At 42.5% G+C, this 72,089-nt stretch overlaps 1 protein-coding gene across 5 annotated transcripts; it reads left to right on the top strand.

Annotated features, from left to right (window-relative positions):
* Positions 1–28,994: 28,994 nt before the first annotated feature.
* On the top strand, positions 28,995–68,726 carry LOC120549332 (myelin transcription factor 1-like protein). 5 transcript variants are annotated; one of them, XM_039786180.1, is made up of 18 exons: positions 28,995–29,026; positions 33,755–34,927; positions 38,742–38,876; positions 41,768–41,858; positions 43,165–43,272; positions 45,930–46,090; positions 49,935–50,221; positions 54,888–55,118; positions 58,430–58,551; positions 59,915–59,983; positions 60,820–60,882; positions 61,072–61,155; positions 62,654–62,875; positions 63,996–64,090; positions 64,799–64,902; positions 65,052–65,099; positions 66,347–66,409; positions 68,429–68,726. In XM_039786180.1, the coding sequence occupies exons 2-18, from the start codon at positions 33,766–33,768 to the stop codon at positions 68,567–68,569; spliced, it is 3,186 nt and encodes a 1,061-aa protein (XP_039642114.1). In that variant the 5' UTR covers positions 28,995–29,026; positions 33,755–33,765; the 3' UTR covers positions 68,570–68,726. The 5 variants fall into 5 exon arrangements, with proteins under 5 accessions (XP_039642114.1, XP_039642113.1, XP_039642112.1 ...); XM_039786179.1 differs by having other exon boundaries at positions 45,864–46,090; positions 60,880–60,882; XM_039786178.1 differs by having other exon boundaries at positions 45,864–46,090.
* The last annotated feature ends 3,363 nt before the right edge of the window (positions 68,727–72,089 follow it).

Below are 72,089 nucleotides of genomic sequence, written 5' to 3'. Positions count from 1 at the left end.
TTTAAGCGCCAAAAGTGCGGCGTATTTGAAAGAATGCGGCCCCCGCATAAATATACGGACTTTACGGGCTGATTATGCATTGAATTATGCGATCGCATAATTGCGTTTTTCTTGGGGGTCTGAGAATTCAGTAGTTTACTCTAAAGAGACCAGCAAAAGTTGATATCCAACCCAGAATTGTAAAAAAATGATTTGTTTTTTTGTTTTATATATATATATATATATATATATATGACACAGTAAAACAACTACTGTATAAGCAATTGTTCACTATAGGCTGTACACGCTTTATACTCTTTTAGATTACACACCATTAAGAAATTGTTCTTTTAAAGAAATGCATTTTGCAGGTTGGATTTCTGATCTTTTAGAAGCGCCAAATGATCAACATGTGGCAAAGATATTTTCTGAAATTAATTAATTTAAATTGAGTTGTTCACACAAATACACAAGTGCATTTACGGTATGCATTTAACTGAGCTTAACGTGTTAATGTATGTCATGGTAAACCTACACAGATCACCAGTCACAATAATCAACTATTTTCTTTTTATGTGTTGTACAAAGAGCCTGTGGATTTAGCATCCACAAGCCAGTCCTGTTTCATAATCTCTCTCTCTTTCTGTGTTTCTCTCTTTTAGTGCCTGTGGATCCAGCATTGACGGAGCTTTTCAGGTCAGTGGGATTGAAATAGTGCATTGCACTGATACACACACACACACACACACACACACACACACACACACACACACACACACACACACACACACACACACACACACGCACACGCGAAGCAATACAAATGCACAGACAGGCGGAAAATAGCTAGAGAGTTACAAACAAACACACACACACACACACACACACACACATAAAATTGGCCTGCTGTTGTCTCAGTGCTGAGCTACAGACAGTCAAACAGCGCCTCGGTCAACTGTCACCTTGTTACCAACCAGAGACATTCCAGTCTCTCCTCCACTGTTCCGTCAGCATCTGGTCACTAAAGTGTGCTCTGATGCCAGTTCGTTCTCTTTCTCGCTCTTTATTTGGTCCCTCTTGCGTATCCTCTCTATGTTTCCGTTTCTTCAGACACAAAGAGATGCTTACAGTATGGATAGTCCTCTTTCTCTCTCCTCATTCCTCACACTGTCCCCGTCCCTCTCTTTGGACATCTTCAATGTCACAAAAGAAGATAACAGCAAAACAGAAACAACAAGCGCCCCATTCTTTCTTCCCTCTAGTTAATACAATTCCACCGTATGAAATATGAAATATGAAATAAGACTATAATAAGAAGTTTTCTCTTCTTTTAAAGTTGCAACTACTTATGTATATTTAGCATGATGGACAATTATCAGTAAATTGCCCATGCAGCACAACTCTTTCACTCTTTCTACGCCTACTGTCCTAAAGTTCTTGTTGGGTGAGTTGAGTGGGTGGAAGGTAGAACACAGCTTTATTTGAAATTTGAAGGTTTTCTTTGTCACTGGAAAATGTTGTTCCTAGTATTTTAAAGAGCTATTGTCACTTTTTTAGAAATGCAAAGGTATGGGGATAAGCTTAACTGGACTTCTGTATTTTATTTTGTCATGTGCATGTGGTTCCTGCTTACTTATCGATTGGAGTTTTTTAAATTTTTGTCTAAATACTCGACATTATCACTGTTATTGATGTTTTTTGCAATCAACACACATTGCCTACATTTATGAGAAAGATATTGTTCACGGCTGCTGCCCACTTGCATTGCAGTCCAGCACATAAACTCAGGCATGTCAAGGCATACATGTTAAGTCTCAGTGTTGGGATTCCTCAATGTAGATATAACACTCTATTTAGGCTTTAAAGCTGGGGTAGTCGGTTTTTATTTGGCATCATTTGGCAAAAAATCCATAAAAACCTTTCAGCATATTTTAATGTAAGTGTTCTGAGAAAAAACTAGATTTCTGCACCTCTTCTTGGCTCTGTTTTCAAGCTTAAGAGGACTTTAGACTTTGGCCAATCACAGGTTATTTCAGAGACAGGACGTCCCTATTGGCTGTTCCACAAATGCAGATGCACGTGCACGTCCCTTCAGAACGAAAGTTCCTATTTCAGGGTTGGCAACAACTGCCTACACTGCAAAGCAACCTAAAATAAAAAGGAAGACGGACTTCTCAAAAAGAGAGTCTAACATAGAGTCTGACAAAAAAGTAAGGGTGGGGGAAAAAATCGATACAGCATAGTCTCGCAATATTTTCCGTGGCAATACTGTATCGATACACACCACGCCAAGTATCGATCTACTTTTATATATGTGTTGGTCAGTCTGTCTGCTTGACAATCCCATTTTGCAGCAAAAAACTTGAAGTGATATGAACAAACAGAGAAATTTATCTTTTTAGATAAAACAGATCTTGACAAAGTTTTCTTTTGGAGACATCATTTGAAATTGGGAAAAATTTGAATTTGGTAATAAATTGCAATATATCGCAGAATATTGCAATATGTTTAAAATCGCAATAATATGGCATTTTGACATTAGTATCGTAATGATATTGTATCGTAAGGCCCCCCCTCACAAAAAAGGCAATAAAACGTGACAATATCGGCTAAATGTTTTTGAGATGGAGAAATAGTTTTGCTAATAGTTTTTGGCGAGCCCCGAAGCCCTTAATTGGTCTCATCGGTATTCTTCGGCCCAAGTTTGGTACGTACGGGAAGTGTCGAGGGCAGCGATTATGTACGGGGGCTTGTATCAGCAGCCGCCAAGTATACAGGCCACCTGCACTGCTGAAAGCTTAACTTCGTTACACAATATACAAGTGAGTTTGTAACACTGTTTAAGGTTTGGGTGCCTCCATTTCGCTTCCAAGACATAAAAGCTGAGTAGGCTGAAGAAGGCGAGAGCCTTTGTCACGCTCAGAGTGGGAGGCAGTGGCTACTTCCTGGAAGCCATCCTGGTACATGCTGAACTCGACAAAAGTCTCAGTAGCAAAGATTGTTGTTCATTTTTTTTGCCAGCACTAGTCTGGCATTTGTTGGTCATCTGTGATGTGAAGATATCAGATTTACACACAGTCAAACCAATACGAAATTGTGCATCCTGGTCACAGTTAAGTAATATCATCCTAGCACATTAAGGAGCATCCCTCCTGCATGCCTTCTGACAGTACTGTCAGCCAAAATGCCAATCACAGTGGTCAGCAGTTAAAGCTACAGTGCCTAGTTTCTGTCTTCCCCAGTGAGGAATTCAGAAGAATGACAACAAAAATGTCAGCAAGTCCACATGATACAAGCCTTCCGTGATCGCACTTCCCCACCCCCACCCAGTTGCTAGTAGCCAAGGAGGACACGGAGGATTAAAAAAACATGATGGACTCTTCAGAAGAGGTAATTATCTTCACTTGTGTTTTTGCGCGGGAAAGACGCCGGTCGACACCAGTTTCTGAACATAGCCATACTGAGAAATACAGAGAGAGTTGCGTGGAGCTGATGAGGTGGTTTTTTCCTTTCTCGAAAAAGAGTTAATGCGCAAAATGGGAGATGGAAACAGCTTTGCCGAATAAGTTGTGATGTGGCGAACATGTAACTCACATGACTGATGCTGTTTCTGCCGTCGTTGTTGCATAGCCCTTGCCGCGTACATTACAATAATGGCATTTCTTTGTCTTCGGACAGCATGCAACATGGCCAATACTTGTAATGCTCTTGTAACTTGAAATGCCAGGACAGTTACAACATGCCCAATGGCAACACATTCCTGAATAAGCCTACCTCTCTCCATTTAGCCAAAGAACTTAGCTTCTAAACTCTTTGATTTAGAAAGCCGGTTTGCAATCTACAACCACGCTTTGCATAGTCTAGTTTATTCGCTCCAAACCAGTTGATGGAAAGGCTTTTTATTTCCATTCTCTTTTTTTTTTCTTCTTCTTCTTTTTTGTGACATTTTAAAAGTTCGCTTAAAATTCGCTCGACAATTGAATGGAAACTGTGATGGAAAAACGACATAGTTTACTTGAGTTTGGTCCTTCTGCACCGCAGCTGGGCCCCCGCTCTCTGTCCATTTGATTTAACTGTAATCGTTCTTCGGTAGTACCGATGTAATTCGATTGGTAGCCAAAAAAGTACAGAGTTCGATACCCAACCCCAGCATTGAAGCATCAAAAAGAAATGAGGGAGACCAGTGGCGTAAGGTTATGAGGGGCCCTTTTATGGTTGAGAGGCATGACTGCTTGCTCGGCTTGACAGATGTGCTCAGCTTGTCAGTCCTGACAGATTTTTCACCTAAACTAGCTACCGTTTATTGTATCGTCACGTGATCAAGTACAGACTTGACAACATCAACATACATATTACTCAGCAATCATCATTGCATATCTGCATATGACAAAAATACCAAAGAAAATTTGAAATGATTCAATTAATTGTGTAGTTCTTTTATAGTTATGTAGAATCAGCATATAGTTTTGTTATTGATTGCTACTGACTATTTTACCCAAAAAGATTAAAACCATACGTTTGCGCCCTCCAGGGCATATATAGCAATGCCCCGTTTTAAGTTAACGGGAGTTCTTCTATGAACAAAGGCATATTTCTGCCGCAGCAATCTTACTCACTCACAAAGGCTAATTCTCCACCCAACGCATTGTTGGAGCCCCCCCCATCACTCCACAGGCCCCAGTGCAACCGCACTACCTGCGCTGTCTATATATTCGCCCCTGGGGAGACATTGCACTGTGTCGCTTTTCCCTCCGTCTCCATCTCAACTACTGGTAGTTTTTTTAAAACAATACAAATGTATAGGTATCCTACATCGCTCCGTGCACAATGACTCAGCAAAAAAATGCAACGATTTCAAAAATTGTTGCCACTCAAATGTAGCAGCCACTCCTAAGCATTGGCCTTATTAGAGACCTTATACAGGCTTATTGACTTATGTTCCACACAGTGCAACAGTCTCTTGAAGGGGATGAGGATTGTAGCCCAAAGGATCTAACTGGAGTTCATTAACGTTAGCCACTCAGCCTGCCTGCCCACAGCAGTTCCAGTTCTGACTGTTAGGTTAGCCATGTACAGAGAGGCTAGAATGGATTTTACCTACACATATTTATTTATTTTCATTATTATTTGCTTCCAGTAAAGTATAACCTGTTTTGGAATTCAATGGTGGCTATTTCAGTGTCCTCTACTTGTCTTTGCAAGTTGTTTCCACCCCAGTAATGTGTGAATTTCATTTTGTCCTTGGCTGTATGGTAGGGGGTGGTTGCAGCTAAGATAAGGGTTCCTGCCTACCTATATATCAATACAATATTATTCCACCTGGAAGATTACTGCGTAGCCTTTAGCTGATATTCATAGATTGTACAAGGTGTACTCTCGCTCCTCTCTCTCCTCAATCCTTCATCCCCCTCCACTTTCACTCTTTCCACCCCATTCCCCATTTTCTGTCATTCTAACCCCCCTCTCTCAGTATTCTCTCTCTCTCTCTCCCCCCCTCACTCTGCTGCTGCCTGCAGATAGTAATTAATCAGGGGATCGATGTGAAGCCTATCTCCAGGCTGAGGCGTCTATAATGTCGATAATGCTGCTCCATGGCCTTTCTCCCCGGAGAGCTGATAGTCTTCAGGACGAACACGCTTGACTTTGCATGGAGCAGCCTGGGATGCGTCAGATAGGCTGTTGCTGTTATGCTTGTGTATTTTTTTTTTTTATTTACAGCTGGATCCTGACCCATAAATGGACAAATTTTTTTTTTTTTTAATACAAATTACTGTTTTCTTTTAGTTTAGCAGTTAAGAACCTATGATGCCAGAAATGCTATTAAAGAGCCCCTATTATTCTCCTTTTCAGCGTCATATTTGTACTCTTGGGGTCTACTAGAATTGGTTTGATGTTCAAAAAACATACTGTGTTCCTCATACTGCCCATTGCTACAGCGACTCCACTTGAAACACTCTGTCTGAGATCTTGGCCCACTCTGTTGTGATTGGTCAACCAAATTCAAACAAGCCACTGAGCGGGCTGTGCTTGCTCAGACAGCATCAATGGGCAGCACATAAGAAAAACTGGGCTGGCATTCTTAACTATTTAATCATTAAAGGTCCCATGGCATGAAAATTTCACTTTATGAGGTTTTTTAACATTAATATTCCTCGTTCCCCCAGCCTGCCTATGGTCCCCCAGTGGCTAGAAATGGTGATAGGTGTAAACCGAGCCCTGGGTATCCTGCTCTGCCTTTGAGAAAATGAAAGCTCAGATGGGCCGATCTGGAATCTTCTCCTTATGAGGTCATAAGGAGCAAGGTTACCTCCCCTTTCTCTGCTTTGCCCGCCCAGAGAATTTGGCCCACCCATGAGAGAGAGACATCATGGCTTTCATATGATCAAAGTGGCAGTTGGTCAAGGCCACACCTCCACCCTCCACCTTGCCCCCCCTCTCTCCTCCTCAATAGCTACAGACACATCAATGTGACATCCAAAGGCAGAGAATAAAACTTCAGATACAGTGGGTGGGCACTAAGGGCTGTATAAAATCTCACCAAGGCTGAATAGAGACTTCAGATACAGTATTAGGGGACCACTAAGGTCTTATAAAAGAGACTTCAGATACAGTATTAGGGGACCACTAAGGTCTATATAAAAGAGACTTCAGATACAGTATTAGGGGACCACTAAGGTCTATATAAAAGAGACTTCAGATACAGTATTAGGGGACCACTAAGGTCTATATAAAAGAGACTTCAGATACAGTATTAGGGGACCACTAAGGTCTATATAAAAGAGACTTCAGATACAGTATTAGGGGACCACTAAGGTCTATATAAAAGAGACTTCAGATACAGTATTAGGGGACCACTAAGGTCTATATAAAAGAGACTTCAGATACAGTATTAGGGGACCACTAAGGTCTATATAAAAGCATCCAAAGAGCACCATGTCATGGGACCTTTAATTGAGGAATTTCAAACAGGAATGTGGGCGAACCGTTTTAAGGCAGTTAAGTGCTGTCTGTGGGAGAGAAAGCTCCATTTCGAGTGAAATGTGTTTTTTTGCACTTCATACATCGATTACATACACAAACAACTATACACACTACAACATGGGAAAAATCCAACAAAGCATAATAAAATAATAGCAAACTAAAATCAGTATACTTAAATAACCTCTCAAATTCTCAAATATTAATAATGGTATCAGCCTCAAAAATCCAGTATCGGTCGAGCTGGAGTATACATGTCAAACACTCAGATGTATTCACATTCATTTGATTTGAGTCCCTCATCAAATGATGAGGTTGATTTACATATCACATGATATGTAAATCATTCTAGATTTCAGGATATAGCAGTGAGTTGCCTGACTCTCCTGGCATCAGACATCTTCAGCAGTTTAGAGATGGAACTGGCAAAGTACTCATAGACCCTCAGAATAGGCAACCAAAGTCTGTATACTGTATGGCCCAAGTCTATGTTTAGCAATGAGCTTCTGTGAGTTTCTTTGAATTGGTATTGTTGGTACACACATTTTCAGGGTACAGGACATGGATTCCTCACATAGAAACAATTTCAGCACGAGGTCCAGGTTTGATGACACGTGCAAAGAAGCAGTTTAGAGAGGGCACCCGTGCGTTCCTGGCATCTGCCCCGTGTCGGCGCGCGATGAAAGCAGCCACAGCAAATAATAAAGGAATGGAAAGTGAAGGCATCCCATTCCATTCAAAGCCCCAATTACATGGTTGAATTTGTTTTATGAAAGGAAAAAAAATAAAGGTAGCTTTAACAGAGACCCCCATCTCAATAAACATCATCATGGTTTTCATACGCAAGGTGGGGTGGGGGAGGGACTGTGCCAGACAGACAGCTCACAGCATAAACATTCCCCTCCACATCTCTTTTGTCATTTGCATATTTACAGTCTGCCATGCTAATCGTGTTTATTGGGGTGCATAAGTACTGCGTATGGGCTCAATAGGGGTGGGTAGCTTTGTGCCAGAGACCGCATGGTAGAGGCACTGGGATAAAAATTGCCCCCAACCCCCCCATTTCCGCAAATAAATGGCTCCTCCTGCCGTAATCCAATTTCAAAAGACAAAAAGAGCTGTCTTACGTAACTAGGACAGCACAGGATTTTGCTAATTATGGTGTTAATGCACAGTGAAGAATCCCCCTGATTTGAAACAAAGGCCACGATTTGTGAAGATAGTTTTGTGTCGTTGGGTGTTGTGTAGTCGAGCAAGTGCAGTTCTTACAGTATCCCATCATAAAAGAGTACTCTATCACGATGCAAGGTGATGGATGTCTGGCTTACAGGAATAAGGTATTTGTTTACTTGACTGCACGTATCAGAAAATAATTCTAGAAAGATTACACACCACGGTAAAGCTATCAGTATGTAGAGGGGTTCAAGGTGGATGTCTCAGTGCCCTAAGGCTGGCTTGCAAAAGTAAACTACCTCCCTTATTTGCATTGATCAAAAAATGTCCAAGGAATGTGAATCCAGATTTGCACGATTTCACCTTGAGCACGTAGATTTCATTGTCAGCCCCGGTGTGCTTTTGCACTGAAGTGTTGAGAACAGTTAAGTAAGGTGGATAACGGCTTAAGCCCCTCATTTTTCCCCTGTCAGATTTCTGTTTCCGTAGAACAGACATAAGGTTGTCCTCTGTCGCCGACTGGCCGAATGAGAGAGGCGTGCAGTCCTGGCCCTGGCTTTAATTGCCGGTGTCAGAGCTGAAACATGGCTGAACAGGAAATGATCAAGTTAATGAAACGTTTTAATTATTCAACATAATTGTGGAACGTGACAAGCGTGTCGGTGAATCCCTGGCCTGGCTGTTCACACACGGTGTCTCTCCAACACACACATATACTCTCTCTCTCTCTTTTCTCTCTCTCAATCCCTTTGTCTCACTCACACTGAAAACTTGCTTTGCCATGGTGCTCTCCCTCATCCTTATTACTCGCCATTCTCTTCAATGATAGAATGAGGGAGATCAGTCTGTGTTATAATTACTTGCCCTCATCTGCTCGGGGTCGTTACTGCGAGCCGCCCACCTCAGCCCCCCCCCCCTGCCGGGCCTGTATGCCCACTGGCCTGAGCCCCTGCAACCTGTCTGAACATCCCTGCAGCGCTGTGGGGCGCTGGCATATTGATCTGAGAGCCCAGAGAGCACCAGAATCAAAGGAAAGAGTCTTTTCACTCCTCTGTCTCTCTGTCTAATACTGCACACACATTAATACCAACTGAGCGTGCCAGATAATTAAAGTCAACTAAAACAAACATGACGATATCAGTTCATCAGCACGCATGAGACTCCTTCCTATCCCACTCTCTTGTCTTTTGTCGCTCCTTTCTTCCTTCCTCCCGTTTCTTCCTCTTGACGTTCCTCTTCTCCTTCCTGCCTCTTTTTAGTTCCCCTGTCCCCCCTAACACCCTGTCTCTATCCTTGCTCCTTTCCTTCCTTCCTTCCTTCCTACCTTCCTCTTTCTCTCTACCCCTCCCATCTCTCTCGGCTGTCTCTGGCAGAGCTAATTCCCTCTTCAGATGGTGCGGTTCTCATTTGCATACTTATCAAAGTGTTTGGACTATCCGACAGAAGCTGTAGGAAGGTGGGGTCATTAATATGTTAATTACCCCCCTTCTTCCCCACTCGCCTTTAGATGGCGGTGCACCATCCGTATCCTCCACCTCTCTATCCGCTTCACATGCAGTCTTTGAATGTTGAAAAGCCTCAGAGGCCCTGCAAATGCCATAAGACTCTGTAGACACTCACACATGGGGGGGGTAGCGTAAGTTTACGGCTCTCTACAGTGGGTGGGTATTTGCATGTGTGTGCACTCTGTAAGCTACCATCACTTACACGTCTGCGGTCATGGATTAGCAGCATTTGTACGTATGTTTATTGAAAATTTGAATATGATCTGGTTGCACATTGACCATTCGCTAAACCCCTCCCCTAAACTGTGATTGTCCAATCATAGCCTTAGCAGCTGTAACTAAGCACAACCTTTTAAGCTTTGGATTGCTCTACATGCTGAAGCATAGTAAGAGCGAAACGTGTAAGGAATAGATTAACCAGTGTGTTAATCTACTCTATTTTAAGATCAAATTGTTAGCATGCTCGGCTAACTGGCATACTAGCTGCAGTTGTAACCGGGTGTTCGTGACTTCCAGAGCCAAGGATAGGGTGACCAGATTTCCCGGAACTAAAACCAGGACACTTTGCGCGTGACCGTATTGCTCGTGCACGCACACGCTTTTTAACGTGAACATACAGACATAGACACAGACAGATTAGACCCAATTTTGCCAACAGCTCACGTAGGCCTACTGCTCACAACATAATGGGGTATTTAAGTTAATCATGATTTTTGTTGGTATGTAGCCTACATATCTAAGAAATAATATTAAAAGAGTTTCGTGGGGGACCAACTTTATTTTTCAGAATTAAAGCATTCTTTTGGAAAATGCACCCACGGTATTTTTCATTGCATGGCACTAAACGAATTCTTTGGAACTGCTGCCACAGGCTTGAACTAAAGTTATGGTAAGGGTACATGAATTATGAATTAATGCATGAATTAATTCATGATTTGTGCATTACTTCATTCCTTTATATCTTATGAATCATCAGGAATTGACATGAGTTCAATAACCTGTTTTGCCTTACATCATTATTTGGAATGGTTTTGTATAGGGGTGCAACAGAGCAACAGATCACAAAACTCAGAGTTGGATCGGATCACGGTTATGACTCACAAACCGGATCAATTTTCAGATCAGCACAGAAAAAGATTTATTAAAAATGTAATAACAATCACTTTTAACAATAAATTCTTTCACCAGTAAATTGCTGTTAAACGACAAAAACAGATGAGAAAAGGGTATTTTACAATAACTGTGAATGCACCACGAGTTTTACCAGTTTTAAGTAAACACAGCAGTCAACAGCAACAGCAACCGACAACAGCAGTGACCAAGTGCTAGCTAGTTTGTGTCTTTTGGCTCATAGCTTTAGCGGCAGACTGTTGGAATCCTCTACAATACACTCACACTTTTACACTGTTTAGCTGTCAGCATTATAACTGTTTAACCGCGACAATTTCATAGTGGTTGCAGTAAACCGGGACATTTTAGTGTCCCAACAGGCTTTTGTCGGGACTCGGGACAAGCAACTTAAAATCGGGACTGTCCCGGTCAAACAGGGACGTCTGGTCACCCTAGCCTGGTGATAGAGCGAGGGAGAAGTGAGAGAGTGACGGCGATTAGCTTCGGAGCGAGTACCGACCCTAGAGTCATTAGTGTCTCCCCTGTGTTTTCTGACCACGGTGGGGAATCTGTAGCAGGAAAAGTTAACCCTCTCCTTGATTTCATGTTGTTTATGGAGAAGGAGAACCAGGAAATGAGTCGGGGGAAATGCGACGCTACCCAACCACGGCCGAGCGACGTGCGTCGCTGCGACGTGCGTCGCTGCGACGTGTAGTTACATTTTTCGAGAGGTGCACGTCAGGCTACGGCGTAGGCTACGGCGTAGACGCAGAGGGCTCTGCAGGGGTACGCCGTCAATTTGACGCAGAAGCATAAAACGGCCTTAAGCGCAACTATATCAAGTCATGCCGCAACAAATTCTGCACCAGTTCCATTTCCTTCGACACCAGAGAAGTGACGTTTCACCTCCCTAAAGCCAATCTGTGATGCCAGGGGTCAGCTTGTCTAGATCCCGCCTTTGCCTGCCGCCCGCCTTACAATTCACCTGACCCCAATGCCTTTCCCTGCGAGTGGTGGATCCACAGGGAAGTGGCTCCATGTAGGACAAACATCTGGTAATACAAGGACTAACAATTTCCAGGTTTTCTACAAGAATCTACAACTGGTTATGACGTCCGTTCTGCCTGGGACATGTAGCTTCAGCTTCAGTTTCAGCACAATAGCATGTATGGAGGAGTGCATATTCAAGACCCCTTCTCGTAAGATTCTCTTTAAAAGGAGTGACCTGGAAACTTTAAAAAGTCAGCCGCAGACATTATTTTCAACCAAGCCATAGAGCTAATGTTAGCTTAATTAGCTGGTAAAATCTACCACCATTATCACTGTAAACTGCATATGAGCTATATGCAAGAACAAAAAGCTTGACAGGCATAGCAACAGTAATTAGCAAACTGTCAGTTGCTTACTCTAAACTCCCTCTGAGTTTGAACGTTGTCTAAAGGCAAATTCATGAGACAAATTTAAATAGCACTATATATCGATTAAGTTGTATCCTGGTCTTCAACAAAGCACAGTAAATTAAGATTCTCTCCATTCTAAGGCTAAAGTAGACTTAATCTACGTACTGTAAGGGATGCTGTTCCCATGTCAGTTAAAGTAACATGACAACAATGGCTGACACTAATTAAAAACTGCATGGGAAGTTGTAGGCAAATGTTGGCGTAAGGCATCTTGGGAACTGATGTCCTTGATCAAGCTTGTTTTGCAGTTTGCTGCATGGGAATGCCAAAATCCACAGAATTTGAACATTTATTTAGTAATCTGTCGAAAAACGGAGGTAAGTGGTTCCTGGAATGGAAGGGAAACATTTTTCTGGGGAACAGAAAGGTAACTAGGGACTCAAATGTTTTCTAAAGTGTGTTTCAATAATTTAACCAAAAGAGTGAAGGCAGAAGATTTGTTACAACATTAACAAATAGGAATTGTAACGGCTACCTCACCGAACATGTTTATGTTATGGAGACTTTCTTTCAGTCGCTTTCTTTCCCCCATTTTTTGAATGGTATTCCTTTTATTCTCCTTTCCCATAGATGAGATAGGACAGAACAGAGTTAGGGCAGGTTAGGGAATGTCACACAGTTGAGAAGGGTTTGATAATCATGGAAAAAGAGGATAGAGGAGGAGTGTTTGTGCAATTGTATGAAAGATATACCATTGGAAACTGGGTAGAGGAATGAGGACAGAAGCAAAGAAATCAGCGAAGGCAAAGGGTGAGCTGAGGAGCCATCACCTTGTTTTTAGCAACAATAAAAGCCTCATAAATCCACCTGGCCTTGCCTCTGAATACATATCTGTGAAAAATCGAGAGGGCGTTTAATTCAACCCACGCAGGGCAGACTTAACAATTGCTCTCACTTTGAACGCAATTTCCTGGCTGGGGGAAATGATTGACAGATTGTATCCCCATGGTGTCAGGGGTGCAGCCACGCCCCTCCTGACTAAGGACGAAATTAGAGAACATTAAGAGCTAAATTACACTTTAGCAAAGACCTCTGGCAAGAGGACAGGGAGGGAAGCATGATGAATGAGAAAAGGATCCGAATAGAAAGGTAGAGGGAGAGTGGCGTGGGAGCATGGAGACGATTGGAGCAATGGCTCGGAAATGCGTTTGTAGCCACACACACAGATGCTGGTAGACACACAAACACACACCAAGGTAATGGGTCTGCAATACTATTGGAGTGCAAAGGGAGAGACACTTAAATGCCATCTCTACAGTTTGGATGCTATTTCTCTCTCTCTCTCTCTCTCTCTCTCTCTCTCTCTCTCTCAATCTCTCTCTTTCTCACACACGCACGCACACACACAGTCATCTCCGCTCTCTCTACTATGCTGTGCTCTCAAAGCACTCAGCAGTAAGCAACCAGCAGAGTGGTACAATGGGTCTCAGGGTATCTACAGTGGAAGAGCTTATTGGTTCCTACACATTGAAAGGCAAAAAACAACAACTGATGAACATGTGGTCGCTCTATAGAAACTGTTCTCCTATCAGTCCATATTTGGGGCCCTATTTTAACGATCTAAGCGCACGGCTTGAAGCGCATGGCGCAGGTGCGTTAAGGGCGTGTCCAAATCCACTTTTGCTAGTTTGACGGCGGAAAAAAGGGTCCGTGCACCAGGCGCAGGGTTCACAAGCGTTGTACTTAGTGTCTTCATTAATTCCTAGGTGTGTTTTGGGCGTAACATGCAATAAACCAATCAGAGTGTCATCTCCCATTCCCTTTAAAAGCCAGGCGCGTTTGGACCTTGGCGCATTGCTATTATGATGGCGGATTTGCACCGTAATATTTTTATTTGTAAACTTTTGCATGTTTGTGTGCTGCTGCCCTTCTCTGTGTGTGTGTGTGTGTGTGTGTGTGTGTGTGTGTGTGTGTGTGTGTGTGTGTGTGTGTGTGTGTGTGTGTGTGTGTGTGTGTGTGTGTGTGTAACAAGCATAGTGTACGCACGCTGTGCACGAGCCTAGGCACATTTTACTAATAGGGTAGAGTGCTACAGACAGGATGGGGAAGTGTTAAAGTATTAAGCGACGTACTAACTTTTTGTTTGTTGACAATTTAAAATTATAGAATAACACCAGACCTATCCTTTAAATTTTATGTTTCCTAAAACAAGTAAAATATTTTGCCTGTGCTATGTGTTTCAGGAATACATACAGTATGTAGTCAGCAACAGTGTAAATGGAAACTAAATCTAGATACTAATAGAAACCAATGTTTGCTTTTTTAATTAGGCTTATATGCATCAGTGACATTTTCTCACTTGACTGGCAGATTTTGGCAGACTTGGAGTCAATAAGAATACAGTAAGTCACTTGTTAATATGAATATGGATATTCTTTGCAGTGTAGGGCATTACCGCCTGCTGGTGCCAAGCCACTTGTGGATGCAATCTGATGGTGCAAGTGTTTTGCTGCTAAGACAGATAGTGTACTGTAGGTTTACCTCTATCTGGGTAGAGTGCTGCCAGTCTGGCTTCAAGGGGCCTTGACTGGAGCAGAGCCTTCAGAACAGGCCTCTTCACCTGGAGAGAGAGAGAGAGAGAGAGAGAGAGAGAGAGGGAAGAGAGGCAAAGGGCAGCACGGCGACACGCACATTCACACGTACATTCACACCTAGGCTCTCTCAATGCAAACTGACACAAATGTAGACATATACAAGCCACACACACACACACACACAGACACACACAACCTACTTCACATGTAGAGCAGCGTTCCCAGCTGAGTGCCTCTCTCAAACCTGGCAATTTTCAGCAGAAAGAGAATCTAGCTAAAGTACACAGGGCGTCATGCTGATTTCACAACAGGGGGGTTGAATGGCAGAATGGCCTCACTACAGCCCTCGTTACTGATCCAGCAAGATCCAACTCATCTATTTCAATAGCACTCTATGATTCGCACTTGTGTGTGCATATACAAATGGAGCTAGATTGCAGAAGTCCCTTTTTTTTCTTTTTCTTTTTTTTTTTCAATCTTGCTGCAGCAGTGTTGGATGGCTGCTGTAAATACTGTTATAATAATGCAGGACATATTTAGGAACAGACCTCTAAACTTCCTTACAGTGAGCAACGGAATACACACACACACACGCACACATGCACAGATACAATTCATACACAACAAAACATTATGTACATGCTGACACACACAGCACCATCTGACAGTGATGTTTTGGGTGGCATTTAGTTTCTAGGTTGCACAAGATGCTCCTATAAATGAATCATGAGTAAATCTGTGAGGTGTGAATAATAGATGGGAGGAGAGGTAAAAAACAAAGGAGCGCTGTTATTATTTGTTAATAAGACACTCTGGAGCATCACTAACTAGATTTCATTATCACAATACACTCAGGCATGCATACGCACACACCCACAGCCACACACACACACACACACACACACACACACACACACGCACACACCTCCAACCGCCCACATGCACGCACACCTTGTGCTCACAACCCACATGCCAAACACATGCAGAAGTCTCTCATCCTGCATGACTATTTTTACCTGTGAAAGCCTGTCGTTGCCTAGCGCTCTGTAATTACATCCCACACTCCACCAACGAATGATTAGAAGCAATGATGGATGGGTTAACGCTGTCACCTAAGGATGCCTCGGTGCAAAACTAATTTCGTGACCATACACGTGTCATATATATGCCTGATACATGCGATAGCCCTCTCAGCCGGCTGCCATAACTGTGGAACAAGTGCGATAAAGGTGGACGACGTGTCTCCTGTTAATCAACAGATAAGAGATGATGAAGTAACTCCGCTGTTGATTAATAGATCTTTCAAGCTCAGTGGTGTCTTTAATATAGATTACCAGAAAGACATGAAGAGTTCCCTTTTGGTTTTGAGTTTGCCTCGCCCAACATTTCACTTCAATTACTTACTATTTCTTTCTTGAAGAAAAAAAAACAAAAACAGCGCAACCTATTTTTCTCAGCAATATAAAAAAGAATTCCTTGATGTTGTTTGCTTAACAAGGCTATATATATTGTAGGTAAATGTAGAGTATTTCACTGACAACCATTGCCCTGATTTCATCATCATCCTCCATGAAATCCCTGTCAAAATACTTTGAGCTTTTTATTCATCACAATGCACTTTGTGAACATTTTCTGAATGTGCGCTGTTTTTCTTTTCACACACAGTAAAGATAGTACTATGGATTTTCTGTCATGTATGGCAAGAAAGTTGTTTAGACTCTGTGTCTCTGCATAGACAAATTTTTGTGTTATTCGGATCAGATGATGGGGTGTGCTTGTCTGCTTATACACACATTTTCTGTGTGTGTGTGTGTGTGTGTGTGCGTGTGTGCGTGCCTGTGCGCAGACAGGGATGTGAGGGGTTGCGTTTATGATTGCCACGGCTGCAGCTGGGGCTGTGGGCTGAGTAATTGCCTGTCTTGGTAGGGAGAGCGCGGTAGCAAGCTAAAAGTCAAGTGCTCTCTTCCTGCTGTAGACCTCATTTGGATTCCACATAGCTAGCTAGCAAGCTAAAGCCAGCCTTGGGCCTGTATTATTCATAGCTTGACAGATAGCTCTCACTAAAAGCATTGGAACTGGGCCAGGTGGTGATGGAGCGACAGTGGGACGCGGCACCGCACTCTCTGCCTGGCAGAGGGAGAGGAGGAGGGTACAGGACAGGAGTGAAGGATACGAAATTGAAGATAGAAGGGAGCAGCAGGGAGATGAGCAGTTTTAACAGGAGCAGGGACACGTTTAAGTGGGGTAGGAAAAGGAAATAGAGATATAGAGATGAAGAGACTGAAGAGGTGAAGAGGGGACAGAGGGCGAGGAAGGAAATCAGACAGAATTATCCGAAAGGCCACACGAAGTTAAAGAAGTACAAGATGTTAGAGCACAGCTTTACATTATAACAGCGATAGAGGATGAGTGCACTAGCAACAATAGGACGAACATGGCGAGAAGGCAGAAGCAGAAACGAAGCGCGAGCGAGTGGAACCATTTCAAATAGAGGAGAGAAAAAAGGAAGAAGAGAACAGGCAGCCATCCACCCCCGCCAAGCTCAGCAACCCCTCTGCCTCCATGTGCAGAACCAGATAAGGTCGCATTAATCAAAATCTGCCACTTTCCCTTCCACAAAAACACCGTCTATGCCATCAACCCCCCTCTGTGAAGTATCTGTCACCGAAACGGAAATTTCCATATTTAATGGGAAAGCTTTATATCACCAAAAAGCCAGTGTGGGCTGAGGGTGAAAAGAACAGAGTTGGTTGGATCTGTCAGCTCTGTCATTAGCTTATACACTTTAGACTGCATGGGGAGCCTTTGGGGTTAGTTCCTGTTTGGCATTGTTATCATTTCAACAGTATGATCAAGCTGGACCAGGATTGGTCCTTGTCTTTGTACAACTACAATCACGTGTGTGATATTAGTCAATGGTAACAATACTGTATCGTCTGTTCTTCATCACAGTCTCTTTCTTAGCGCATTAAAGTGTAATAGTATTTTATTTTTAAAAAACCCTTTTCTCTCCTCACAAAAACCCCCCCCCCCCCCATAAAACACCCCTTTTCCCATTCCCCCCCCCCCCCTTTTTCCGTGGCGTTCCCCCTTCCCCTTTTTTTTTACAAAACATGCCTTCTTCTCTGATGCCATTTGTTTATTTTATTCCCTTTGTAATTTTGCTGCCTTATTTGCCTCCTGTGCATATTATGACAAGCCTGCAGCCTACCTTTTTCCGACATTATACCCGGCGTCAGATGAACAGGTGGTGTTTATGCTTTTTTTGTTTTTTTTCATCCTCCTATTTTTTTCTTCCTCTTTTTTTTTATAACCGCCTCCCAGAGGAAAGACATCAAAGGGAATAACAGATCATGTGCGGTGAGTGCGGAGTGTGCCAGGGGGACGGGGGCATGAAGGGGGAGGGGGAGGTGGGGTTGGGGCGAGGGGCGGGCAGCTGCTTAGGGCCAGCTTCAGGCCGAGCACATCCTGACCTCTGACCCCTCCGAATCCCCACAAGCCCTCCGCGAACCCAACCTTCCCCCTCCCACACCCGCAGCCAGCCCTCCCCTCAGAGCAGCTGCCAACTACATTACATCAATGTTAAAAAGAGGGGAAGATGGAGCCTGGTAAACATGACGCAGAGTGGGAATCACATTGTAACACAGGAAGGGCAGGCACTATAGATTTTCTTTGTTATTGTCAACAGTTCCCATGAAAAGACCAAAAACCGACAATGTGCCATTGTCTCTCGATACATGCCATTTCCTGTGGCTCACAACCTCAAGTCTGTTGGTTTCTTACTGAAGATGTAAATCTTTCAAATCTTGCAAAAAACAACCAAACCTAAAACAGGTGGGGACTGTTATTTTTAGCATTACATTACTAAAAAAAAAAGCAGTAAAGGACAGTATATGAGAGAACAACTACAGTGCCCATTTTCATGTTCAGGAACGTGTCAGCCAGTGCAGCAGTGTGGCTCATTAATGTGTTTTTAATAGTTTTTGGACAACAATGGAGCTCTATGGCACAGAGTAAGACGATATATCAGGCTTTGGCTACAGAGGCAGTACCTTTTTTTTTAGATCAGTCTATTGTAGGTTTTGGTCTTTCCGTTGGAATTGACAACAATAACAAAAATATAGAATATCACTAGACTTTTACATTGCTGTTGTGTTGTTCAGCACAAGGCTGAAACCATTGAAGTCTGTGGATCAACAAAGTATCATTTTCTTTCTTTTTTTCAAGCAAAAATGCTGAATGTGCCATCGTTATGGCTTCTCCATTGTGAGAATTTCCTTCTTTTCTTTGTCTTTAGTCAAAAGAATGTGATAGTGAATTGAATATATGTTTGTGTTTTGAACTGGTGGTCGACATGACATCGATTTGAAGACATCACCTTGGAATTTTGTTACATTTTATTGGACAAACGATCAATCAACTCATTGAGAAAATAGTCTACAGAATAGTCGGTAATTAAAACAATCGTTGCAGCTCTAGTTTGGAAACCCATTCCAGCCGTGTACGTGATTCTCTGCATAGATCACATAGTTAGTGACTAATACTCTGCCTATTATTTAGAAGATGAAGAAGCAAAGACTAAATGAAGGGAGAAAGTTTGATTTGCATTCGGCTCACAATCTAATTTACTTTGGCCTTTCTATTCATTCACATCCGTTCGTCTCTCTCAGCTCATCCAAATCAACACCTATCATGACAGCCTACACTGTGGCCTACATAGACAAGTTGGAGAAAAGAATTCCTTTTCCAAAATGGCTGCTGGGCTATCAGCTAACTAGCTGGCCTCTCTATGTGTGTCTCTGAGTTGGGCTGATTGATTGAAGTCATTACGCTGGTGGAGAGACTCCTTACCTGGCTAATCCAGGAGTGAATTTAGCTGCAGCATGACAGATAGCCGCATTACACCCCCAGAATCCGCTGGCGGATGAGCTCCTCTGCTCAGGACCTCCGCTACCAAATTATGCAAAATGGCTTTTATGATACACATTTTATTATTCTACCAGATCCATCTTAAAATCCCCAACTTCAGTGCTACACTCAATTCAAGGAGTCTAAAAAAAGAAATGCTTAATAGTAGGGCAGCAAGCAACGATTATTTTCAGTGACGATTAATCTGTAGATTATTTTCTCGATTAACCCTTGTGTTGTCTTCCATTCGACCATGTACTTGTCTTCCTGAAAATCAACACTTTTTCTGACGTTTTCGTCTCTTTTATCGACCCCTTTGTATCTTTTATCAATGTTTTTTTTTTTTTTTTATGTTTAACGCTTCTTTTCTTTTCACTACCATTTATAAACACCACTAACACCAATTTATTACCAGTTTTACACAAATTTTTGGAATTCATAGTCAGTACACCTCATTTATAGGAAATTATATCTAATTCTTGAGTTAAAAAAGCAGAAATTATGAATTATTTAGACTCATATTAAAGGAATTATAATTACAGAAGGGTGAATGTCAATGTTCTGTCTGGTTTTGAAACATTGTTTTTTTTTCAAAATGCTAAAGTCTTTTTATAAAACACCCAAAAGTCAATGAAAGTAGAGATCCGGTAAAACTTTACTTGAAGGTATCTACATAAGAGTGTCATGAACACGTGACACTGTCATGACAAAGTCATGACACATGAACCCTAACCCTCTAACCCTAACCCTAACTTGTCATGACAAAAACCGAATGACGCTTACTAAAAGAAGCGTTATATCATAAACGTTTATGACTTGTTTATAATGTTTATGACACGTTCATGACAGTGTCATGTCCCTCTTATGTAGATACCTTCAAGTAAAGTGTAACCAGAGAGCCTATCTTTTGTTGTAATTGCGAAGCGCGATGTATGGAATCATTCAAATTAGGTAGTTAAAAAGTAACCCATATTTCTGATATAGACATTTTGAAAAACAGGTCAAAGGGTTAATTGATTGGTTGTTAGGTCTATGAAATGTGATAAACTGTCGATCAGTGTTTCCTCAAACGTCTCGTTTTGTCCACAACTCAAAGATATTGAGTTTACTGTCACAGAGGAGTGAAGAAATGAGACAATATTCACATTTAAGAAGTTGGAATCAGATCATTTCAATGACTCAAACTGATTCATCCATTATCAAAACAATTGGCGATTAATTTAATAGTTGACAACTAATCGATTAATCTTTTCAGCTCTAATAATTTCCCGTATTGAATCATTATATTGTGTGATCAAAATACATCATAAATACTTATCACGAAGTACATTTTTAAAGTGTTGTTTACACCTGTGGTACACATTTTGTGGAAATTAAATCAGAATACACCACAACAGAAAAGGGCAGCATCTATGATTTTCATCATCGATTATTCTTCAGATTGCATGTTTTGTCTGCCACACGAAAGAAAGAAATTAAGAAGCAAAGCTTTTTCCTGTTGGCTTGAAAATGCCTAAAACGATAAAACGGTTATCAAATTAGTTGGCAATGAATTTTCTGTCAAATGTCTAGCCGACTCATCGTTTCAGCTCAACCCCCATTATTGTGACTGTAGAGCTCTGGATTTCCTCCGTCCTATCATATTGCCGAATCTACAGAAGAGGCTTACATCTGGCGCGGCAGCGAAAACAAAATAGCCCACTGAGCATCTGAGCAGCTACACTACAGCTCTGTGATGGAACAGTATCAGTATAGCACACAAACAACCTGCGAGCAGATGAATAGTAGTTGGCCGATATGGATAAAAGGAGCTAAAGGGGAGCAGCTGAGGCCTTGGATGGGCTCAGGGAGTGAGGATAAAACGAGGAAGGTGTTGCTAGGCACATGGGAGACTTCCACTAGAGCAGGGCTCTTCAATGTTTTTTAAGCCAAGGACCCCTTAACTGAAAGAGAGACAGAGCAGGGACCCCCTACTACACATATCGTATAAAATTGAGTTGCGTATTAAACTGGGCCTACAATAACGTGTAGGGCGGTCTAAAGCCTTTATACATACCTTTTTTAATGCATAAAAAACTAAGCTATTAACATAAAAATGAAATGTTTTGATGATAAACATAATGTGGCACAGTGAATGCTTAGGATGATCTGTATCTGTGGATGGCTTAGTGACTACCTTACCTATAGGTCAGTAAGCAGTGGGGATTTATATTTGATAATAATATGTTGGATTCATGTTAAGACTTATATTTTTGAAAAAACTTTCAAAAATTAACAATCTTTTTTTTTTTTTTTTAAGATTGTTTTCTGGGGCTTTTCCCTTTATTTGATAGTGACTGTGGATAGACAGGAAAGGTGGGAGAGAGATGGGGGACGACACGCAGCAACGGGGGCCGCAGGTCGGACTCGAACCCGGGGCCCCTGCAAAGGACTCAGCCTACATGGGGCTACAAGCACGCTCTTACTGGGTGAGCTAGAGGTCACCCCAAAAATGAACAATAATTTGGCAGGTCCCCCTGCATTGACTCTGAGGACCCCATAGGGGTTCCGGACCCCCTAGGGGTGTTGAAGATCCCTGCACCAGAGTCATTGCTAGCCTCTCAGCCATGTTGAGGCAGAGTTTTTGACTAAAGTTGAGACTGGGTTTATTAGCTGCAGGTTACAAACGTTAGAGCTGCAGCAGTGGATGGGCAACAACAGGCTTATTCAACCAGCGAGCTGAACAGCATTTCTGCTAGGCACTGATGCCTCTTAGCTACTCCACGACTGCCCTCGCTGTCTAAAAACACACATAGGCTGCCAATGTATTGTCAAGAAATGGCGAATTTGGGATGTTATTGCTTTGTTAGAAATATGCAACCACACATGAACAGATTACACTGAAATATAATGTATTATTAAGACTCTGGTGTAAATCCAAGTGGACATGTAATTTCAGCACATTCACACTCAACACTGACACTGAGGATTATTGTAACACCACACTATATAGTAATATTGTGTGTGTGTGTGTGTGTGTGTGTGTGTGTGTGTGTGTGTGTGTGTGTGTGTGTGTGTGTGTGTGTGTGTGTGTGTGTGTGTGAATGAGCCATAGCAGCTGATATGTGAGCGAGCGAGAGCCTGAGACGACAGAAAACGCCCCAAATTGCAGCGTCTGCCATGCGCTGAGCCTCCTGCACCAAGACACTGTCTTTTGTTCTCCCCTGCTAGCGGGAGAAGCCTGACAGCTCTGAAATGATCCTCTCTTCTCTTTCTCTCACACACACACACACACACACACACACACACACACACACACACACCTCTCTGCCTTCTTTTCAACTACTCTACTATATATTTCCCAATTCTACGTGCACACAAGAGAGGCAGGCTATATACACACAGGCACAAAAACATACATTCTCCTGTCTGTGTTGCTCCTATAGCCTCTATTTTCCCTCCCCACCTCTGTCTGTCTTTCTCTCTCATTTTTCCCTCGCTGGCTTGCTGTGAGGATGGCGAATCCCTCATGGATTTCTGGAGGGTATCACCATGGAGACGGGGCTCTGCCACACGTGTCTTTAGATCCTCCTGCTGGATAGGGGGCACAGCCAGAGGTGGCGTGCGTCCCCCATCTCGAGTCTGCTCTGTGGGGAGAGGCGAAGGAGCGGCAACAATGAGCCGAGGTTGAGGGAGAGATTAAAGAGTGGAAAGAATTAAGATGTGGAAATTTAGAAAGAAATTGGTGTGGCAGAAGGATTGAGGTAATATAGACTCATAGATATACAGTGTATGGAGGAGGTAGATGTGTGGAAGGAAAGAAAGAGAGCAAGTGAGGTTATGATGGGTGAGAACAGAGAGGGAGATAATATGAGGGGAGAATGTCGGGTGACAGAAAGAGATAGCAAGAGAGAGAGAGAGAGAGAGAGAGAGAGAGAGAGAGAGCGAGAGGAGGCAGAGGAGAAAGGCAACATATAGCGTGTGATGCTAATGACTGGCTAAAGCTTTTTCCCCTGCTGAGAACAGCCGCTAATATGACTGCTAATAAAGGCGCCGTGGAACGCTGTCGCATTCCAGCAGTCGCTCAACTGTCGCCCAAAATTAGCCAAACGGGAGCTCTCCTTCTCCTGCTGCTCCTGTCTCCTGGCTCGCATTAATGCTCCAGAAATGGGGCCCTATCTGTGACGTTTCCAGGAGGTTTTTTTTTTCTTTCTGCATTAAAGGGCCACTTGTTCACACAGTAATAGAATTTGTTCCATCTTATAATGGTGAGGATGCCCACTCCATAAAATATGAAGTGGTCTTTTTGTGATCTGAAGCTCTTTTCTTCTTTGATTGCTGCTTCTCATACTGCACCCTCCTCCTGGAGGATTTTGTGATTTTGCCAGGGGACAAAGCAAAAGGGGAAACTTACTGTTCTACTGTACAGTATTTTCTCATCTCCTTCCTTTTCTCTGCACAATGCCAGCAGAATGCCTCTTCTTTTTTCGTTTTAATGCCACCTAATTATTTCTGGAATTTTAAGTGCCAAGCGCAGTGAGTGGGTTGCATCGCCTGTGATGACAAATGTTGTAGCCGAGGTCACACAGCGACAGAGCCAGGAGAACGTGGGATGGAAGGAGCTGTGGAGGCTTCCTGTGGCTTAGTCATCGTGAGGAGCGTCGGGGGCAAGCGCACCTCTCGCGGTGTCACAACGGCCTGACAACGCCTCTTAAACACGAGTGTGACTAAAAGTCGTTTTACATAAGATGCTCTGCAGTTGCTTTCAATGAACAGGAGCTTTTAAACAGGAGCCAAATACCTGCTCCACTGTAGGTGGAACTTTTTGCCATAGTCAGGTCAATTAAAGCATGTGCGCTCTCTGTTATCAAAAGGCCCCTCTGTTTGTCCAATGCTAACCCAAATAAATTAAGTTCACTTGACTCCTTTTAAAGATACAACGGAAAAATACACAACTCAGTATTTATTATTTGCCATCCATTAGCTGATGTTGCAAAGTAATTGATTCAAAGAGTGATTCAGTCACATCTCTGCTGTGGCTCAATTTCTTGACAGCAAACGCTGCTTTAAGACTGGCTATTGTTAAGATAAAGGTAGGAGGCTGGACAAGAAGACAGAAAGGGAGAAGGGGGTGAGGGCCTATGTCTATGTGCCATTCCCACGCCACTTCTCCCTCTCTCTTTCTCTCGCTCTCTCTTTCCATGCTTGCTCCCCCTTTCCTCCTTCCTCCTACTCACCTATCCTCCTCTCCTGCCAGCCCGCCTGCCAAGGCAGCCGCTAACCTGCTGGGACCGGCCCTTGATTTATTTGGAGAGGGCACTGGAACGGAGGGGCCAGGATGAGTGGCATTTTAATGTGCTTTTGAGATGTTTGGTCACAAGCACTATTGATCACAGTGCCGCAGCGGCGCACGCACCCCCCTCCCTCAACTGTCCCACAGACCCTCACGCCGCCCTGGGGGAGAGGTCTGGCTGTCAGGTAGGGAATGAGTTTCCATGTGGGCTTAGATTAATGAAATGAGGCCCCTGGTTCCCGGGCGGTGCAGGGGGTCAGACCATTAAGGAATCCCTGGGCTGGGCGAGATTGAGCCTGCCAGCTGACTGTACACTGACTGACTGATGGATGTCCGGGACTGAGGAGGGAGGGAGAGGGAGAGAGAGAGAGAGGCAGAGAAGGATGGATAGGATATTGGACTGTGATTCACTGACATGAAACACAGAGTAAAAGAGGGAACAGAAATGGGTTTCTAAGTCTAGACGATACCACCTCACCATTGGCCTTTTTTCCATAGCCACTCCACTACAAAAGCAGCACACCTTGACTAACAACTACCATTTCCTTAGTCTCACACACGCTTTGTGGCATTCACAATCATCAGGTCTTACTCTAAGTATAGGCGCAGACTTTAGTTTTAGTTACAACACCATTGAGGGGACACGTCTGATGACGTCGTATTTTGAGGATACTGAGTGCTCCAACCGGGTTTGGGCTATATGAGTTATTGCTTTAATAGCTTGCAGGCGCTGGGAAGGGTTCTTTTTGACATGTAATTATTAAAGCAACACTAGAGCACTTTTCCCGCTTCGGTCCCCCTACAGGTTGGAAGCGCAATTGTCCATTAATGTCTCATTCGAACTACAGATCCGTTACCCGATCTGGCAAACTTGCATTATGTAATGTAATGGAAGATTCCGCTTCCAACCTGTAGGGGGACCGAATCGGGAAAAGTGCTCTAGTGTTACTTTAACGCTTTTGGTGTGCCTTAAGCGTGATTTATACTTCTTCGTAAAATCTACGCCGTGGCTACGTACGCAGGTACGTGGAGACACGGACCGACGCCGGACCCTACGCCGCAGCCTGACGCGTACCTCTCAAAGTGTAACTACACGTCGCTGCGATGCATGGCGCTCCCCCGACTCATTTCCTGGTTCTCCTTGAATCATGGAGAGGGTTAACTTTTCCTGCTCCAGATTTCCCACCTTGGTCAGAAAGCACAGGGGAGACACTTAGTTTCTCTCACTATGACTCTAGAGTCGCTACTCGCTCCAAAGCTAATCACCGTCACTCTCTCACTTGTCTACCACACACTCCCCCCACGCACACACACACACACACATGCTGGCCCTGCTATTCTCTTAAAGAGATCGACGCACGCACCAAACGCACAAGTATAAACTTCAGGCCACGTACGTAGGCTACGATGAAAGCTCTGCGTGGAGCCTCCGCTAGGATTGGGCATCGAGAACTGATTCCTTCTTGGAATCGTTTCAAAAATTACGATTCCAGTAGAATCGTTTCTTCATTGGAATCGTTTAGAGGATTTGGTTTCAAATTCGATCATCGCTTCCCAATTTAATATGCGCAAGTTTTGGTTTCCGTGGCAGCCAGGCGCTTGTTGTGTTGCAGCCTTGCAGCACATTTACATTGAAAAAGAAAGCCCTGTAAAACTGCAACCCACCATTGAATCAAAATAAAACTTCCCTCTTATTTGTGAAAATACGCATGTGACCCGTTTCAACTCCACTCCTCAAAGAATCGGAATCGATAAGAACCGGAATCGAATGGAAGAATCGGAATTGGAATCAGAATTGTTAAAATCCAAACGATACCCAACCCTAGCCTCCGTAGAACCATAAATCAACCTTCAGTCACCTACTATACTGCAGTCACCTGGAGTAATGTTGCCACAATTACGCTTTAGCAGATCCGCAGCATCTAACTGTTGTAAAATAACCCAGAACCCTGGTGCATATGTGCACATCAAACCTCATCTTTTGATTAATTATTCTACACAGTTTCTTCTGCAGGCATGTTGGAGACTGACACAAAACAGTTCACGCAGCGCCACGAAAAACTGTGAATCACTTAAAAATTCTCGCTCCGCTTATAACTCCCTCGTGTTCCTGCCAGTCTTTCACCCGACGTCTCCATCCTAAACACCAGGGACAGCTGCGTGAGTCATCTCTTCTTGAACGAGGCTGGCCAAAATGTCTCCTGGAGCTCCCCCATTTTTAATTATAGCACAGGTAGACGTGTGGCTGTGATGAGCAACGTGATCAAGATTGTTCAGGTTCAAAACTAAAGTTTAAAAAGGATTTTATCATCTCAGATAACAATACGTTTCCTTTGAGGAAAAACTCTCTTCAGGATTCCGAAAAATGTCATGACAGGGAGTGCTCTGTGACTAGAGTGGGTGAAAGTAGTGAATGTGATAAGCCATGATCGTCACAGCCTCTAATGCACCAACCTATAATAATGGGGCTTCAAAGTGCACCACAGGTGCGCAAGAGGGAGCCTGGCCATGAAAGAGGCATGTGACGGTAATGCCCGGCTTAGACGTTACCATTTTATTACCATAACACCTTAAAGTTGCGGGACTAAGTAGCGCAGAGCCGGGGAAACATCCAGAGGTTGTAAAAATAGGAGCCAGGGATATTTCACAGCCGAGTGAACATGCCCAAAGCGTGTTTAGCTCTCTTACACTCCAGCCTGGACAAGGGGTTTATTTGATGGCCCAAAACACTCTGCAGAACTCATCATAATTCTGACCGTGTGGGCGCTTTTGTCCTAAATGTGTGCACACAGCCACACACTCATACATAAACAGCAAAACGCGTTCTAATAAAGTAACACACATGCGGCTTACATGGGGGACAGGGGGGCGGGTGGGGGGTGTTCAGCAGTATAGTGTAGCAGCTCTGGGCTCTCAAAGGTTCGACGAGTGAAATGGATTAAGCTCCCTGTGATCAATAGCCTGAGCGAATACACAGATTATCAGATTATCAGATTAGGACCTGTCCCCCCGCTGCCGAGGGGAGCCAGAGAATACATTAAAACCTGGGGTGCCTTGACTAGATTCAATTAATCAGGCTACAGGTTGTCTTCCCTCCCCACCCCACCCCCCACTTACAGTCAATTCCAGACAAGCAGTTGTGTGTTGCTGCCCTTGGTTCAAGTCAGAACAAGGGCAAATAACTCTGGGACAAAGAGTTTGTGGAGCATGCTCCCTGATTTTCTTTTTGCCTGAAGAACAGACTGATGTCACCTTAATATACATGAATGTGAAAATAAACTGAATCTTCTGCTTTGTTTGCTTCAAAGAGAGAGACTGTGTCTCTCTGTAACTGTTTTCTGGAAGAAATGGAGCATTTTATTATAATTGCCCAATAGTTAACGAGTATGTCTAATTAAGGTCGGTTAAGCAAAGTTTCATATTTTTCCCAGCAGAAGATCTTGAGAGGCATTGCTTTCCCGTGCAGTATGAGGCCCGTTTTCCGCGGCTGCTTTGCACGTTGTGTCCTAGTTTGTGAACCACGGGCACCTTTTTAACACAGAGGCCTGATTGCAAATGATTAGCATTTGTGGCCAGGTGAGGCTAACGGCTAACGGCTGCCCCTCTTATCTCTCCTCTGCAGTGTGTACGGCTGCCCCCTGGCCAAGAAGAGAAAGAGCCTTGACAGACACACCCTGGAAACCTCCCCCAAGAGGAGCACCTACCTAGATGACATGGACAACTCCACCATGGAGGAGTGCTACGAGACGGACGCAACCGAGGAGATGGACGACAGGGAGGAAGAGGAGGAGGAAGGAGCTGTAGAGGAGGAGGAGGAGGAGGAAGAAGAGGGAGAAGTGGAGGAGGAGGAAGAAGAAGAGGAGGTGCAAGGCTACATGGACTACAATGTCGAGCAAATGGAGCATGAAGAAGGGGAGGTGGACAGAGGGGATGGAGAGGGTGAGGAAGAGGAGGAAGAAGAGGAAGAGGAGGTAGAAGTGGAGCAAGAAGAGGAGGAAGAGGCTGATGATGGGAGGGTGGAGGAGGCAGAGGAAGAGGAGGAAGCGGTAGAGGAGGTGGACTATGAAGAGGGAGAGGAGGAGGAAGGAGAGCAGAGTCAAGGGCAAGGTGAGATCATCTTATTGTACTAAAGCACATTGGGTAGATGTTTAAAATGCACCGAATGCACTAGAACAACTTTTATTTTTTATTTTAAAGGAATACTTTGACAGTTCAGGAAATTATTTTTTTATTATTTTTCCAGGTAAGTCATAAAGAACAGGTTCTTACTTACAGTGGTGGCCTGACAAGTGGCAAAGCCACCTAGAGAAAGGAAGGAGGACTAGAAAATAAAATACATTATAAATAAATACAGTTTAAATGACACAAAATACAATTTCAAATACAACACAGATAGCAGTAAACACATACACCGAGAGGAACACACAGGTACATGGGTGAGTAAAAGAGGGAGAAACCATACAAATATCGTTTGCTTTCTGGCTAAGAGTTAGATAAGAACATCAATACCACATAAGAGTGATATCAATCTTCTCATGTAACTTTCCACCAGAAACCAAAATTAACATATTTTCCGTATGTCCAACATCTTTAAAGATTTCTCTATGTATTCAAAAAATCTGAGCATTTTTTCAAGTGCTGCATTTGTATATCTGTGGTTTGTATTTCCATTTTTGATGGGTTGACTAAAGTAGTTTGGGACAGTTGGATAGATGTTCCAACACTGATTGTGTTTTCCATTGGAATGAGATGAAAGACCTGAGGCAACATATACTGAATCCAGCATGGCTGAAGCCATATAATGTATTATTCCTACAGTAATTGGTTGTATTTATTTTTATTTTTAATGTAATTCATTCATTCATGCATTCATGCATTCATTCATTTGTACATTTTACTCACATGTACTAATTTGAGACTGTCCTCCCATAAAAAACGCTCACATAGGTCGTTTGTTCAAGCAGCAATTGCGACACATATTAACATTTATAGTGGCGCCGCCCTCTAGTGGCCGCCGGTAATTATTAACGGGAGCAAAGCCAAGTAAGGTGACAAAGTAAAATAATGCCAAATTCCACATAAAGTGGCAGATTGGGGTCAGCCCTATGTTCCCACAGCCCAATGGTCCCACAGCCCTATGTTCCCAAAGCCCACTGGTCCCACAGCCCTATGTTCCCACAGCCCAATGGTCCCACAGCCCTATGTTCCTACAGCCCTATGTTCCCACAGCCCAATGGTCCCACAGCCCTATGTTCCCACAGCCCTATGTTCCCACAGCCCAATGGTCCCACAGCCCTATGTTCCCACAGCCCTATGTTCCCACAGCCCAATGGTCCCACAGCCCTATGGTCCCACAGCCCTATGTTCCCACAGCCCAATGGTCCCAGAGCCCTATGTTCCCACAGACCTATGTTCCCACAGCCCAATGGTCCCACAGCCCAATGGTCCCACAGACCTATGGTCCCACAGCCCTATGGTCCCACAGCCCAATGGTCCCACAGCCCTATGTTCCCACAGCCCAATGGTCCCACAGCCCTATGTTCCCACAGCCCAATGGTCCCAAAGCCCTATGTCCCCACAGCCCTATGTTCCCATATTTCTAAGAATTATTTTTTCACTGAAAATTAGGCCCTATGTTCCCACATTTCTAAGATTTTTCTTAAAATTAGGCCCTATGTTCCCACAGCCCAATGTTCCCACATTTCTAGGACATTTTCAAAATTAGTGTTCCTACATTTCCCTTCAATGTAAGCCCTATCCTCCCACAACATTTTTTAGATTTAGGGGGATAAAACCTGATACAAATTTATGAAAAGGGAACTGTGGGAACATAGGGTCTAATTTTCAGTGAAAAGAAAATCTTAGAAATGTGGGAACATAGGGCTGTGGGAACATAGGCACGCTCCCGGCAGATTGTGGTGGTGGATGGGTCAAACAAACACAGGAATTTATTTTTTGTTAAGCAATTTTTTATTGATTTTCCATTAAACCATGGAGCATTTTCTACAGCACATATCGGACCAAATGTATACAAACATAGTATGGCTGTGTTATACAGATACTAACCAATGTGAAAGATACCCCCCCCAACCCCAACCCACCCAATCATCCCAGTTTGTCCCTTTAAATCCAGATCTTCACAAGAATAATTGTCCCAAACACAGGAATTTTGCCCGTTTGAAAATAAAAGCGTTTTACGGAACAAAGAGTAAAAAAAATGTTCTGCGTCACCTGCGTAACCGGAAGTAAAGTCACGTAACAGATGATTTTACCCAAATCATGTTTTTCTTCTTAACTTACCTAAGTATTTTTTGTGCCTAAATGTAAGCAAACTGCAACCGTTTCACAACGTTAAAAATGTGTTTAAAACCGCGAGCGGAAAAAAAAAATAACGCTCCCGTGGGTCTTATTAGAGGGTAGGAATAAACAACCTATATCATTGTATGGTTTGGAGGACTTGTTGACTAATTTTCAAAACCTTTACTGTACTGCTGCTTACTGCTGCTGTAGTCTAAATCTAAATTGCTGGCTAAAATCAGCCCACTGAAATGTGTAAGCCATCTCCAGAAGACCTTTGCCAGTGCTAAAACTGGCGCCATGATTATTTTTATGAACAAACTAATCATTTGCAATAACAAAGTAAACTTTAGTTGCCTGTCCCTTGATTAAATCTTACGAATATTAGCTATGTATACAATCAAAGCCTTAAATACTTTAATTATGCCTTCCTGAAGACATGATACAAAAACACCATCTAGTTTTGGGACCAAAGCTGGTCTAAGGCACATCGGGAGGAGGATCAAGATCGGACCTGACAGTGCCTTCAAGTCCAATTAAGAGTGAAGCTCTGAGAGAGAAGTGTGTGTTTGGCACATAGCTCTACCCACCCAAAGTGTTGATGTGGCATCTCAGCAGCCATGCTCCTATTTTCTTTCAGAATGTGAATCTCTACAGACTGGTGTTCATTAGAGCCCACAGCCGAGGCCTTAGCCGTATCCCTGAGACTGTTGCCACTGTCTCTTCAGCCTGTCAACAGCCTCTCTGTCCATGGGTAGTAGCTGATTACCACGTTTTTTTAAAAATATTTTTTATAAGTGCTATGGACATACCACAGTGCGTGTTGTTGTCAATGGAAGGTATTCACTTTCCTGATGAATTCTCCAAATCCTTCTCATCATTGAGCTCTCATTATGTTTGCTTCATTAGAATAGACGGATGCAGCAGCATTTTAATTTGCAGAATTTTACTTTACTAAATTTCCCCTCCGAAAAAAGGCAGGGAAATCTTACTGTATGCATCATTACCACGTTCCTCATTTGCCTCAAGACAGCTGTACTGCATGGTCGCTGGGCAGATTTCAATCTCCTAAATGTAATAGAGGTGACATTCTGGAGCTTCTCTGTGTTTCTCAGTGGCATGCACATCCAATTCAGGGAAGGGCAGTCTCTCTGTTCCCTCTCTAATCTGTTTCGCTTTCATATCTCTTTTGTGTACCTTGATTGCTCTTCAAATTGCTTTCCTGTGCCATGTTTCACACCTTCAAAAATTAAACCCCTGGTGCAGGAGGTTGCTGTAAAAAAGCCTTCCACTGTCAAAATATGTGCCTGGTCATTCGTGACTGTTCCGTCTTCCCGCTCTAAAGCCCTCACCCCCCAAGCACCGATATTGTGTCGCTCTCATTAGATTGGAGTGTGTGTGTGTGTGTGTGTGTGTGTGTGTGTGTGTGTGTGTGTGTGTGTGTGTGTGTGTGTGTGTGTGTGTGTGTGTGTGTCTGTGTGTAGTGTGTACAGTAAGTGAGGAAAAGTCAGTGTGAGTGTTAGTTTTGTCTATGTACAAATGATATAGTTGAAAAATAGTCAGTCTTTGTATGCGTACTTTGTTCCGATGAATACATTCACGTGATTGTGTGTATTTTGATTACAGATAAGTCTTTGAGCCGGGTGATAATTAATATTTCATCACCGTCAATTTTTTTTTTTCCCCTATGATCATTATTTTTTGTCTTGTGATTCACTCGTTCCCACCACAAGTCAAACTCTTGTTTGTCATTTCTGTGTGTGGCAGAGGCCTCTGGGTTCATTTTCTCTGCAGGAATGTAAGTGGCAAATGTGACGCCAACGTGAACAATGTGCTCTTGGCGGCTCAGGGTGGAAACGTGAAAGGAGAGATTGGAAGTGCTCCAGGAGTGAGTGCTTGAAATTACTGACAGAAGAGGTTCAGTAACCTTTTGCAGCCTGTCAGAATCAATTAGGCAGTGAAAGGGATTCTAAAGATACTGATGATTGAATGAAAAAAGAACTTTACTAGCAAACGATGAATAGGTACTGACTGGGGTTCATCGTGTTGCAGATGGAACTCCATACATCTCTCCGATTTTAGACTTTCATTGTGTAAAATCAAAAAAAAAGCTTAATTCATTTTCTCAGTGTTTTGAATCGCACTGCTGAACACTGAATAAAATGTTATCTCATTTGCAACTATTTACAGAATTCTTCAGTAATATTGTTAATCATAACCCTGTGAATATCTTCTTCTGAAGACATCCAGGAAATAGGGGAAGACTCAGACTTTCCAAAGATATAGATATATGGTTTCATAGATTCCCATTCACCAGACCATCTTTCTCTGGAAGTTTCCCCGACCGCTATATTTAACTTCCTGTGCTGATTCACAATTCAGAACACAAGCTGCTGTTAAGACACTCAAAGTAAATTATTAGGGGAAGCAAAGAGTTCCTTATCCAATTTAGATGGACCAAGCCCAGAAATCTGATTTACCAGTAAAATAGAATGACGCAAATGAAATTACAAGACGTTTGCTCTTTCTTTCCAACAGAGGACGATGAGATGAGCGGCAGCGAGGGGGGCGAGGGCGATGGTGGAGGCGGCAGGGGCGGCGGCGGCAGCGGCGGCAATGCCAAATCTGGCCCGGCGACGGAGAAGGACGGCAACAACAACGACGAGTACGAGAACTACGATGAACTCGTGGCCAAGTCCCTCCTCAACCTGGGCAAGATCGCCGAAGACGCTGCCAACCGAGCCATGACGGAATCCGAGATGAACAGCAACTCCTCCAACAGCGCCGAGGAAGAGGACGACGAAGAGGAAGAGGATGAGGAGGACGAAGAAGAGGAGGAGGAGGAGGAGGAGGAAGAAGAGGACGAGGAGGAAGAAGAGGAAGAAGAAGAGCGGGTTGAAACTCAGAGGGGTGATCTGAGTTTGGACGTTGACAGTGACGTGGTCCGGGAGACGGTGGACTCCCTTAAACTTCTGGCACAGGGACACGGTGCAGTACTCTCTGACAATTTAGATGGACAGGAGTTTGAGGACGGTACAGCCGAGAACGACTGTACTCACAATGGGGGAGGTGCGCACAATGGTGGTAGTGGACAAGTTAAGATCAACAGCAATGGACAAATAGAAAACAGCGACGAGGAAGTGTGTTTAAGCAGTCTGGAGTGCCTACGAAACCAATGCTTCGACTTGGCTCGGAAACTAAGCGAAACGAAACCCACTGACCGAAATGGACCGTCGCAGCAAAACCACTTTTCATGCGGGGATCCCAATCAACAGCCCCAGCATCACAGCTATGGGGATTTCCACCATAGCCAAGACGACAGGCGAACACTTGACAGGAACTATTCGGACATGGACAATCTCATGAAGCTGGAGGAGCAGCTGAGCCCGCGCTCCAAGGCCTTCTCCAGTTGCGCGCAGGACAACCGATATCACACCAACCTACGGGACTTTGATGAGGACACGGCCTCTGTGACGTCGGACCGATCGGAAGAAGTGTTTGACATGACAAAGGGCAACCTGTCCCTGTTGGAGAAGGCCATTGCACTAGAGTCAGAACGCGCAAAGGCAATGCGGGATAAAATGGCGGCCGAGGCTGCCAGGAGAGACGGGGTGAGGTACAGCCATGAAGACCATGGCCTGCGACACGGCTACGGTGTTGAGCGTAAAGCCCGGCTTCCTGATGGTATGAAGAAGCCTTTCTACCATAAAGGTGAGTGGTTCTTTTAAATACAGACACGATCCGATGCAGGCCAAAGCGTCCAATGGAAACCTAATCTTCACAAGTGTAGACATGCTTACCTCATTTAACAAGCTTGGGTAAAAATGTTTGTCTGCCACTGTTTGGCTCTGTATTCTATCTATCCTGTACTGGAGACTAGACAGCCCACATGCATTCTGGGAACCTCACTATAACCCCAGGAAAAGCCAATTTGGAAATACGCATCTCGGTAGCAGCGGGAGCGGCAGCAGCTTATGTTGTTAAAATAGGCCAGCATGGAAACATCAGAGGGTAGGCTTGTCAGGCATAAGTAATGGCAATCTGCACGGCCTGTTAGGACCGCAAATCTCATCCCTGCGATGCAGCTTGGGGTAAAGCTGCCTATTTTTAAACCTGTGCAAACACTTGGGAGAGGAAGCTACAAAACAGAGGCCTTCTGCCTTTCGAAAGGATTCATGCTTTAGGGACATTTGTGACCTACCGTTCAGATTGATACATACCCATACCAAAGTAAGACAAATATATATGGCTAATCATATAGTACAAAGACCGCAGTATTCCATCAGTGGCAATTGTTATACAGTGTACTGGATACGCCGGATGTCTGCTTGTATAGAGTTGCACTCACACAGACATTGCAGTGGCATTTACAGTGCTCTCATTTCAAGCTCCCTTGTTTAACTAACCTATTATCATTCCTCTGATCATATCCTTGACTGCAACAATATTCAGACTTAGGTTAAATAATTTCCCCCCATAAGGAAGATATCAGATGAGACCAACAAATTGGAGCATGCTAATTCACAGCAGGATTATATTACAGCCTAAATGCCACACAACTCACAGCAGGTACAGTATATATTGTGACTTAAATGCCACACAAATGTTAATTTTGAAAGCCTTCCATGGCCTCCGTGTCTGGGTAATGTTGGAATAATGAGAGGACGTAAAAGACAGTTGCGTCACGATAACATCTTTCCTCGGGTAAGATAGTAGAAGACACTCGTTGACCAGGGTTCCTGTGTGATTCATGAAACAGAGCATGGAGAGGGAGGGGGAGGGGGAGTCAGGAGGGGGGGCTCAGAGAAGAGCCCTGCTCCCTACGAGAAGCATGAGACTGAGATGAAAATTGAACAGTATCAGAATGACCGATAACGAACGGCAGGCCAACTGACTGCGCATTAATTACCAGAGATGGTATGGTAATGGGGGCCATTTGCTATGCAGAGCGCAGACCGTCCCCAGCCACAATCAATATCCCTTGCTTTCTAATATGCCTTCCACTTGGCCGCTCCCACTCTCTGCAATGGAAGCGTGGACAGGCAGAACACACAGGCATCACGTACTGTATGTCTACGTGTGCGTTTGTGCGTGTGGAAATGGAGAATTATTTCCAACATACTGTTCAAACACTAACAGTCAACGTAATAATCTGCCCCAAAAGAAGACATTATTAAAAAGCCACAATTTACATGCAGACCAAGTTCTGTATCAACTTGCAAAGCCTTTATTGCACTGGTGCCAGACAGAAGAGCCAGACATGACATAGCAATATTGTACCAAACTCATATGCCCCTAACAGATGATAGCCACAGAGGACAATGAGGTGCTCTTTTTTTTCTGATGAATGAGACATGGGATTTCATTTGGTGACTCAATTGTAAATGTATGAGTAGGTGTGCTCTCAATTTTGTCCTTTCTCGACCCTCCTACCCCCTTCACTTGATTATTCTTCTCTTTGCTCTTACTCCACAACCTCCGGTTTATTTTGATTTATCAGTAAAGGCCTTAGGTGGAGCTGCTAAGTTACACAGGCCTGTACAACTTTAATCAGTGGTCTGTGTTTCTGTGGCATGAGAGATAAAAGCCACTCCCCTGTCCACTTTGCTAATGTTTGCTCCAGATAATGGTTTTTGTCACTCAAATGGCTCCAAATTATACAGTCTGATACAACACTATACTCCTGTAGGGCTGAAACTATCGATTATTTTCATAGTCAATTAATCTTTAGATTATTTTCTCTAGCTCAGTCGATTAGTTGTTTGGTCAACATTTTTCACAATTTTCTGACATTTTATAGACCAAAAGCCCATATTTGTCAAAAGTCAACTCAAAGATATTCCGTTTACTGTCATAGAGAAGTGAAGAAACTAAAAAATATTCACATTTAAGAAGCTGGAATCTTTAATAAAAACTGACTCAAGCCGATTAATCGATAATCAAAATAGTTGGCGATTAATTTAATAGTTGACAACTAATTGATTTATTGATTAATCTTTGCAGCTCTATACTCCTGTAACTCAGCTGTGAAAATATATTAAAGGATGTTATTGCTTCATGAATTTTCCTTATTTCCATTGAAAAAATGGTAATGTAAACATGCGTCCTACAAGAGCCATTGCATGTTGACTGTAAGAAGAATCCTTGATCTTTGAGAGTCAAAGTGTTTTAAAGGTGGACGGTTACATTTGCAGAAACAATGCCAGTTGGCACAGCTTGGCATCGCTGCTTTTTGGTGGAAATTACATCTGATCTGGGGTTCGAAGAAATAGGAGAGCCAGGTTTTGGGAAGGGAAAGACAATCTTATTTTGTGTGTGTGTGTGTGTGTGTGTGTGTGTGTGTGTGTGTGTGTGTGTGTGTGTGTGTGTGTGTGTGTGTGTGTGTGTGCGCTGTGTGCGTGTGGTGTGTGTGTGTGTGTGTGTGTGTGGTGTGTGTGTGTGTGTGTGTGTGGTGTGTGTGTGTGTGTGTGTGTGTGTGTGTGTGTGTGGTGTGTGTGGTGTGTGTGTGTGTGTGTGTGTGTGTGTGTGTGTGTGTGTGTGGTGTGTGTGTGTGTGTGTGTGTGTGGTGTGTGTGTGCGTTGTGGTGTGTGTGTGTGTGTGTGTGTGTGTGTGTGTGTGTGTGTGTGTGTGTGTGTGTGTGTGTGCGCTGTGTGCGTGTGGTGTGTGCGCTGTGTGCTTTTTGAACCCTCATTGTCGCACTCAGCTCAACAAACTGTCATGTGAAGGCATGAGTGGTTTTAATGAAAAGAAGTATGATCAATTCTTAATTGAATCTAAACTAAAAGATGAAACGATTTTTGTTGAAGGTCACTTCAGAGAGAGAGAGTAGTAATAGTAATAGTGCAAAAATCTTCACAATTTTATTATAGTAAACACACATGAAGTCAGGTATTCTTTATCTAAAATGAACTGAAAATATGTCCTCCATTTTACATATTTATATCAAGCAAAAATCAACACATCATGAAGTCAGACCTTCTAAATGAATGGCATGAATGAAATGTCAAAGAAATAGACAAAAAATAGAAATGCTATGTAAATTGCTATAATAATCAACATAATATACTTAAAATCACATTTAGAGTTCATTGAAAAGAGACGTAACCATGCATCGTCACTCAAAAAAGCACTGTCTTATGTAATATTTAATGTATTGTTCAAAATCGAATTTACGTCCATAGACGATGGAGAAATAGTTATTTAACAGTCCAGGAAATCCAGGACAGAGTGGCATACTGTATATCAAATCTAAATAGCAAAACTACACATCTTGTGTTCTTCAGTTCTTCTGTTCCTTACTGATGCAGCTGTATATCTGCCTTTCCTTAGGTCATATACTTTATGTTATTCGCCTATGGCATTTTAACTCTACTTGACATCTGGGAGATATTTCTTTGCACCTTAAAGCTTGGATGTTATGTGGCGGCCACAGCGTCAGCCCCACATGCGCTAACATGTTGTACTCATGCAGCAGTCCAGCATTTTGTCATGTGCGATCGCCTAAATATGACTTTTCTGCTCACAGACGCTTCGCGTGCAGACAAGAAGGAAAGTCGGTGTCCGACACCAGGCTGCGACGGCACGGGTCACGTTACGGGCCTGTACCCCCACCATCGGAGCCTGTCCGGCTGTCCGCACAAAGACAGGGTGCCACCAGAAAGTAAGCGCTTCAGTCACACACCAGCCAAACTCTGCTTTGGCTTGTTTACCCAACCTGTGCCCTTTTGTGTTTCTTTGATGTTCAGGAATCGGCATGTTTCCCGTGATCACTGCTGTGTCTGGCTCGTTCTGTGTGTGTGTGTGTGTGTGTGTGTGTGTGTGTGTGTGTGTGTGTACTTGCTGTTGCGGGACTGTGTTTGATATAGTGACGGGCCAGACGGGTCACAGCTGCACTTCTCGTGTTACCTTTTGCATGGGGCCATGGTTTTGCTTGCGGATTGCCTGCCTAGTGTTTCCGTGGTGATGAGGTGGGAAATGAGGCCTTGTTGATGCGCAAATAGTGGCAACGCAGCAATTGGTGGGATGGTCATGAGCTGTCAATCAGTGACTTACTTGACTGTATGAGACTTTGTCCTCCACTGGATTGACTGGCAGTGATTGAGAGCTAATATGCTAATCCCATCCCCTGTTGTTGGTTTTCATCATTGTAGGGGATATTTGGGTTGCATGCTTCTTCACAGCATGGTTCGTTATTGAACGTGTGACTGATAAGACGAGGTGAAATGCCTTGCTTTTTTTTTATTACATTAATTTGTCTAGCGTTTTAACGTTAATTGAGTCTGATTTTTTTTAATTTTTTCACAAAAAAATTGAAAATGCTCACAGACCTTGATAACACTGAGCCGGCCTCACTCATCCATGCCATAAAACCTCATTCATTTATTTGTATTCCTTGCTCAATTAAGTTCCGTTGAATGGAAGGGCTGCATCATATCTCTAAGCCACGGATCAAGTGAAGTGGCAATAAACATTAGCCTTGAATGACTAGTGAGTTTTCCCTTCTGAGATTTCACCCCGGCTATTTAGTCTCATTCACCTTGTGCAAACTTCTCAATAAAAGCCCATTTACACGTTTCATTAACCGCAGCGTGAAAATCAAGTTATGATCTGTCATGATCCCAGACTGCAATCAAAATAAAAGAGGGTTTTTAATAATGGCAAAGAAATTAGTTAGCGTTAAAGCCCGGCTTGTAAAGACCAGCAGAGTCACAGATGACTCTTGTTCTGTGGAGCTCCGCTCACACAAAGGTCCCTAACCTGAGATGTACTTGTCTCCCAGAGATGTGAAATGACTCAGAGCAGCTGACCTTGACTGGGAATCAAGAGCCCCAAAATGGAATTTGGAATGGGCTTGAATTGATTGTCACTGGAGATTTTTGGGATATGATGTCTCTGTTCCTCCTCCTGTTCCTCACTTGTGTTGATCGGGCCGACATTTTGGGGAAATGATACTGTACCGCTAATACTGCACAGGATGCTTTGGATCACAAAAAGTTCTCTTCTTGATCTCTGTGGCCTCATCTTCAGTCCTTCTTCTTTGACTTCAAAAGGATACTTGAGAGTGAAACAAACAAACACACACACACACACACACACACACACACACACACACACACACACACACACACACACACACACAGTCTTGTTGCAGTCAGAAGGTGACCTGCTTTAGGTGGCTTGAGTTATCGCTAGGACTCTGCATTATCAGCCGTGTAGCAGCCACTCACCAGGTTTCTGTCAATATGTGGACAATAGTCTCATGCAGACTGCTTGCTTCACCGCTTTAAAGGTAAAGATGAGCATGTGTCACACATACTGCACAGCTGCCTGCCTGTGGGGAGGATTCCGCTGTGGGCAAGACTCTCTCCCCGATTAACACATTTGCTGTTCTGAATGGACGATGTGTTATTAATGCAGTGGCTTCATTTAATTTGGGAAATCACACAGTGCATCCAGACTGTTCCTTGGGAAATGTGAAAAATGACGATTAAATTATATCTCAGATTCATTATTTCCATTCCTGTTTGCTCATTGTGGCGATCTTTTCTGTAGAATGCTAAAATATTGAATCAGCTCACATGGGAGTTTTTGCCTTGGAAGTGATTTGCCTCCGCAACATGCAAGGCATTTGGAGCCGGTATTGCTTCCTTGTATTGTTCTTTTCTCAGCATCCCTATAGTTATGTCAGTGCCCACTGAATCAGGCACAGTGCTTTCATTTCTTGCCATTCTATCAGTGTCTTTGCAAAGGGCAGGGCAAAACAGAGATATGCATAATGTATTGGCTTGTGGCATGGTGAGGTGGCAGGCTTTGTCCAATTACCTGCACCGAACGGCAATTAGTATGTAAGGGATGGAGGATGATGAGGGGTTAAAGTTTAAGGGGGTGATAATGATGAAGCTGGTGCCGGTGGGGTTTGGCCCTGCGCGCCACGGATTTTCAGACGACCCTTCCCCGCGCCAGCACCCGCGCCCGCGGTGCACCAACAGCTCCTCTCGGACATCCGTAGATCATTAATCTAATTGGCTGGTTGCCGAGGGGATCTGAGACAGTTATGGACTGTTTTAATGGTAAATGGTATCGAAGACTGCGCTCCCTACCCTGACAACCTACGGATGATAACAAAGCGCACTCTATCAAGGAGCTTCATACCATGCGTCTGCTTCTGTCATTGAAGGCTTATGTTTTGCATGATTGCTAGCTGTTGGTTGCTCTGCTCTCTGCATGCCCAGAATTCCTTTTCCATTTCTGTCTCTTGCTGGCTTTGTCCTGTTAAACTTAAATGACATCTTTTTATTCATGGCTGTCCCCTATTCCATGAATACTAATTTGAAAGGCTGGATAAGTGGAAGCAATATGGTGGGGAACCTTGCCTGCCCTCTCAAACTAGCGTTCATTAAAATGAAGAAGAGGTCATTTGGGTTCACACAGGCTCATTTCTTAATGATGTTTATAATGCCAAGCTCCTCACACACTAATAGAGCTCATGCGTGATTGTAAAGGGCTCCTAACCTTCCCTGTCTTTCACTCCTATCTCCTGTCTGCGTGAAGTTGTGGCTATGTATGAGAATGTTCTTAAGTGTCCTACGCCTGGCTGCACGGGACGTGGCCATGTCAATAGCAACAGAAACTCCCACAGAAGGTAAGTGACAGCCTGCCCATATCAAACTGGCACTGTCCATGTCGCACCCTCCTTTTTTTTCCACAGTGGGACTTTCTTTTAATGGCGTATTGTTCTGAAATAATTTCTTCATCCTCAATTTTCTTTTCCACTCCATCTTTTTGTTTAGTTATTGTTAAACCCATTCTTTTTGTCTTTGCAACACATTATTTTCCGTGTGGATAAGTACTTTTCCTTCTTATAATGTTGGGTAGAAGGGAATACAATTAAAGTAGTTCAGCTGCTCAACAATCCCATGGTTGTAACTGAGACTGATTGGAATGCAGCAATTCACACCTTCCACTGCATAAATTATTTATCAGCTCGTGGCGAAAAATGGCATCTATCCGGCGCAGGGTTGGAGGGAGAAACTGAAATAGCAGGGCGCTGTTGCCAGTGCTGTCAGACGGGGCGAGGTGACAGTGAAAGAGGAGTGTCACCCGCAGCAGATGCTCAGGGACTCGGGCATAGCAGCAGCCATTAGCACCTTTCTGCCACTCAGTCAGGGTGACAGGAGAGGTGCGGACCTGGGAGGACCAGAATGCCTCCGTGCTGTGCTCAGTGACACGGCTGCAGCGCAAAATAGGCACGCACAGTAAACTTTCACTTTTACTAGAAAGAGCTGATATAAACCTCCATTTACTACTATATACCCCTCACTTCCCAACCTGGTACACACTCTTATGCGCATCTCATGACAGGTGCTCATGAACCCAACTCTATACTGGCTTCAGGCCATTGTCAAAGATAATTTTTTCACCGTGGCCCGGCACACTACAGTTGACAGACTGGATGGAGAATAATAGGGGTTAAGGATAACAACATGAACTTCTGTCACATTTGGTTAGTTAGTTGTCAGGAGGAAGTTTTACAGCTGCAAATGCTATCGCAACACACTGTAGGTGTAGATCCCAAGTGTATGTGAGTGTGTGTCTTGTCAGCATGTTTTTAAAGGAAATAAATGCACATTTTTATGCACATTTGTACATATGGTAATATCTATTCTGTGAATGTCAAGCCATTCAACCAGAAACAGGCAAACTGTTGCCAATTGTGTTATTATTTATAAATGTTAAAGTGATGAAAATGAATTTGAATCAAATACTTTCTGAACTAGAGTCAGGTATTTTAAAACTGGTAGACATTGGGATTGATTGGCTGACAGACAGATATGCACTGGCTGACAAGTTAAACATGTTTTAAAGCATTCAATGTAACATTTTCACCTATCACAATGCGTCTCAGATGCAAATTCCAATGTGCAACTTAAGTCGCTTTCTGATTGCAGTCTGTCAGGATGTCCCATCGCTGCCGCCGAGAAGCTGGCCAAAGCCCAGGAGAAGCACCAGGGCTGCGACGGCCCCAAGTCCAACCAGGCCTCTGACCGAGTCTTAAGGTAGTATTCACTTTCATATACATCACATATGATGAAATCTCTCTGTTGGAGGTAGACAAAATATGGGATGGACAGCACATAGCGTAGATCAACGCATTCTCATAAACGGGTTCGTATGATATCTTGCAAAAACTTGCATTTTCATGAACAGGTTCGTATAATATCGTACGAAAAACGTAACACACAATTATTCGTATGATACACTACGAAATTATGGCAACTGCTGGCCGGTCACGTTACGACCGGTCACGTGACAATTAAGTTTAACAGTCTATATACAGTTCAATTTAGCCAAAAAAAGATGACTGTGAGCTGGGTACAGAGCATCGTGAGGTCACGGTCGTTTCAGCGGCCGTTGCAGTTGAGTTTAGCAGACAAAAGGCGACTGTCCTGCGGCGACGACGGTTAAAGGTGCTGTAGGTAGGACTGCGAAGATGCAGGACTTAGCCAAAAAATTTGAACATCCACAGCTTCTCAGTCCCTCCCCTCTTTCCGCTAAAGCCCAAAACGGTCTCCTAAGCCCCTCACCCCACAAAGGAGAATGAATGCGTGTGCATGAGCAGTGATTGACACGCAGTTAGACACCCCCCTGGCCCTGATTGGTGCATCTGAACAGGGAGTGGTGGATTTTTGCAAATCACACTACAGGCTGTAGGTGGTGCCAGGGGAGCTGTATTTTTTTTTTTTTTTTTTAATGACCTGCTTCATGTAGTTCTACTGGAACATAGGGTCAGTTTCAGCAAATATGACAGAAAGTTAGTTTTATAAGTCTTACCTACTGCACCTTTAAAGTTTAGGCGCCAAAACGACAAGTTGGGATTAGAAAAAAGATTATGGTTTGTGTTAAAACACCGGTCCCCTTAAGTAGTACTCCTGGGACAAGAACACCCATTTCCAAAGTCTCGTGTTTTCCCCTAAAGTTCTTTCCGACACAAACTCCTCTCAGCTGCTTGAAAGCTCGGTGTTTTAGGACCCAACCAGCCAACCCGACCTCCTCCCTGTGGAATCGTCACACTCTTATACAGCAGCAGTCAATGCCGTGCATACAGTAATAAATAAGAGGAATACACACAGATTACAGTGCATTACTATTCGTTAGGCCTGTAACGATTATTACATGATTGTCTAATTGTCAATATTTTTAAATAATCACAGTTTCTTTGTTCACAATTAATTGCTAACACTAGGTATGATCTTAGAACTGTATAACTGGTAATTGTGGAGTTTGTTTAGATATGCCAAATTGTAAATATATAATATGATTATTGGTCAGACTATATATTTTTTTTATAATTTGAATTGTTAGTTGTTGGCACTTGACCCCATACACATTCATGGAAACAAAAATGACAAGGTGACAGTTAAAAATAATGTTTTATGATAATAAAGAGGCGTTGTTTACTTTATAGGCTGTGTATATGTGTAAGTATATATCTATATGGGTCAAATAACAGTGATATAACCAAAAGATGCATCCTGGGATTCATTCAAAACTTTAATTTGTAATACATAAATAAATATTTTTAAATTTGACTGAAAGGGACAATTATATTGTAAATCGCAAAATACTTCTGAGACAATTAATTGTACAGCAAAAATTTTGAATTGTTACAGCTCTACTTTTCGTAGCTATATGTATGAATGGTTCATCAGAACAGCCTGCATAGATTCATGTCGTGCTATAACCGATGTCAGCTTCGAGTGCATATTAAATTCTAATGTGTTCTATTGTCACAAGGTGTTGGGTGTGGTCAGGTACTAAAAGGGCATGCAAATGTGTATTTTGTGTGAATGTGTACTGTGAAATGTGATATAATACTTACCATTTAGAGAACTGTCATTCAGTCATGTTGGAATGTGTTGTTCTTTTTCCGCCCCTGCATTTTGAGAAGCTTTTGAGATTTGAAATCTCCCCTTTTTTGTTTTATGTTTATGTTCTCCTGTCCCCTGAGAATACTTCCTGGAGACGGCATGTTCATTTCTGTGCTCACTATTGAAGGCAAATCGTTTTATTAGATTCTAACAAAATTGGCCTCATTTATCATAGTGAAAGGCAGAGCTTTTTGAATAAGAGTTGTTTTGATAGTCATGAAAATGCTATGATGAAAAGTCATAAGTAATTGTAATTTATTTTTTATATTTTTTTATATCTAACGGAACATCAACGGCATACAGTCTTCCATTTCATTTCTTCCTGGTCTTAGATTGAGGATATAAATGCATATAAAATGATGAAAGCACATCAGAAGTATGCAAGTGTAATAAAAGAAATGTGGAAATTCAATTTTCACTGTTTTTTTTTTTTATAGTCTAGGCATGAAAAACACTTGTAGCAGGGTTATTTTGTTGTAAAGCAGGAGGAAGAAAACATCCATGCTATGGTGTATCAAAGGGATGCCCCACACTCTAAATCACCCCACCTGTACCATCTACCAGCATCATTCTCCATATTCTAACCCTAGAGTATTACCATAACCCCTTTCCCTTGCATCTGCCCATTTTTTAACCAAACCCCTAGTTCCCCTCTCCTTCCCCTGGGCAATATTGAGTGCCTCGGTCCAACTTCCACCACCTCGTCATTTATTTTCCAGGCCTATGTGCTTTGTCAAACAACTGGACTATCCACAGTATGGTTACAAGAACAATGTCTCCACCAGCACGCCCCGCTCCAACCTGGCCAAGGAGCTGGAGAAGTACTCCAAGACCAGCTTTGACTACAGCGCCTTCGATGGCAGTAACAACCACCAAGTGTACGGGAAACGGGCCATCGCACCCAAAGTTCACGGACAAAGAGACACCTCCCCCAAAGGATATGACGGTACTATTTTACACAGGGTTTCCACGGGGTCTTAAAAAGTCTCGAAAAGTCTTAACATTTCAAAACCAAGATTTTAGGCCTTAGAAAGTCTTAAATTCGCTCAAGAATTGGGTTCTAGGTCTTGCAGTGTTTTAACTTTATCTGGCTGACTGGACCTAAACGTCCCAGGACTGTTTGGGTGTGTTTAAACTGATTGACATCTTCCTGAGCCTCTTGTTAGCTTTGTTGCATCATTTAGGGCAGGACAAATGACAGCTTTTCCATTCTTATTGGTAGAAAAGATTTGTGACCTAATACATTCCCATCTAAGCTCCGGCTTCAACCTGAGCTGAGGTCTAATCAGCCAAATCACCTGCGTGGGTGTTTAGAGGCTTTAAATCATTGTATACAGGTCTAAATGTTCTCATTGAAATGCTACCACAGCATTTTACAATGTTTAAAAAAAAAAAAAAAAAAAAAAAATTATTCTGTGGTGTTGTAGTTCTTACTCTGTACTCCAAATACAATTCCCTATATTATGACTACAAATGAGCCCAACATGCAACTTATACAGTGCCTTGCGAAAGTATTCGGCCCCCTTGAACTTTGACCTTTTGCCACATTTCAGGCTTCAAACATAAAGATATAAAACTATTTTTTTGTGAAGAATTAACAAGTGGGACACAATCATGAAGTGGAACGAAATTTATTGGATATTTAAAACTTTAACAAATAAAAAACTGAAAAATTGGGCGAAAATCATCGGGTATGTCTATCAGTTTTGCACATCGAGAGACTGAAATGTTTGCCCATTCCTCCTTGCAAAACAGCTCGAGCTCAGTGAGGTTGGATGGAGAGCGTTTGTGAACAGCAGTTTTCAGTTCTTTCCACAGATTCTAGATTTAATTCAGGTCTGGACTTTAACTTGGCCATTCTAACACCTGGATATGTTTATTTGTGAACCATTCCATTGTAGAATTTGCTTTATGTTTTGGATCATTGTCTTGTTGGAAGACAAATCTCCATCCCAGTCTCAGGTCTTTTGCAGACTCCATCAGGTTTTCTTCCAGAATGGTCCTGTATTTGGCTCCATCCATCTTCCCATCAATTTTAACCATCTTCCCTGTCCCTGCTGAAGAAAAGCAGGCCCACACCATGATGCTGCCACCACCATGTTTGACAGTGGGGATGGTGTGTTCAGGGGGAGGAGCTGTGTTGCTTTTACGCCAAACATAACGTTTTGCATTGTTGCCAAAAAGTTCGATTTTGGTTTCATCTGACCACAGCACCTTCTTCCACATGTTTGGTGCGTCTCCCAGGTGGCTTGTGGCAAACTTTAAACGACACTTTTTATGGATATCTTTAAGAAATGGCTTTCTTCTTGCCACTCTTACATAAAGGCCAGATTTGTGCAGTATACGAATGATTGTTGTCCTATGGACAGAGTCTCCCACCTCAGCTGTAGATCTCTGCAGTTCATCCAGAGTGATCATGGGCCTCTTGGCTGCATCTCTGATCAGTCTTCTCCTTGTATGAACTGAAAGTTTAGAGAGACGGCCGGGTCTTCGTAGATTTGCAGTGGTCTGATACTCCTTCCATTTCAATATTATCGCTTGCACAGTGCTCCTTGGGACGTTTAAAGCTTGGGAAATCCTTTTGTATCCAAATCCGGCTTTAAACTTCTCCACAACAGTATCTCGGACCTGCCTGGTGTGTTCCTTGTTCTTCATGATGCTCTCTGCGCTTTAAACGGACCTCTGAGACTATCACAGAGCAGGTGCATTTATACGGAGACTTGATTACACACAGGTGGATTCTATTTATCATCATTAGTCATTTAGGTCAACATTGGATCATTCAGAGATCCTCACTGAACTTCTGGAGAGAGTTTGCTGCACTGAAAGTAAAGGGGCTGAATAATTTTGCGCGCAATTTTTCAGTTTTTTATTTGTTAAAAAAGTTTGAAATATCCAATAAATTTCGTTCCACTTCATGATTGTGTCCCACTTGTTGTTGATTCTTCACAAAAAATTACAGTTTTATATCTTTATGTTTGAAGCCTGAAATGTGGCAAAAGGTCGAAAATTTCAACGGGGCCAAATACTTTCGCAAGGCACTGTATTTCGTCCGAGTGCAAGGCTGCAGCGCAGATTTTATTCTTCAACTATGGAGAAGTGCAAGTTCGTGATATACTATGTATCAAATTTCATTTATAATGGTCTTAAAAAAGGTCTTAAAAAGTCTTAATTTTGACTTGGTGAAACCTACAGAAACCCTGTTTACAGCAAGATAAAGTTGTCTCCATTTATTTCCGCTAGACATTCCCAAATTAACTTTTTAATGTCTCCCACGGTGAATTTTACTGTTTTAATTGTTGTTCAAGTGCACACGCAAGATTATGAAAAGATTATTTTCAACTGCAAGCATAAACATTTCAGGGTCACAAGATTATTTTGTGGAATTGTCTGACACATCATACTATTTTGAATTTGGATAAGAATGTCAATTAATATTCCAAATCTAATTTTTTTCGAGGCTATGTTTTATCCATCTGAAAACTGTAATAGTTTGGCAGGGAAAGCAGTCTTCTTCTTCGTAAATTAGTTCGATAGGTTTCAGAAATCCTAAAAATCTGGGCAGTATTTTGCAGGTTTGAAGGGTTTAACTTAAACATACCTAAAAACACACTTCATCAGGAATATACAGATGGGTAAACCGACCTAAATTTCATTTACTCACCTTTGGAAATTAAATTTTTTTTAACCTTTTTACGACACATAAATCCATATAATATATCATTGTAAGTATTTACCAAAATTCATTAAGCCAGAGGTCTTCAACGTGTTTTAGGCCAAGGACCCCTAACCTGAAACCCCCCCTACTACATACAAAATTGAGTTGCATAATAAACTGGGCCTACAATAGCGTGTAGGGTGACCTAAAGCATAAACACATATCTTTTGATGGTGCCCTACATTAATAAGCTATTAAAATAATAATTAGTTACACATTCATATATGTCAAACATACATGTGGAAGGCACATTAAGCTTAACGTATCTGTGGATGGCTATACTGTAGTGGCTACCTTACCTACAGGCCAGTGAGCCTATCATCACTGTTGTTGAGGTTGTTTTTTTTTGTTTTTTTACGAATAGGCCGATTTATCTTTTCATATAATATGTTGGATTTATTTTAATGTTTATTTTCAGATGTACTTAAAGGTACATTGTGTAGGAATTTCTCCCATCTAGCAGTGAAATTGTATTTTGCATTCAAACGAACAGTGCTCTCTAGCGCCTCGCTTTTTCAAATGCGCGTTGCAACTACGGTAGCCGTTATGTACCAAAAAGCTATGACAACACGTCTTCCCGTAGCGCTTCATCGAGTTTTCTTTCGGGTGATGAACTTATGAACTAACTAAGTGCAGTTGCAGGCTTTCAAATTTGCGGGGCGGTGACAAGCGCCTCTCGCTGATCTCCTCCTCCGTTGCAGCTGGTTTCAGTCACGTGACGCTGGCTCCGAACGAAAAAGCGTTGCTAGTGCTTTATGTCCCTCTCAGCGATTATAGTTTTTCAAAATGGTGGAAAGACATGGAAGCCTGCTTTGACTTAGCCGTCCAATGTAAATACAGATAAGAAATCCTTCGCTTATGAGGATAAGTCGGATCATTGGCAGAGGTCATTTTACACCAATCAGGACATATTTATGAATTGAAGGCATTGATTTTAGCTAACAAAATACTTAAAACACTACACAGTGTACCTTTACATTTTTGGGGAATAAACACATTCTAAAAAGTAATAAACAATAATTTGCCTGCCCCCATGCAGTGACCGTTCATTTGGCATTTCTTCAACCCACAGCCAAACGTTACTGCAAGAACTCCAGCTCGGCCAGCAGCACCACCAGCACCTACGCGCCCAGCAGCAGCAGCAGCAGCCTGAGCTGTGGAGGTGGAGGAGGGGGCGCGGGCGGGGGCCGAGGGGGCGGGGGCAGCAGCGCCAGCAGCACATGCAGCAAGAGCAGCTTCGACTACAGCCACGACATGGAGGCCGCCCACATGGCGGCCACGGCCATCCTCAACCTGTCCACGCGCTGCCGGGAGATGCCACACGGCATGGGGGGGAAGCCCCAGGACCTATGCTCGCAGGTAGGAAGGGGTGGGGGTGGGGAGGAAGGATCATTTTCATGTCGTACATTTTGTCACAGAAATGCAAAAACAAATCACAATTAATCACAATTTTATCGAAATCGCAATATGGACTAGTGTGGGGGGGGGGATGCAATATTTGTTAAAGGCAAAATATGTGTCACCATTCTGAATAAAGTGTTGTGGTGCTGCAGAGACATCCCAGCCTGTATACAAATTGTATCCTACAGACAAAAGATTTTAAATTTTTAAATTTTTGGTACGACACCTTGCAAAAATCACACTATACTGTGGTCATTTTAATTTTTATATTTTTTATATTTTTCAATGAAAATGAGAAAAATGATCATTCCCTTCAATATCGTGAATCATATCGCGATATCAGTCAAAATAGTCGCAATTCGATATTTTCCTCCTATCATGCAGCCCTAATTAACAAGTGTATTCTGGTGAGGATTTGGTTTGGTTGAGCAGAGCAAAGTTATTTTTATATATATATATTTTTTTTCAAATGAAAGGATCCCCTGATTTGACACAGCAGCCTCACATGACTCTATATTCACTTCACCTTTGTAAGACTTTGGCCTCCCGCTGCAGTCACAACAAAATCCACTGACAGATTATCTCTGTGCTTCCTTCATTATACTAATGCTGGCAGTGAGAACTGACAAAGATGGGGCGATTTCAGCTGCGCACACCACACGCACACACTCCCACACACACACATTTCATCAAAGATCCGAGGCTGTGTCTTACACTCAGGGCTCAGCAGGGCAGGTTTTTTTTTTTTTTTTTTTTCGTCTGGGAATCAGATAGGAGCAGGACGAAGCGCCGTTTGACACGGCGTGAGCCCAGTGTGTCATTCCTGAGGAGATAAGGTGACGGTGTTTCTGTATTATCTGTGCCCAGATGCTGAGCTGGGAAATGGGGGCCAGAAAGAGCGCGCACAGCGGAGGGCTAATGCTGGCTTAATGCTAATGTTGACAGTGGAGACTTCCAGAGAAACAGAGTGAGGGTGATAGAATGAGAAATAAAGGAGGAGAGCAAAGAAAGCCTTTTTGGTGGGAGGTTTCTAAATGTCACAGTGCAGAAGGTGAGGAGAGGGCGATAAAGGAGAGGAGGATGGTACTGAGGATAACGAGGGGAGAGCAGAGGAAAAGGAGAAGGAAAAGGATGAAAGTCAAAAGCAGCGTACTTCCAAAGGAAAGTGGAACGGAATAAAGTTGGCGGGAACAAACGCCTGAAGCAGTCAGTACTTCCTCTGGTCCTACCTCATTTCATTGTCTGTCCTTCTCCTGCTTCGGGGGCCAGACGGGCAGGATGCTCTCAGGGCATGATGGGAAGACGGGAGACTTCAGAGGTTTTTTTTTTTTCTCTCTCTCTTCTCTTCCTCTTTCATCTCAACACCTCACCTCGTGGCACACACTGTTCCTTTCTATGTCTGAATGAAACTTCACACACACACACACACACACACACACATCTATTCTCGCCTACTTGTTTTTTCCAGCCTGTCTATCCGTCTGTTTCTCTTTGTCTCAGTCTGCTCCTGGAATTTATTCAACCAAAGTGTCATTTTCTCCCCTAACCCAATTAGATTGTTGCATTTGAATAACTGATCAAGGCCACAAGAGGTGAAACTCACCTGGATTTTTACCAAAAAACGTTTGTGATATAACTAAGGGGGTAAGCTTCGCTTCAGAACTCAAACCTCCTATGGCGCCATTTTGATGCTACAAAGCCATCACCCCCCCGTTAGCATCCCATTGACTGCCATTCATTTTGACGTCACTTTGACAGCGAAGAACTTTTTACATCTGAAGCGTTTAAAGACTCTATTTGTCCATTGTTCATTTCTAAAGAAACACGACAATGTATAAAAGGCTCCATTACCTTGTACCTCACGTTATGGCTCCGTAGCAGAAGTTTTTGTAAAAATAGGCTAACGATTGTGTCGCATAGGAGAGGAATTACCGTATAGTACAGGAGAAGCTCGCAGGCAGTTTGGACTTACATGAGCTGTTTAAGTTTAATTACTAATGTTAACTAGCATTTTAGTTAGCAATAATTAGCCTGTGCCCATGTTATCTCCTTACATATACCTACGCTCTCCATCTCTTCAAGATTGGGAATGATTGAGATTTCTCTTGGCACACTTCCAAGACTTCCAACTTTCAGACACGTTGCTCACGTCACATCCACGTCTTCCAGCTCAGTTTGAGGCTGCGCAGTAACGTTCAGCGCTCACCGGAAAAGTGACTTCTAATAGACTTCATTGGTCTCCGTCCAGAGCAAGGGGATCTGTTGGTCCATTCTTATATACTGTCTATGGATATAACGAGATAAATTTATATGTTGTCTTAACAAGAAAAAATATCTCGTTATATCCTATTATAAAGGATCTTGTACAAATGAGAACGTGTTCTAAATATAAGGAGAAATAAGGCAGAATTTGTTTTGTCATGGTGGCAGCAATATGCTGCCATATAAATGTCAAACACCTAATCCACTTCCTATTCCAGTGGTTATGCAATGATGTAATGTTGATTTAAGGATAATATTAAAGTTAGGAATGTGTATGTAACAAGTACAACAGTGAGGGAAAGAGCCCAGAGAGTGAAGGAACGGCCAGAGGGGAAGACAGGACATGATTCTGGTTTTATTTTAAGACCTGGAATAGGTGGGCAGAAGTAATGTGGCGAGAATTCGCGAGTGACCTCTCACGCTCTGGCCCTCTCAAGCTCTGGCCCTCTTCCTCCCACCGTCTCCATGGCAACGGAGGTCAGGGGTTACAGGAGGGCCAGAGCGAGAAGGGGTGGTCTCTAATGAAGGAGGCGGGGTGCATCCTCGCATATCGTCCTCGTTAATTCGATATGAAGGGGTGGGTCACGTTAAATGGACGGTGACACACAATACAACGGCTGACAAGGAGAGCGCGCTCCGCTTTTTTCACAAGGACAACATGAGCTGTGGCAACACATGATGAGTCGCGTGCCATTGGATCTATATTCCTCAGAAACTTGACCTTTATTTTCTATTGTTCTTATGCTCCTTTACTCAATTCCTACTCATCTTCTGCCTCCTTCTTTCTCTTTTTCCAGCTCCTAGCCAAACCTCCAATTGAACTTTTACTCCTGTTAAATAGTAAATGTGTGTTTGATAGAAGCGGACGCCTACATTGTGTAATAATGTCAGCTGACAGGTGCTATTGTAAAAGCTGAGTTTGTGTTGTGTCTGCACAGCCTTATAATGAACAGTCTTTGTATTTAGCACCCCGACATTTCTGTGTTTGTCTTTTTTTTTATAGTACTCATAGTACTGTTTTACCATTCGTAGTGAGAGCTTGTTCTCCACAGACTAATGACCCAGCAGCAATAGTGGTTTTTCGAGCTGTTTTTTCTACTATTTTCAAGTTCTTGCAATATTCATGCCCAGTCCCAAATCACAAATCACCTCCCGTGCTTTTGAGTCAATGTGCGTCACAGAGGTTTTGGCTTCAGACACCAGGAGAATCCACCCCTAGGGACACTGTCGGCTGGAATCAGCATTAAAGCCAGCTCTCCTACTCATGAAAGGGAGCAAAGGGGGCAAGGAGGATTAGGAGGAGAGGGGAGATGAGAAAGGGGAGTTAGAGACGGGTATTAATGAGAGAAACGACACAAACACATGCACATGCGTGCAAAAAAAATAAGCCTTAAAGGAGTGGGACTCTTTGTATGAACAGTAGTGTGTGCTAGATGTAGTTGAAAGAAAAGTAATGCGCGCATACAGTAGAGATATAGATGCAGACCTACACTCAGGAGGCAAAGTGAATGCTTTAGTGAGCAGTCAGTCTTGTTGGATGTGGCCCACTTTGTTCCAGAACAGGGTAGAGTTCTGCCTCTATTTTTGGGATTGCAGTAGTCTGCTGCTGCTCATCACTGCTCTCAACCCCACCCCTAACCCTCAGCCCCTGCCCCACTGTGATGTCCACTCACATTAGGCTCACACACACACACACACACACACACTCACAAAGTCATGCACACACACCCTTCTGACTGCACAGAACACAGTAGAGACCAAAGTGGGATGGAAGGAAAGAGAGAGAAAGAAAGGAGGGGTTCACAGAGGGATGAACTCGTCCTTGAGCACTGATGCCCTCTTCTTCTTTTGACCCTCTTACACTACATTGCTACTGTACACTGCAAGTGTCTAATGTTTCCTTCCAGACGGACCAAAAAAAATAAATATTGGAATATTGTTTCAGGTATTTGAACTGCAAGTGTTCTTGATCCATCTTTCCAGACATCTAAAAACTTCAAAAGTGAACACATCACTGGAGGAACAGAAAATCCTTGCACTTTTTCATGTACTTCTTTAGTATTCACCATGTATTCAGCTCCTGTTTTGCCCAGCTCTGATCCCAAAATGTGAATATGTTTGACTGCTATTCAATCAGGAACACTCACTCTCTTTTATCCCCTTTCTCTCCATCCCTGCCTCCTTATGTTCTGTGCATCCTTTTACCCTCCCTCATAATCATCTTACTGAAAACACACAACTCAACACGCACGCACACACATCCATCTCTTACCCACATTGACTGACCTGACTATTTTCCCCACCCACCACCACCACACACACACACACACACACAAAAACCACATCCACGTCCACTTTCCAGAGTCCGGGTCTAGATGTTGATGAGAATGGTACGTTGGACCTGAGTATGAGCAAGCGTCTGTGCAGCGGCGGCGGAGGGGACTCGGTGCTCACCCCTCTAGAGCCCATGTCCCCCCAGAGGCAAGCTGCCCTGCTGGGCTCTCGCTGCTACGGCATGGGGGACGCCGCCGACTGCTGGGACCTGCCTGTAGACTACACCAAGATAAAACACATAGACGAGGACGAGAAAGAGGTAAAGGAGAAAATGACGTGCAAAATTCACTTGATCACTAATGTCTGGTTGTGGCCAGATATATACATAGACATGGATGTCATGTATATTTTTTTTTTCAGGAAGGAAGGAAGGTAGATCGCTGCCTGAACTAAGTCAGTCAGTATCTTCAAAATATAGAAGAAGCTACCGATCATGGTTGAGTCACCTTAAAAAAAAATCAATAAAAATGGTGCTATATAAAGCAGAACACATTTTGTCTTATTAAAGGTCCCATGACATGGTCTCTTTGGATGCTTTTATATAGGCCTTAGTGATCCCTAATACTATATCTGAAGTCTCTTTCCCGAAATTCAGCCTTGGTGCAGAATTCCAGCCACTAGAGCCAGTCCCACAATGAGCTTTCCTTAGGATGTGCCATTTCTGTGTCTGTAGCTATTGAGGAGGAGAGAGGGGGGGCAAGGTGGAGGGTGGAGGTGTGGCCTTGACCAACTGCCACTTTGCTTGTTTGAAAGCCATGATGTCTCTCTCTCATGGGTGGGACAAATTCTCTGGGCGGGCAAAGCAGAGAAAGGGGAGGTAACCTTGCTCCTTATGACCTCATAAGGAGAAGATTTCAGATCGGCCCGTCTGAGCTTTCATTTTCTCAAAGGCAGAGCAGGATACCCAGGGCTCGGTTTACACCTATCACCATTTCTAGCCACTGGGGGACCATAGGCAGGCTGGGGGAACTCATATTAATGTTAAAAAATCTCATAAAGGGAAATGTTCATGCCATGGGAGCTTTAATACAAATATTACATATTTGATCAGTGAAACCCATATGGCTACTCACCTCTCTGCCCTTAAAATGTTCCACCACACATTCAATTTCCTTGAGGATGTTCATGACGATACCAGGATCAGGATAGAAAGAGAGAGCTTACAAACAAAGGAAAGATAGTTGTGATGTTGACGATAATTATAAAGCAGTAGTATATGATATTTTGTGGGGTTTGGATGCTGATAGACATTACAGTTGGCATGCGTTACTGTCTTTTCAGTGTGTCTCAGTCCAAATGATATCCCTCCAAGTCAAACATTTGCATTGCTGTCGGATTGTCTTCTAGGTTTCTTACCTCCCTGTCTTACTCACTGTTTTGGAATCATTAGAAAGTCATATTAGGGATTTTTGAGGGAAACCTAATGAATCTGCATGTTAATTGATGTCAGCATTGCCATGCACAGAGGTATCTGCTCTGTTTGTACCATGCACCCCGCATGCTGGCTTTCTGTTTTTACATTTTGCTCTTCTCCAAAATGAATTATGCAAAGTAGCACCTTGGGAGGGAATCGGAATAGCTCATCTCATCAAAGAACTGCTGGAAATCAATGCACCACTGCTGGGTGCGCCTGTCGGTGTGTACAGGCGCATGCACGTACAGTACATGTGCCTCTGTTGGTGTGTGAGATGTGAATATTCATATGAGAGTGTGTGTGTCTGTGTGTCTGTGTGTGTGTGTCTGTACCCATGTCTCTTTGGGAGTGTGTCTGTGTGTGTATGCGAGTGCCATCCCTAGCCTACTTTCTGCTCTGCATCTCTGTATGTATGCATGTGTCGTTCTCCTTCCTGTCTGCCTCTCAGCCTGCGCTCCCTTTAATTGGAGAAGCTTGCTGGCTGACCCAGCATCACACACTCCGAGACAGCTTGAGCGCTGGATAATTTGGGCTGTATCTGGACCTCTCTCTTTATGGGCATTACTGTACACACTGCAAGCATGGAAGAAAGGAAAGAGGATTTGCATCAACAGCCGTCAAGCCCTGGCTGCATGCACTGCAGACAAAGCACAGCCCCATGTAGCACAGCCAGCAGCGACCTGACACTACACCACAGTGCCATCTAGTGACTGACTAGTGCATTACAAGATCAGAACCAGCCAACTCCCTGAATGTTCTGTTCTCGCGCGCACACAAGAATGCTCAATGAACATGTACAAACCAACGAGTGAGCACACACACACACACACACACACACACACACAGCAGTTAGCTTTGGCACTTAGTCATTATTTCCTCACAGGGAATCTATTTTCTAGCTCTGTTAGACTGACAGGTGAGGCTCACTAGTCACACAGGCTCAACTATTAGCATTCAAACTGACAAGACTCTATGGTGTGTGTGTGTGTGTGTGTGTGCGTGCGTGCGTGCGTGCGTGCGTATGTGAATAAAAGCAGACAAAGTGGTAAGGAAGGTGAAGGAAAAGGGCTGTTTATTAGAAACTCTCCAGATATAAGTTTGTATCATGTTCCAGTTAATAAAATGCATTCCAAACATAGAGTGTAAAAATAATGGACAGAGCTTCCGAGCCTGAAATATGAAGCCAATGTGGAAGTGCCTTAAACCTGCATTCTATCTAATTTCCAGCAAGGGGCAACTCCACTGGCTCCAAAAAGAAGTCTCTTTCTATAGAAGTCTATGAGAAAATGACCCTACTTCTCACTTGATTTATTACCTCAGTAAACATTTTTATAATACATTTATGGTCTCAGTTGCTACCTTCTTCTTCAATACAGCATGATGTACATTTTGTAAATTAAAGTCCCATTTATTTTAAAATAGACAATAAAGCAGGGCATGCTTTAGCCAACCAAGGACAGAGGCTTAGCAATGCTAACCATTGCACTGTGTACATTAGAATAGACCTGAACTTGTTTTTTGGGTGTTGTCCATGTTTCAGTCTTAAACCTTGACCCGCTCACTGTGTTTTCACTTCATCAAAGTTAATTGGGAAATTTTGGTTCGCCCAAAAATGTCTTGTTCAGTGTTCTGCCAACCAAGCTAGCTAGCTAGTTACCACTCGCATTAGCTGGTAACTTAAGGGAAAGTTTGCCGATATGCCGTGTACTGCCGTACATGCCGTACATGCCGTCCACTTGATGACTCGCTTCAGAAGGGTAAAAAATCGGCAATTTTCCCTCTTTAGCGTTTAGCTCAGCGCGGCGCCATTGCAAGCGTAAACAACACTGGCTTAGCCGCGTCATCCTCCCCAGCTCCACCCTCTCGTCATAAATCATTACGTCTAGTTTAAAAAAATAAATTAAAAAAATAGCGACAACTTGAGGCTTCAAAACGGCAGTCCACAAACCATTGGGTGACGTCACTGATGCTATGTCTATTATTTTTACTGACTGTTGAGTGCTTCTATTCTATGTGCACACAAGCTTGATTTCTTGAAAATGTGTAATTATGGAGTGAGAAACAAAACAACCCTCGTAATCTTTCTCTTCCCCTTTCCTTCCCTTTCTCTCTCCTCCCATTTGTCTCTCTTCCCTCTGTTTCCACCCCAATCTCAGCCGGATGACCTGGACCCCTTCCATGACTTGCTGGATGACCGCTCCTACACCACAGATGTTACCATGCCCAGCCCCAAGCCCAAGTACGGCCAGTGCAAGGAGAGTAAGAAGGACCTGATAACGTAAGAGCCCTCCTACTCTTCCCAACGCCCCAGCGTTCCTTCTATCCACCCTGACCCCACTCATCTTATTTCTTTCTTTGCTTTTCTTCATACTATTTGCTTCAGTTAACCTCAGAGAACCACTGCCCCTTTTTCTCTCCCTTCCTCATCCTGTGCTGCTGGCTTGCTATATGACTTTTATTTAACAGCTGTATCCGTTTTTGTCCACACTATAATCTCCGAGCCGGTAGCTTCTACTGATGCCTTCATTGTAGTTTCCCTCTTTTGATGCTTTATCTTTACAAGACACAAACAACTAGTTGTCAGTGTCATACCACATCAAGTGTTAGCTGATCTCAGGAACCACGATATTAATCGCAGACAGTGAAGCTAAACTGGAAACAATGAAAACCACGAACGAAAAAAAAAAAAAAATCAGGAACAACCCCTTTTTCTGTAATTTTCACATTTTCTTCTCCTTCCCTTTGGGCTTATAAATCTGTCTATTTTTCCGGTGGCAGCTGTCCCACACCGGGGTGTGATGGAAGTGGTCACTTGACGAGCAATTTCTCCTCACATCGAAGGTGTGACTTCCTTTTCTCCTGGTGGATTCTAAGTCTATTTCTCTTTATTGTTTTCAGCTTACCTCGACTATGCTGTCAAACACCTGTAGGCAGAATGTCTCTCTCTCTCTCTCTCTCTCCCCCTCTCATTTGTTAGCCCTTTGACTATTGGCAACGTCACATCCTGAAACAAGGCTATTGTGAAATAACGATGCACTAAATTAATTAAAGGTTGTATATAATAATATGTTAAAATGATTTCTCAATGGGCTGGGTATAAAGCCTTCTAAGCAGATGTTTTTTCCAGTCCAGGCATTTCCCACAGTGCAATGCAGACTAAGCATTTACCATTCAGAGTAAGAAGACTTAAGCAGAATTATTAAGTGTTGAGGTGTGAAGCGAGCCTGCAAGGACTGAATGATATCAGTCTGGAGGCTGACATGGCTGCACGTACGTGAGATTTTCCCTAAACAAGCTCACGATTCCAACTGAGTTCTAGTCTTTGAAAACAACCCCATATGTTAATTTACTGTTCTTTATTCTCTCAGTTCTGCTTGAATACAGCGCAGAACACACTATGGATGAAAACAAGAGTTCCTTGTATGAATACAAATACTCAGAGGGTTAACTTATTCAAATCAACTCCCTGCACTTGCATCATGGCTTTATTTTTGCATTTCCTGGTTGATGTTTTATGTATGCATGTGTTTGTATATGTCTGTGTAGAGACGAGTGTGGTCTGAGAGATTATTTTGTGTTACAGTGGTTTGGGTGACTTGTCATTCTGGTGTAATTAAATGTTCCACTGGTGTATTTTTCAGTCTCTCAGGTTGTCCTTTAGCTGATAAAAGCATCCGAAGTATGCTGGCCAACAACGCACAAGAGCTCAAGTAAGGCGTGAGATGATTCACAAATACATGTATGATTTGTATGTCTTTCTCAAGTATGGATAGAAACGATAGGCTGCTTAAATATGGAGTCCTTGAGCTGTGTTTCACTCCTTTCTAAGAAAAACAAGTTCGTGAAAAGCGCTATATAAATTCAATGTATTATTACCAGCCAAATGCTGGTAAAATATGAAAGTGGCTGGTAGATTTGCTTCACTCACCAGCCAAAAAAAAAAAAGTGGTAATCTATTGAGTGGCTGAACATTGAACATTCAATAGCCATTTGGCTGGTGGACAAAAAAGTTCATTCTGAATCCTGTAGGCTATATATTTATATGTATACAGTACATCGTAAAGTTTATTTAATGTTGAAATCTTGAATGGTCAACAGCACAGAAAATGCAACTGTGAATCAATGAACAGACAGAAAATGTACAGTATATCTTGCTAGTACCAAAGTTGGATAACATGGATAATACTGTCATAGATGTGAAACTATAAAAAACAAAATATGATTATACCCTAATTAATACATTATTTAACCTCCAGCCCCTCTGCTGTATATTACCAAACCGCAGTCCCACAAATGTCCTTGTTTATCCAAAGTTTTAAACGGATAAATAAAAATATTAGTGCTTGGGCTACACCATAAATGGACCGTGTATGCTCACTTTTTACAATTTTAGAGATCCTTACATTTTTGCGTCTGTGCTTTCACATTTAATAGACAATGGACTTAACAAGGACTGTAAAAGCTATACACGACATGAGGTACATTATCCTCAAGATGCTGAACTTTTGCTGTAGGCCCTGAGCCCTTTTTGTGTTTTCTGCCCCAGGTGCCCGACACCAGGGTGCGATGGTTCGGGACATATCACTGGCAACTACGCCTCACACAGAAGGTACGACGTACATCCTGCATACATGATTCTCGATACATCTCTCTTTTTCTTTCTCGCATACTTCCTAAATTTGCCTTGTGCAATCTTACTTTCCTCTGTTTCTACTTTTCTCCCCCTCTCTCTCTCTCTGTCACACACACACACACAGACTGTATGCTTCAACTTTGTAACACTGTCATTTGTCTGCAGTCTCTCAGGGTGTCCGCGGGCCAGGAAAAGTGGGATAAAGATCATCCACAGTAAAGAGAACAAGGAGGACCAGGAACCTATCAGGTACAGTGGGGACACTGATCATCAGTCTTCTGTCTCCCTTTAAAACCCTGAACCTGAAACTCCTGCTTCCAACACTGCTCACTGTTCACTGCTTACTTTAAATTTCCCATTTTGAAATATAAAACATGACATACGACAAATTTCTCCCGTTTTAAAATGATGCAAGTAAGTTGCGTGAATGGGCAACAAAAGAGCAATGTGCTGTTTTCTAATCAGTACAGTGCTCTTGGACGTGCACTGATGTAAGCAGGAATAAGTCAGTATTAGCTCTGACAAGACAAATGTGCTGCGAGTGTAAAGTCCCATGCCAAATCTGAAGGTGCGGGACAAATTGCAGAAGAACAAGGTTGTAGAAGCGTAGAGAGAGGAGATTCTGCAGTCTCTGGTAAACTCCTGCAGATACACAGGTAAGGAAAGGCAGAGTGCAGGCAAGCAGAGAGGGAGAGAGAGGTAGCGAGAGATTGATTGGACTCTGCCTAAATCCCACAATGGGCTTCTCTGGCCTCAGCCCTGCAGCTGCATTGATTTCTCTGGTGGTGCAGAGCACAAATAACACACATTGGCCATTCTCAATCTAATCCTTGTCATTCTGTTGGATTCTGAGGACAGTTTGCCATAGGTAACCCTGCCAGTATGCTCTGTTTACATAAAAATATCTTTGTAAAATATTTTGGTTCACATTTTGAGCTTTGGAAACAAGTAAGGAACTTAAAGCTATAGTGCGTAGTTTCTGCCGACCCCCATGAGGAATTCTAAGTAATGCCTTCTGTGACAGCGCAACAATTTGTGCTGGAAGTGCAGAGTGCAATTGTTTGATGGAATGCAAAGGCCGAACACTCTGGGTTAAGGCTGGATGGATTCCTTTGACTTCTGATCTATATTTACTAGGGGAAAGATCTCTAATACAACAGAAAAAGACACTGTGGCAGACAGCAGCGTCACAAAGCCACGAAGCTGAAGTACAACCAGGTAGCTGCTGTTTGCAGACAGAATTGATACTTTCATAACTGTAGCTATAGCTTTAGACATAATCCATTTTGCGAGCTGTGACATTTGGAATAATTTACTGCCTCGTTGCATCTGATTAGCGCTGGTGTTGATGCACTGTCAGCATTCCAAAACTGCGATAAGGCTGCCTCTGGGACAGCTTTAAATAAGATGATGGTATCTTTGTTTATATCAAAGCAGTAGAGATAGAGGGAAACAGAAAAATGATATTCACTCATACAGTGTATGGTGTGTAGTACTCAGGAGGCAAACAGACTGTAGTGTACCAGAGAGCCAGCAGCTGAGACTCAACAGGTCAGTCGTTGATGGAAAAAAAGGATGATGTCACCAATATGATGAAGAGATGATGGTATCAACTTTGAATACGTAAGCAAATGAAGGTTGTGGTTGAATGAATGCATGTGTGAACAATAAAGAATGAATTCAACTGTTGAGTGTGTCTTCTCTGAAAGTATATTTCACTCTGTCATCCCCCGCCCCCCCTCCCCAGGTGTCCAGTCCCAGGTTGCGATGGTCAGGGACACGTTACAGGGAAGTATGCGTCCCACAGAAGCGCATCAGGATGCCCCATAGCAGCCAAAAGACAAAAGGACGGCTACCTAAATGGCATCCAGTTCACGTGGAAGTCTGGCAAGACAGAGGGCATGTCCTGCCCCACACCGGGCTGTGACGGCTCGGGTCACGTCAGCGGCAGCTTCCTGACACATCGGAGGTGGGTCTAGAGAACTGGGCTGGAAAACTACATATCAAGATTTGAAGAGTAAAAGTTATGTTCATTCAGTACATTCATACGTTCAGTGTTACTTACCAAAACCCATTGTGTGAATCCTTGAGATCTAACAAACGCGTTGAATGCATTACCTTTAAACTGTTACATATAACCAAGAGAAATTCAACGAAGAGTACAAACACTTTGGGTTTTGCGCGGATGTAACAAACAAGACATAACGTGTTAAAGCTGCAGTAGGTAAAAAAAATGTCAGAATTTCAAGTAGAGTGAAACTTTCTTGCAGCTCTCCCTCTCCCCTTTTTGCATCAACGCCAAAGCTATCCCTACCATAGTTTTAATTAGTGAGCTTTAAAGGTACCGGTAGGCGGATTTTGTTCCCTTCGGATGGCTGTCTCCCCCTGTTTCCAGTCTCCTGGCTCTAGCTACATAGTTCCCGTACAGACTTGAGAGTGGTATGCAACTTCCCATCAAACTATTGTCAAGAAAGCAGATGTTGTACTATTCCTTTAATTAAAGTAATATTTCTTCTCAACCTCCCCCATATATAAAACCCGGCTCTGTGTGTGTGTGTGTGTGTGTGTGTGTGTGTGTGTGTGTGTGTGTGTGTGTGTGTGTGTGTGTGTGTGTGTTTGTGTGTTTGTGTGTTTGTGTGTGTACCTGTTTCACTATATTCGTGGGGTCCAAAAACCAGGGACTACAGTATACTTGTGGGGTCTGCACAGCACCAAAATGCTGGTCCCCACGAGTTTAAAGGGCTGTTTGAGGGTTAAGACTTGGTTTTATGACTAGGGTTAGAATTAGGTTATGGTTAGGGTGAGGGTTAAGGTTAGGCATTCAGTTGGGATGGTTAAGGTTAGAGTAAGGGGCTAGGGAATGCATTATGTCAATGATATGTCCCCACAAAGATAGTAATACTTGTGACTTGTGTGTGTGTGTGTGTGTGTGTTGTGTGTGTGTGTGTGTGTGTGTGTGTGTGTGTGTGTGTGTGTGTGTGTGTGTGTGTGTGTGTGTGTGTGTGTGTGTGTGTGTGTGTGTGTGTGTGTGTGTGTGTGTGTAAGTAATATACTAAAATAACGCTTCTTCTCCTTGTTGCTGCCTTCAGTCTGTCGGGTTGTCCACGTGCCACCTCCGCCATGAGGAAAGCTAGGCTCTCCGGAGTGGAAATGCTAACAATAAAGCAGCAACGTGCCAGCAACGGTAACTACTACTACTACCGCTACCACTCACCCACACAATACAGCCAATCAAGAACGCAGAGGTGGAACGATTTGCTGAACGGAGTTCCAATTTCAGATAATAAACCAAGGACTGTGTGTGTGTGTGTGTGTGTGTGTGTGTGTGTGTGTGTGTGTGTGTGTGTGTGTGTGTGTGTGTGTGTGTGTGTGTGTGTGTGTGTGTGTGTGTGTGTGTGTGTGTGTGTGTGTGTGTGTGCGAGCATTGTCTGAGTCAAGGCTCACATTGGAAATAAACTGCCATTCAGGTATATGAGGTAAATAATGAGAAGAGTGGCTCCAATCTGGAAGAACAGGGCAGGGCATACTTGACAGTAATCAGACATGGACTATCTGACCTGGCTTGTGGTTGGGTGCTCCATCTGTGTTCCTAACACTTCACCCTTGACTGCAGTGGATTCCAACGCTTCATAAAGGCATGTGACAGGATCATAATGTCATTTGTCTGTAGGATTGTTGAGTCTTAATCAGTTGAAATGGCCTGCCCCCAGTTCTATTGTAGAGGTGAAGACAGTCACACACACACACACACAGTGTCCAGCAGAATTCTTACTTAGCTACGGAGTCATATTGTGTCATTTTTAATGACTTCAGTCCAACATAAAGGCTGTTAATCTGATGTATGACTGAGGCCTTGCAGTAATGTGTCAGTGTCATTGTTGCTCCTCTGTAGGACTGGAGCACGAAGAGGATATCAAACAGCTGGATGAAGAAATCAAAGATTTAAGTGAATCAAATTCACAAGTGGAAGCAGACATGATCAAACTTCGAACACAGGTAAGTCACGTCCGGTCTGCTACATTCGTCGGCCCGCGTTTCTGCATATCTGAGTCAGCAGTGGCGCGCACCTGCCAGTGAACACCAAGCTATAATGTAACATCCTCTCATCCCCCCCCCCCCCCCCTTCCACCCCGTCCACTCCTCAGATTACAACAATGGAGTCCAGCCTGAAGTCCATAGAGGAGGAAAACAAGGTGATTGAACAGCAAAATGAATCTCTCCTGCATGAGCTGGCCAACCTCAGCCAGTCACTGATTAACAGTTTAGCTAATGTCCAGCTCCCTCATATGGTAAGGGCCACCAGGAATGGCAAGCCGGAAAGTTGCAGAATATAGCTAACCGTAGCATTATGGCAGCTTATTCGTTTATTTGTGTATTTATCCACAGCCTAATGTGCATGCTTAGTCTAAAATGTGGAGCATTGCTTGTCTTTCCAAACACTGAGGGGGAGTTGTGAAATGAGGTTTGATTGGGCATTTTCTTTTTTACAGAGGTAGCAACTCTAAAAACAGAAATCTATGCTATATTTTACAGTTTAGGTGAATCTAAATTGTATATACAGTAGTTTATATTGAGGTTGTGTGTGTGTGTTTTTTGAATGGTATGATGATTAAAGGCTTTATTGTAAAGTGTATAGCAAACTGGTTGACTTTTTTTTTTTTATGTTTTTTTTTTATTATACATGTGCTTCAGACACCTTCTTCTATTTGCTATGATACTATCTTTTTGTTTGCTCTTGAAAAAAAATGCAAAAACAAGTATTGGTTACACTTTAGTTGAAGGTATCTACATAAGAGTGACATGACACTGTCATGAACGTGTCATAAACATTATAAACAAGTCATAAACTTCTTTTAGTAAGCGTCATGACAAGTTATGGTTAGGGTTAGGAGTAGGGTTCATGTGTTATGACAGTGTCATGTCACTCTTATGTAGATACCTTCAAGTGTTACCAAAGTATTACATTCTGTTGCAGAAGAGTTTAAAAGTAATCACACACTTTTTCATCCTGTTCTTCATCCTTTACTGACATTCTTTCATGATATCCTCTTGCATAATGGATTAGTTAACATTCATTGACAAAGGAATTCATTTTTCATCAGTTAAGAATCTTGTCTAAATGGCAACCTATTTTTATAATCCTATCCTTTTATATTTCAGCAGTTGTTCAGATAAGTCCATGACGCTGGAGTCACATGAATTTAAGCAGTTAGAATTGTAGCTCCTTATAGCCACTCTGACACCACTGGCTGGCCTGGCTCTGTTTGGCTTTATGTGACTTCATCTATGTCCAGCTTCTAATTTTCCAGTTAATTTGACATCTTCTGTATGTGGCTGTATATCAAATGCTTCAACCTAGTGTTTTAAATGTAAGAATAACAATTTAGTTTCTCAAATCAAACTAAGCTAAAAGAAACGTGTCCCTCCTTTCCCTCCGTAGAAACCTCTGGCACACAAAGAGCCTCCTCTAAGGAATAACAGCTGCTTACAGTTGCACCAGCAAGTAAGTCGATGGCTTATATCCTTTAAATAGCTTTTTTCACACTCCGTATTTCAATATTGTATTTCACTTCCTCTGTCAATGTTGTCATCGTATGTATGGAAACAAATGAAGACCATAAGGATTTAATATTTAAAGTATCTGAATGCCTAATTGTGAAACGTAATAAATACTGAATACTACATGTTGAAGTTTATTTCCGAACACGTTATATACGAATATGTTCGGACATCTTAACCCTTGTGTTGTCTTCCCGTCCACCATGCACGTGTTGTCCTTTTTTTGTCACTATTTTTTTCAACGGTTTTGTCGGGGGAGTTTTGTCGGGGGAGTTTTGTCGGGGGAGTTTTGTCGGGGGAGTTTTCCCGACGCTTTTGACGTTTTTCTGCCGCTATTCTTTCACTACCACCAGTATAATACCAGTAGTTTTACACTTATTTTTTTGGAATTCAAGGTCAATAAACCTCATTTATATGAAATTATATTATATATATTATATCAAATATTTTCAATTTTCATTATTTGGACTTTTAAAGATTCCATGGCATGAAAATGTCACTTTATGAGGTTTTTTAACATTAATATGCGTTCCCCCAGCCTGCCTATGGTCCCCCAGTGGCTAGAAATGGTGATAGGTGTAAACCGAGCCCTGGGTATCCTGCTCTGCCTTTGAGAAAATGAAAACTCAGATTGGCCGATCTGGAATCTTCTCCTTATGAGGTCATAAGGAGCAAGGTTACCTCCTCTTTCTCTGCTTTGCCCGCCCAGAGAATGCCCCCCCCCCCACTAAGGTCTATATAAAAGAGACTTCAGATACAGTATTAGGGGACCACTAAGGCCTATATAAAAGAGACTTCAGATACAGTATTAGGGGACCACTAAGGTCTATATAAAAGAGACTTCAGATACAGTATTAGGGGACCACTAAGGTCTATATAAAAGAGACTTCAGATACAGTATTAGGGGACCACTAAGGTCTATATAAAAGAGACTTCAGATACAGTATTAGGGGACCACTAAGGTCTATATAAAAGAGACTTCAGATACAGTATTAGGGGACCACTAAGGTCTATATAAAAGAGACTTCAGATACAGTATTAGGGGACCACTAAGGTCTATATAAAAGGGACTTCAGATACAGTATTAGGGGACCACTAAGGTCTGTATAAAAGGGACTTCAGATACAGTATTAGGGGACCTCTAAGGTCTATATAAAAGCATCCAAAAAGCAGCATGTCATGGGACCTTTAATTAAAATCAGAGGAACGTAAGTTGATGGATAATCACAGAATGTCAAAGTTTAGATACTGTTTTGAAACCATTTAAAAACAATGCAATGCTATAAATGTAATAATTCCATAACTGTCCATGGTATTTTTGGGCAATTTGTTTAACCCTCCTGTTGTCTTCAGGTCAAATTTGATCCATTTTCAAAAAATGTCTATATCAGAATTTTGGGTTTTCTTTCAACCAAATTGCCAAAAATGAACATGGATGGTTCCATTTAACGCTCTTCTCAAGTAAAACGAAGGATCAGTTCACTACTTTCATTGAATTTTGGGTGTTTTATTCAATTTTATAGCAATTTTATAGCATATTTCTGCTTTTTAAACTAAAAAATTAGGTTTAGCATCCCATCAATTCCAAGAATAAGTGTAAAACTCGTTGTATGAGTTGGTAGTAGTGGGAAAAAAGCATAAAACGTAAAAGTGACAAACGTTGAAAAAAAAAAAGCAACACAATTTCAAAAAAGCAACAAAAACATTGAAAAGACAACAACTTAAAAAAACAAAAAATAAATAAAAATGCGACAATAAGCGGAAAAAAACTTCAACAAAAAGTGCCGGAAGCCTAGAGGGAAAAAGATTTCAACATTTCTTTAGCCGGGAGGACAACGCAAGGGTTAAAAGAAGACCCAAATTTCCGATATTAAAAACTTTGCAAACGGGTCAGACTAGACCCGAGGACAACAGGAGTCTGTTTTCCTCTAACAGTCTCCATGTTGTGTGTTTGGTCCTGCAGGAGCCAATAAGCGAGCAGAACTTTGACGCCTACGTCACCACTCTAACGGATATGTACTCGAACCAAGACCAGTTCCAGAGCCCCGAAAACAAAGCCTTGTTGGAAAACATCAAGCAAGCTGTTCAAGGGATTCAAGTGTAACCATTCAGCAAGGGAGATTTTTGTTCCCCCATGCAGGTGCGGGCGATGTTTCAAATCCACATACAAGCAAGGCAGTGATGGTTTGGTCACCTCGGTTGGCTGCAGTATCTTATATAGTGTTATATATTCAAAATTTTGTTGTCTCAAAAAAAAAAAAGAAGAGGTATGATGCTTAAACACCCTCAAGATAATTTCTTTTCTTTTCTTTTTGGGCCTTGCTTGGAGGAAGAACATTTAAGAGTGAAGGGCAAAATAGTTTTTGAGGACATTCACATTTTGTACGTTTTCATATGAGCTGACATAGTGTCATGTAATGTTTCTAGCTGCTCATGTATGCACATTTTTAGTGTATATTTCTGAACAGTAAGCTAATGCTAACGGGACGCGAGTTCTTTTTATTGCTTGACATCAAAGCATTTTAGATGAAAAAAAAAAACTGGACAGTGAAATAAAAATGAAAAAAAAAAAACTACAAGCAAGGAGGAAGCTACTTATTTTTTCTCCTCACTGGATGATTTTGGACTCGATTTTCGATGTGTTTTTTTTTCTTCTTCTTGCGTGTAGATTGTTCTGGTTTGCGAAACCGCTTTATTTTCTGACAATGCTTGAGAAAACGTTTGTGTTTTGTTTTGATGAAGAAAAAAAAAAAAAAGGAAGATGTGTAGCTGTAGGTGGGGGCATTTTTAATTGGTGCTGTAAATGAATCCGGAGAGGAAACTGACCTGACTTATGTATGAATGTATGTATGAATAGTTCTATTGTAAACATCATTACACGGAAACCCGATGGTGGAAATCCCATTTATCTAGGAGAGCCAATTCATTCCTAGAGGAACACATCTGTGCGGTGCATGCATGTTCACATGCTCCTCCCTAACTAATCTCAAATAGAAATGACGTGTAAAGACAATGACCTATAGAGACCACATCCTAGCCTTTCTAGTATCAAATCTGCGCAATTTCGAGACTCGTGTTGCTAGGATTAAGAAATGTCTCCGCAATATTATGACTAAATCATTTGTTTATAGTAGATATGGGATGCAATCTGCAAAGGAAAAAAAATAATAATAATAATAATGTTGGGTATATGCAATTTCTTGTTTATAAGCATAGCCGGGTAACATGAATCTTTTTAATATAGCCTATGTAAAATATTGATTTTTATACAAATCTTTTAATACAAAAAAGTCTTTTTAAAAAAAAAGAAGAGGGAACCTGGACATTGAGTTTTAGAAGCGAAAGTATATGAGTTCCACTTTTTTTCTGTACGATTTTGCACAGGGACACCTTCGTTTCCATGTTTTGATGTTCTTACAGAAACTAAAAGCAGTACCCAAGAGCCTAAAAAGGAGGGTTTCAGAGGGTTTTGTAAAGAGTATTTATAGAGTATGACAGCGGGACTTACAGGGTCACTGTCCCCACTTATGTGCCAGTAGACTATTTGCACTTGTCCTTGAAGATATTATCCTTACGTACGGCGGCGTGCAATTTTCCAGATGACCTCTTTGGCACACGATTGGAGCAACCAACTGCTTGGAGCCACTGTAGGTGTGGATTTAGTACCACTGAGAGAGGAAGAACAGGGACTTGAAATCAGAGAAGAGGATGATTATAACCATAGCAGTTATACTGTAGGCTATTATCAAAGTGTAAAAAAAAAAAACATTGTTCTTTCATTTTTGCTATGTTTTAGGAAGATGAAGTTATTCCCCCCCAGCAGCACTTTATATCTAATCACTGTACAAAGGATTAAATAGTCAATCAATTCAAGGTTTTAAAAAAAAGATAAAAAATAGCTGAAGAAATGGTGAAACGAGACCTTCGAGGGGTGATACAACCCAGCGTCACGCCCATATGCCTGATTGTATGCACCCCTCCATTCTGTTGTTCTAGTTGTTAGCGATCATGTTCAGAATTGCCTTTTTGAGAGCTAATGCAAAAGGTGCTTGTCGTTCACCTGATTGAATCTCATCTATTGTACTTTACTGTCCTCTTTCAGGACTCTGCTACCCATCACCCATGACTGCATAACGCCTTTTTCCACAGCATCGTGTCTGCAGCTTTTTTGCCAATATAGTAATGCTTCAGTAGAGTAATAGCTAGTACCAGTTTTTGAATTAATTCTCATTATCAGTAAAAAGGGAAAAAGGGATTTTAAAGCACAAAACCGGCTGCTCATCTGATGTTGGTACATAAATAACAAATCTGAATAGAGTTATCTGTGACTATCTATAGGGAACACAAAAAGGTCGTCACATATTTAGAAAGCTGACTTTTCATATAAATTATTGTGAATTCATCAGAGTTTATGGTTTTATTTGAGCCAGTTCATTTTGAGATTGTTTTCAGTGACCATTGACAAAGACAGGATTTTGTATAAACTATTGTGCTCTCTGTGGAACTGAAGTTTGATTTATTTTTGTACTACACAGCATGGATTTGTTGACATTTTAATTTTGCTATAAATGTGTGAGATCACAAGTTGCTGTGATATTTCATTTATAAATTGTGAACTTTGTACAATTTTTGTCATGCTGGATGTTGACACATCTTACTCTGAATAAAGAAAAAAATGTGTTGCCAGAGGCCTGTTAAATGATTTATTTTGTGTGTTCATTACAGATTGATACTGCAGAACCCATCGGCATAGTCATTCTGAAACTGTTAGATCGATTCTATTGACCTAGTCCAGTATCCCAAATGTGCCTCAACTGTTACACACACACTCCACCAGCAGATGTCAGCAATCCCAAACTACACCGTGGGTGCACCTTATGATGTGCAACTCTCAAAGACGAATCATCACAGTGCCTTGCTGATGAAAATTAGGTTCATTTTCCAAAATTAAAGGGACTATATGTAACTTTTACACGTTTCCGAAACTGTGTAATGTTCCATCTGATGATCATAAATGACCTGTAACAGCAAACGAGACTAACCGTGAAAAGAACGCTAGTTTTATATCGTTTTTATAAAATGGCTTTGCCCGGGTCAGATTTTTTTTTTTCCGCAAAGTCCCAAAATGATTTACAGCAGGTAGACGACGCAACAGAGCACACATTCTGAAGGGTCACAGATTTCGGTGTGAACACCGGAAAACCCCGTGTTAGTGAGTATCCAGCCAGGTATTTGATAGCAGGAGATGTCTTTATAGGCCTAATTGTATTTTAATTTTATTTTAGAAGTTATCTGTTGTAGTTATGGCTGATACTGGGGCAGGGCCATCCCAGAAGAGAAGGAAATTAAACAAAGAACAACTAAAAGCTAAAAGGGAGTGTGACGGGTGAAAACCCAAGTCAATCTAGGTCGTGCTTTCAACAGATGGAAACAATTACGGGATTGTAAATGATTCAAAAATGTCCCCGAATTGGCCCTCAGGTATGTAATATGTCTATTTCATTCATAAGATAACTTTGCAATGCGCGATGTGGTTGTACCTCAGTAGCTGGCATTAAATTACATTTAATTATATTTTCTTTTACCTTGTCCCCCTGTACTTGTGTAAAGAGTCTGTGGTGTTC

Source organism: Perca fluviatilis, chromosome 20, assembly GCF_010015445.1.
Source record: "Perca fluviatilis chromosome 20, GENO_Pfluv_1.0, whole genome shotgun sequence".
Lineage (NCBI taxonomy): Eukaryota > Metazoa > Chordata > Actinopteri > Perciformes > Percidae > Perca > Perca fluviatilis.
Note: the sequence above shows the minus strand (reverse complement) of the source record. Positions and strands in the feature narration are given on the sequence as shown.

What these genes read in the sequence shown, in the direction of transcription:
- LOC120549332 (XM_039786183.1), top strand. Translation starts at nt 33,766, where the DNA reads ATGAGCGGCAGCGAGGGGGGCGAGGGCGATGGTGGAGGCGGCAGGGGC. An exon ending in GAAGCCTTTCTACCATAAAG is followed by an intron (nt 34,928 to 38,741) that starts GTGAGTGGTTCT and finishes TTCTGCTCACAG; the next exon opens with ACGCTTCGCGTGCAGACAAG. An exon ending in GCTTACAGTTGCACCAGCAA is followed by an intron (nt 66,410 to 68,428) that starts GTAAGTCGATGG and finishes TTGGTCCTGCAG; the next exon opens with GAGCCAATAAGCGAGCAGAA.